Consider the following 60,948-nt stretch of genomic DNA (forward strand, 5'->3'; position numbering starts at 1 on the left):
TGAAAATATACTGCAGCAGTTACCACTGCGTACTAATCGTGTATATTTTCAAGTGCCAAGCGGCAATGCGAGCACTTGAAACTATACGTGATTAGTTACCAGGTAGCCTTTTGAATTATTGCTCTCTCTTTCTTTCATGCGAAATAGTAATAAGTCTATTGCTTTCTAAACATTGCATCAATCATCATTCCGCACTTGGCATTGTTTTCGTAACTTTTTTTTTTGTTTACATCGTACAGTTTAAAAGTAAATTGATTTAAATTAAACTGTTTTTAATAGTCAAAATTATCTCAGAAGAGGGTGTTGAACAATTCATAAAAGACAATTACTTACGGTGAATTCAAAACTTGATGAAAAATATGTTTGTAATAGGTCTATAGGGTTAATACCTACTACACTCACGAGCAATGAATTAGTCCAAGTAGCAAAAAGTCAACACAAAATGACTATTTATTTATTTATTTATCAAATATGGAACACCAGCAGTTTACACAACACACACTGATAACTTATTCATCATTAAAAATTTCGTTGCGAAAACCATTTATAGGTGTACACGTCATTATCAAAGAATCTTATCTTAAAAACAACATAATATTAAAGTAGGAGTTTAAACATAAAGAAAATATAACGAACACTAACATTATTAGCTAAACAAATTATTAAAATTATTTGTAACAAAAACAAAATATTAAAATTACTTGTAACAAAACAAATTATTAGCAACAAAAAGATTGAATGAATGTAAAAATTATAATTATTTCACGCATATTTTTTTCTTAAAGATATTGAAGGAATCGTGAAAGATGTCAATATTTAATTTATGATTATACATATTATAAAGGTCACATAACCTATTGATTGGAGAGTGGGATCCAAGATTCGTACGAGATTGAGGTCCACTGAGTAGTTTTTTTATAGGATGTCTCGGAAGGTGATGCGGGATTGGGAAAGAGATAGATGCAACAATGTCAGGACAGTCCAATAAATTATTTAGAGTTTTATAGAGAAATATTAAATCATGCGTTTCACGTCTTTTTCGTAAAGAAGTTATTTTGAAGAACTTAAGTCGGTGCTCATAAGGAGATCTGTGGGAAATATTACGGGAAATAAATGCTAGATGGCGAGTGAAGGATCTTTGTATGCTTTCAATTCGTTGAGAATGTATTGAATAAGAGGGGCTCCACGCCGAAGAAGAGAATTCCAGGTGACTCCGCACAAGGGAATTAAATAGTAACATTTTGGTCTCGGGCTTAAATTCTTTGCTATTGCGCTTTATAAAACCTAGCATTTGTGAAGCCTTCTTGATAATAATGTCAATGTGGGATGAAAATTTAAGTTTTGAGTCAATAATTATACCAAGATCACGAATTTCTGATACTTCAGTGAGTACATCGGTTCCAAGAAGATAACTACTGTTGAGAGGATTTCGTTTTCGAGTAAATTTTATATGAAAGCATTTTTGAGCATTGATGGACATATCATTTGAAAGACACCAGTTTAGAATATTGTTTAGGTCATTTTGAAGAAGAGTGCTATCATGAGGGGATGTGATTGTTCTATAGATTTTAAGATCATCAGCAAAAAGAGATTGGTTACTATGTTTAATATGGTGAGTAAGGTCATTTATGAAAACTAAAAATAGAATAGGCCCTAAATGTGACCCCTGGGGAACCCCTGATTCTGCATAAAAAATTCTAGATTCGTGGCCATTGATAGAAACAAATTGTTCTCTACTTTCTAAATATGAAGTAAACCATTGAAGTAGCCAATCACTAATACCTACTGATGCAAGCTTTTTAATCAGTAATGAATGGTTTACTTTGTCGAATGCACTGGCAAAATCTATGTATATTGCATCAGTTTGGCGGCCAGCATCGACTTCATGGGACAGTTCATTGATATAGCTGACTAAGTTAGACTCAACTGAGCGCCCTTTTCTAAAACCGTGCTGAGATGTACTCAATATGTGATCTAATTCCCTAGTAACAATGGGACAAATTATGGATTCAAATAGTTTGGAGAAACATGGAAGAATAGAGATTGGTCTATAGTTAGATACCACAGATAAATCACCCTTCTTATGGATTGGTGTAATTCTAGCTATCTTCCATAGATTTGGAAACTGTCCGTCTCGTAATGAGCGATTGAAAATAATAAAGAGAGGGTAGGAAAGATATTTAGCACAACGATTAACAAAGAGAGGGTGGATGCCGTCCGGACCAGCGCTCTGGTTAACGTTTAACTTTCGTATATATTTACTGATTTCCTTTTCGGTGATGAAAATATGTATGTTATTTGAAATATGTGAAGAACTATTACTCGGGAGAGGGTTATTATTAGCAATATTTTTGTTGTATATATTGGAGAAATGGGTTGCGAAAAGATTAGTTATATCTTGTGCATTAGATGCAGTTTCACTATTTAGATGCATTTCAGCTGGTATTGCTGAGGAACCTTTTCGTTTGTCTTTGATAAATCTCCAAAAGGCTTTTGGTTGAGTTTTAATTTCCGATTCAATTCTATTTTTATAATCTCTATAGCATGTATTAATTAGTTTATGACATCTATTACGTAGGATATCGTATTCTAGTTTATCTCTAGGGTTCTTATATTTATAATATCTAATACGAATCTTGTTTTGTTCAGTGAGAACCCGAATCAGTGTTTTAGAAAACCAAGGAGGATACTTTGACATCTTTCTGCTCCGTTTAGGTACAAATTTGTCGATTATTGAATGTAACGTATCATTAAGTAATATTACCATAGAATTAACATTATCACAACTTAAAAGTAAGCTATCCCAATCAATAGAACTTAATTCCAAATTAATGCTATCATAGTCAGCCTTGTAATAATTAAGATTAGAATTAACATTAGATTTAAGATATTGCACACCAGTTAGAGGAACTTCGATAAGAAGACTAGGGTGTAGATTATCAACTTTACTTAAACTTTCTAGGGCTACAGTGTTACTTAAATTACTTATATTACTTAAGATGAGATCAAGAGTTTTATCCTTAATATTTCTAATTTTATTTATTTGGAATAAATTATTTGCATGCATAAAATCTATTAAAGGGTAACCTAAATTATTATTAAAATTATTAGGAACTGTATGTGGAAAGTCTTTGTTGGCAGTCCAATCAATAAAGCTTAGATTAAAATCACCTATTATAACTACATCGTTTACATTTTGCATGACATCGTTTGCATTATCAAGAAATGCTTTAAGACTATTTAATTTAACTGGTGGAGGAATATATACGGCACAAATAGTAATTTTTTTAAACATATTATTAATTTTTACATTAACAGTAACCCAGATGTCTTCGCTGTCACTTTCATAACTATAAATACGGCTAGCTTCAATATCCCGTGAGACAGCAATTAGGACACCACCACCATCTTTTTTGTCTTTACAAGTACGATCTCTACGATGCACAATGTATCGATCATCAATAAATTCTCTATTGTTTATGTTAGAATTTAGCCAAGTTTCGGTAAGTACAATTACTTTGTAATTATGACGTAAAATATTTTTATACAAATCATTAGTTTTAGTTTTTATACCTCTTACATTTTGATAGTAAATATCCATTATTTAGTGAGTACACTTATAATAGCATTGATAAGGTCAATTAAACTTAAAATTTAATTAATTTTGGTTAGGCACGAGGAATTACGGATTACTAAAATGGGCGAATATTCGTCCTTTCGCACTTGTATGCGTCCATTCCGTACCCATATAAATTTGTACGACAGCTCCTTAGCTTTCTTTCGAACTTCCGCGTGAAGTGCCTTGTACGTCGGAGTCAAATGTTCAGCGACATAGACCGGGCAGCTTGCTCCATCAAAGCCAAGGTGGTGAGTGCTCAGTTTGTTTCCGGGATTTTTCCTATTGTAGCTAGAGACTGCAGCGATGAGAGCGTCGCGGTGGCGGGTACTGCGGAGCTTAGCTACGACCGTCCTGGGCCTTGGGTTTTCCTTGTTGAGCTTAGCGACACGCGTCACATGGAGTAAATCATCATCTTTCAGCTGGCAGTCGACGGACTTCGCAATTTTATTTACTATACTCGATAGATTTTCGGCGTTCTTTTCGGGGACACCATTAATCTCAATGTTGCTTTCTCGCATTTGCTGCTCCACTAGACATAATCTTGAGGTTAGGTCATTGACCGTGCTTTTTAAGTTCAGGTTTTCTTCTTGTAGTACTTTGATGTGGGTCGACTTTTCCTCAAGATTCGCTTTTAAGTCCTCAAAGTACTGATTAAAGAACGTCATAGATTCGTGAAAGCTGCCAATTTGTTGGTTTATATTTTGTAGTTCAGCCATGACCAATTCTTTAATACTTGATTTTATTGCTGCAGTAATTTCTTGCTTTAGAATAGCGCGGAGATTAGATTCTGTTACGAAGCTAGTTTCGTTCTGGGTGTTACTCTCATTTTGCTTCTTGCGGGTGGTTACATGATAGTCAGCTGGTGTTTTAATCAAGTTATTTGTTTTGCTTGAGGAGGCGGTAGAAGTTTGCGGTGTTGAGGTGGTAGCCGTGGTAGTGCAGACCGGAACTTTCTTAGACACACATACATCGCACTTCCAGTTGGTCTTATTTTCTTTCGTCATGAGTGCATAACGTTTAGAAGACACAACCGCGCAATCCAAATCGTATGTTTGTGCACATTGGCAACACTTCATAAATTGGGTATTTAGTATTTTATTGTTACAGTTAACACAAACACTGTTCACTGGTGGCATTTTCAAATTACACTTAATTAAATTTATCGTTTAACGGCAGCGAGCGCTCGAATCTAGCGCTGCAGCGCTCAGGCAACGGTAGCGCAAGAGTGGCCGTTGGCTCAAGGTCAGCGCTCGAGCCGCAAGCGACAAAAATGTTCAGTTTATAAAATGTTTTTGCTTATTACTCACGTAATAATACACTTGCACTAAAAACACAAACACTATCAATAAGTACGTAATTAGACGAATAGAATGATATATAGTAAGAATATGAACGGTTACTGTTTACTATTGTTTTGAATTAAAATAGACGGAGAAATATTTAATACATGCTGTCGGTAAGATAGCGCGCGCGCGAAAAATTTTTTACAACACGACTAAATTTTTTAAAACATTTATATTAGAATTTGATCAAAATTTACGTTTTTAATTGGTTAGAATATTTTGATGCGCTGTTAAATGTAATGTAATATTGCCGATGGCTTCATTAAGCTAGTCTTTTCCGTTCAGGAGCTATCGTCACTGGAACTTTTTCATTCCTCGTGAGTGTAGTAGGTATTACTCTTAATTCATATAAATAATAAGAGATTAGTATTCTTGCTTGCAAGTATGATTGTTATAAATATCAATTTATCAATCAAATTAGAGCTTTTTCATCTTTATTTATAAACATTCTATAGGTATGACAGGCAGAACAAGTAAATTATAGTCATGTACATTTACCTTAATAGTTAAGTAAATCAGAATCAGCATGTAGGTATAAATTATATGCGACAAGTACGCCAATCAAGCAATGTGCGTAATAGCAATGTATATTTTCAAGAACGATTCAGAAAATCCCAACTTGAAAGTATACGCGATTAGTACGCACAAATCGTGTATATTTTCAAGTAAAATATTATTTTTTTTCACTTGAAACTATACAGTGCTAGTACACTATGGGTGCGTTCTGGCCTTGTATAGTTTCAAAACACGCGTCAAAACAATAATTTCTTTGTTGAATAAAATTTACTCTTAACTTTTTAATTTTTCAGCGTTAAAATTAGAATTTCTGTCTTCATAATCGACATTATTGTCAGGATAAAATAAGTAATACATTTATTTGAAGGTACAATACATACTTTTATTGGAATATAAAGAAAATTGTGACTACAGTAACTGTTCACATAAAATACATACAATAATTATTACAATAAGGTAGAGTTCAAGTTACATTTTTAAATTAGATGGATCATCAAGATATTCGAATAAGTGTAATGGTAAAAAATCTAACTAAACTCTCTAACACAATAAAAATGTGATGAGAGAAAGAAACCAAAAAACACATTCTTGAAAAATGCAACCAAAAACTATTTTTTATTCGATATTGACCCAACCTTTTTACGATAAATTGTCGATAATTACTTAAAGGTAAGCGTCGACCTATTGGCAGTTATAGTACGCAACGGACGCATCGCATTCAGTACTCTTTAATTCACACAAGTGCGTCCACTTCACCACTATTGCCAATTCCGTTTCTCCATACATTTATGACAATCCTTTTGGTCCGATACGTACGATAACGATAGGTAGACGCTTACCTTAAACCTGTCATTTATTTAAACTTACTGTAACTTTATGCTTAACTATTACTGTAAAGGCACTGAGATTTCACTAGGAATATGTTAAGTATTGCTTCTTTGTTACAATTATTATAATTTATCCATAAACATGTTGCAAGTGCATGTTTAAATTATGACCATTTGGTGTATGTTTACCTTATTTCTCTTTAATCTTCCACAGTATTACACGAAAGTCTAAAACTACTGTTTGACGAAATACGTTAACGTTTCGGAACCACGACTCTATCTGGTTTACATTATACAGGATGTTGCAAAAAGGGTATACTAAGCCGAAACCTACATTTTGCAATTCTGATTTGGGCTTAGATATACCATGCTGCACATGTAGGTTTCGGCTTAGTATACCCTTTTTGCAACCCCCTGTATAATCGATATCATAGCATATTTAATTGGCAGTGTTTTAATAGTTTAATTGTATCTACACTATGAATTTACATAGCAATGTTGTCAATTTACATGTAAGCAAGAGATAAGTTTTATAATGATTTAGAGAAATATCGTAAACACTAATTTATAAAGCCTCTAAATAAAATAGTTTTTTTTTTTAATTAGACGTACTTTTTTCGATATAAATATGACGAAAAGGTATAAACAATACTTTTTGGTTGGGTCAAAATATTTGAAAACACACTACCTATACTTAGCACCTTATCCTAATGGAGTTAAAGTTCAAATTTGTTCTTCAGATCAGCTATTGTGTCGTCGTCGCAACCTTCGACAGTTTTGCAGTGGACTAGAAGTTTGTGGATCACTGGAATACAAAATAATTATGCTTTAAGACCATGGCCATAAGGATTATAATAAACAAGATAAGAAATAATATAAATAAATACAAAAATACTCGTATGGAGTGCTAAAAGATAGCAAGGTGACCTATGTTGTCTAGGACCTAGGACGCGAGGAGATCTCTAGGCCAATACTACTAGGCCAAACCCCGTGGTTCATTATCGTCGTCAATACACTCGTTTAGTGCGCGTTTCACCACTAACAGCGTCTTATTTATGGCAAATCGATATAGAGACCTTTATCTACGACAATAACGGACGCGTGCAGCGGGGACTACGGGTTTACCTTACATTACATGAAGCACCATTTACAGCGTCATATTTATGGCGAATCGCGATATACTGACCTTTACCTATATCGATAACGGACCCGTGCCATCTATGTTACATGTTATACTAACATTCCTTGTCTGGTTTACTTTAAGTTACATAAAAACACACACACACACACGCACTCACGCCTTGTACTAATGTACTCCCTTGCGGGGTAGGCAGAGGTGCATTGCTGCACCCACTTTTCGCCAGAGTGTTATGTTAGTCCCAATGTACATAAAACACCATAATTATGCCGAATCGCGTTATAATAACGTTTACCTACATCCATAACGGATCCGTGCAGCGGGGACTGATTTACCTTAAATTACATTATACAGGCTGTTGCTAAAAGGGTATCCTAAGCGGAAACCTACGTGTGCACATTAGTATACCCTTTTTGCAAACCCTGTATAAATAAATTACTAACATTCCTTGTCCCGCTCGGACAGGAACATGGCGAGCGCGGACAGGCGGCGCACGCGCGCCAGCCCGCGCAGGTGTGACGTCACGCGCGCGCCACACGCGTGCAGAGTGAGCAGCAGCTCCGACAGCAGCCGGCTAGAGACGCGAGTGTTACTAATAGTAGCAAGGTGATGTAGGTTGTCTAGAGTGTCTTATTTCTGGCGAATCGCGAAATACTTACGTTTATCTACGTCGATAACGGTGCAGCGACGACTTTAAATTACATGTAACGCTATAATTATGGCGAATCGCGATATAGTGACGTTTATCTTTATCGATAACGGATCCATGCAACGGAGAGTGGTTTACCTTAAGTTACATGAAACGCCATAATTATGGCGAATCGCGATATAGTGATACTTATCTACGTATCGATAACGGACCCGTGCAGCGGGGACTGATTTACCTAAAATTACATTAAACAGGCTGTTGCTAAGCGGAAACCTACGTGTGCGGCTTAGTATACCGTTTTGGCAACACCCTGTATAAGTAAAATACATACATTCCTTGTCCCGCTCGGACAGGAACATGGCGAGCGCGGACAGGCGGCGCACGCGCGCCAGCCCGCGCAGGTGTGACGTCACGCGCGCGCCACACGCGTGCAGAGTGAGCAGCAGCTCCGATAGTAGGTCGCTTTCTAGAGCGTTGCCGAGGATTGCGGGCAGCCGGGCCGGGTCTATTAGCTGGAATAGGTAGATAAGTGACGAGGATTAGTCACGATTTTTATTAAGTACTAGCTGTTCGATTCGCCTTAAAAAGTTTTCCCGTGGGAATTCCGGGATAAAAAGTAGCCTGTGTTCTTTCTCAGGGTCTAGACCATATGTATACCAAATTTCATTCAAATCCGTTATGCAGCGTTAGCAGTTTTGGCATGAAAGAGTTACAGACAAACAGACACTATTACTTTCGCATTTATAAAATTAGTTAGGATTTGGAATGTGACTTACGAGTGCTGCAACTACCATCTACAAAAGATGTTGTGGCCAATGATGAAAAAATATATAATTTCCATTTTTATTTACTGGCGGCGGTACATGGCATAATAGGGAATATGCAAGAGGTTCAAATAAAGGTCAAATATTATTCATATTATTTCATAACTACGCCTCCATCAATATTTTTGATTATAATTTATTTTTGAGCAAGTACCTAAATGAAGTTGAAAAGTACAAAAAAACTCCGGTAAATTCTAACTTCAGAGAAACGTCACCCATTTTCTTAGGGCGGATGTGACGTCAAAATTCTTTATATATCAATCTCAGAATAATAACTTCTTTGCGTTTACGGCGGAAGTTAAATAAATGTCAAGTGTAAACAAAGAAATGTTAATGTCACCGAGTGTTTGTGATGCTCGTTGTGATCAGATACGATGGATCACATAAAAATTCTTCCAATAGATCCTAGCCTCCTATAACCTCTCCACTTCTTGTTTGATATGCTTGTTTGTTTGCAAAGTTTAGGACTATTGTAAGTGACCTATGTCTCTTTAATAAATAAAGATTAAAAAAAAAAAGAAAAAAAGTTTAGAACTTTTTATATTTTTTGTTGGTAGTGTATGGGCTGCCACTAGTTGTTCTTTTGTAATGAGGCGTAAACAGCCATTCGCTAGTCAACGAGCCACTCAAATATGCTCCATATTGCAACACAATTAAATTAAATTTGTATTGTAAGTATTATGACATGAACATGACACAAGTTGCTCTTTCTACTTTTAGGTTATAATGGCAGTCGTTAGTATATTTCAAAAGTTGTTATTTTTTTCTAAATTAAGTTATTGAAGAATTCTCGAAATCAGAATAACTGGACACATTAAATTTATTACACAGTATGAACGAGTAAACTGTGGCCAGCTGCGGAAAAGTTTTTATTATAAATAAAAGATAATATGTATGTTATACGTTATTATTTTTGTAGAATTAAATTCGGGGATAATCATGTAGCATGTGAAAGAAAACATCGTGAGGAAACCTCAATATTTAGATTAAGCACATTTAGATATGTAAACCCACCAATCCGCAGTGGACCAGCGTGGTGGGAAATGGTCCAAGCTTAGGAAGGGGGTTTAGACCTTTGACATATGCACAATGGTTCCATTCAAGAGAGCCAGGTGCAGATTCTTACACCCCCACAGATAATAGAATAGAATGACCCACTAACCCTAGCCTCTCTTACTGAGAACCAAAGTTACAGTGAGTACTTACATACAATACAAATATTACTTTATATTCATATTGCCATAATAGCGTAATATTGTGTACAAAGGTCCTCTGGTTTGCGCGCTCCCTTTTTAAAAGAGCTACTAGTAGCTATTTACGAGCTCCCATTACAAAACAGCCACTGGTCACACTTTATTACCATTACAAAACAGCCACTGATCACACTTTATACACTTCCTTTTTCGTTTGTTACCATGACAACATTGGTTTGTTGAAAATACAAAAGTACTCTGTGATTACTTGATTAGGTAAAAAATCTATGCCGACTGACGGGACTCATTATTCTGAGCCGTGAAATTAAAAGATTATGACGTCACACCAGCCCGCCATCCTGACGGGAATTTCAAAGTGGTCGTGATGGTTGTAATTTTTTTACTTTCTTTAAAATACCTTAAATTACTTATTAAGGCGTTGAATTTTTTTTTACTATAATAAAGTGATGTAAAACTATCCAATAAAAGTATTAAAAAAAATTATGCATATTCCCTATTATGTAATAGTAACAGATAATGTGTAATGCAGCTATGCTGCGATGATGTGAAATAAATCTTTTTCCACTAGTGCTGTTCTATGTGAACCAGTTAATATGTATTGACGATTCCAAAAATATCCATTAAAACGCAGCATAGCACATTAGTTTGTTGGAAAAGCATCCTTAGCCAATAATAATACATTCAAATTAAATAAAATCAAAATAAAACTTATTTTCTCCTAGCCATAATTGGACTTTTCGATTATCATTATAGGATATCACTGTTCTTACACTATCGCGCTTAAATGAATACAAAAAAATGAACACTATATTATACTTACATTTAAATATTCAATCCTGCCATTCTTTGTATTCTTCAAATTCTTCCATTCCGTCATAAACTGAACACTATTCACCGGCGGCACCAATTTACGAACAACATCGTTCTTTTCATTCACTAAACAATCTATATTCAACTTTTCCGACTCCGGACTTAAACCATTCATTTTCTTACTCTCAACTTTTACATCTTCTTTTTTGATTTCAATTGAATTGATTATAGTATCGATTTTGTTAGTGTCCGATTTATTGTTATTCGTATCTCCTTTGGCTTGGCTGTCTTCGATTTCGATAATTTTGAGTCGAGTCGGTGGTTTTTCAGGTTCAGACTTTCCTAGCTGGATCTCTTGTATAGGTATCGGTTTGAGGCCTCTCTGAAATGGAGATGATATTTTTAAATTAATTAAGCATACGGATACCATGATGGAACAGATTAATTAATGCATTATAATATTACTTCCTATAAAATTACAAAGAGGAAAGATCTTCCCCCTTATCCTCATCCTCATAGATAATTAATAGGACGTTTTAGCTATTGAACTGTTTTGTACCTCTCTAACTTAGTACAAATTGTTCTTTGACAGAGAGGGACGAAACAGTTCAATAGCTAAAACGTCCTCTAACTTTTCTATGAATAAGGGGGTTTGTTTATATTGAATTAGCTCCGAAACTAGCGCACCCATTTTAAGTCATATTATTTCTAAATGCTGTCGCCTTCTTTTTACCGGCTAATTCCACGGAAAGGTGAATGGCCATTTCTCTATGGCGCCATGACCCACCAGAGCAACCATTGATGAAACATATACTGATGTGTAGCCCATGACTATGTCGCAGGCCTTTTTTAAGATCTCGCCGTTTACATACGGCGTCGTCAGTTTACAAACGCTCGCTGTTTTGTAATATGCCGAAGGCATATTGACAACTCGTTCAATCGTTCTGATCTCGACGTTAATTGCAGTCTTAGGGTGACCATGATAACTTTGAACAAATTGAATAATCTGACTTTATTTCAGGATTTCAAGTAAAAAATTTTACTTTAGGTGTAAAATACGGTTTCAATGCGATGCGAATAGCCACATACCTTAGATCGTAAATGAGGCGGCTTTTTGACAGGTTTGATAACGTTAACGTTTTCTCCAACACCGTTTATCCATTTCTCGTCTGATGATAGTTTAGGGGGTTGCTGCAAACAAAGAAAGAGATCGAGATTAATAAATAATAATAATAAAAAATTAAAAACATGATTGGGTCACCATTCTATCTGCATGTGCAGGTTTCTTCACGATGTTTTCCTTCACCGTAAGAGCGATTGTTTCGCATGTCAGCGCCGGGATTAAAACCCGCATATCTGCCCCCGTATGTTGTAACTTTTTGAGAGTTAGCACCCGGTGATAATTGGTATCAACTTAGAGACTTATTAACCGAAAACACCAAAAATCTTAGTGAAAGAAAAATATGCAAGAAGCCTACCAATATATCCTTACATTCAACATAAACGTTTGTGAAATCAGATAAGTCAGTAAAAAGTTATTAATTAATAATGCTCTAAGTTGTCAGCCATTTTATACCAACCAACCCCACTCGGAGTTACATAATACGGGGGCTGGTGATCTGGTGTAAAAAGCGGGCGCTTAACCAACTGAGCTACCACTGCTCTAGTATTTTAATTGGAGCTACTTTTTTCCGAAAAAAAGTAATTCATAAGTAATCAATGTACCTCAGTCTTAACTTCAGCCTTGGCAACGGGGGCCGGCTTCACGTCATCCTCCAACTCGATGATCTTGGGCTGCACGGCCGCCAACATCGACTTGTTCTCCGATGTAGGCGTCGATACGGGTGACGACTTCGATTTCGTCTGGAAATAATGTCATCGTCATCATCACGATCCATTACGTCCTCACTACTGGGGCACAGGTCTCCTTTCAATGAAGGGAGAGTTTTAGGCCTAATAAAAAAAATCATAATAATGTGAATTCACGAGGAAACCCGCACATCTATATTTCTGTGATGTGATGACATCTAGATGTGTGTGATTCCAAAAACGGCGATACGGCTACCGGCTACCTATCACTTGAGTACAGATTGACAGCGAAAATCTCACCTCTGACTAATCCTTCGTGGCATACATTCCTTAGTATTTTGCTGAAAAAAATAATTATATAAATAGACAACAAAAAACCTCACCCCTTTAGTCCCCATCCTAGCTTTAATCGCCCTCAGCTGGTTCCTAGCGGCGGCGTTGTGAGGCTCCAGCGTAAGAACCTGGTTGAGGTCGTGCGACGCGGCTCTCAGAGAGCCCAGCTTCTCCCTCGCCGTGGCTCTACGCTGGAGAGCCTTCACGTAGGTGGGGTCCAGGCGGAGAGCCTCGGTGCAGTCCTTTTCCGCTTGGTGGAGGCTAGAAGGATATTTGGATTTTGAATGAAAGTAGTTTAATAATAAATGAATGGTGTGGATAAAGTAGTGGAGTAATGGAACTGGAATTTAAGGCAGATATCATAGAAAAAATGATACATCTTGGCATACAATACAGTATTAAATCATTGATTAAAGAAAATAAAATAATGGCAATTTTATACAGTTGAAATAATGCGATAGGCTAATTATTACTTATCGTCAAAACCAATCTATTTCTGGCAACCTTTAGGCGTCGGAATGACTTGTTGAATAATGCTGAATGAGGTAGAAGGTGTAAAAATATTACATGTAAGTACGTAAATAACCTACCTGTCCTTCTTGAGATGGCAGAGTCCCCTATTAGCGTAGTAGATGGCATCATCGGTGACTAGTTCGATCGCTCGGTTGTAGCAGGTGATGGCGTCATCCCACTTCTCCTGTTTCACAAACGCATTGCCCTGGAAAGGAGAATGAATTAATTAAGTTGTCCACCAGTTGCTTGTGTTGAAGTCCACCAATCCGCACTAGGCCAGGGTGATGGACTAGGCTTAAAACACTTCCTTCATTTTAAGGAGACCCGTGCCCCAGCAGTGAGGATGTGGTGAGTTATGATGAGTTAAGTTTAGTAAAGAAATTAGTTTACACTCTGCGCTAACGAAGATGTGATTGTGCTGTGGTTAGTGACTCTAACGGCTTGCGGAGGGGCCCAGGTTCACTCCAGTTTTGGGGGATATAATTTATACCATTGTGGGTTAGGTATATATTTTTTTTGTCAGCTTCTCTATTTTAGCAGTGTGTTACGTTTTGTCACAATGCTAATAACAAATATTTGTGACTCTTTGTTACTTGAATAAATGAATTTGAAAGCATAATTAATTACTACACAATTACAACAGAACAAAACAAAACCTAGAAGCAGCAAGTGGGTAGAGGCTAAGTCAGTACTTAGTTATAATGATTGATTGGTTTTTAGTGAAATTAAAGAAAGACTTAGGTTTAGAAACTAGGTAATTAAGAAATCTATGCTTAGGTTTTAAAGATCTACACAAGTTTAACCTTGAAACTTGAAAGACTATCCTAATGTTTTTGTTCTTGTGAATGATTTTTTCGGTAATTAGCATAATGTGACCTAGCACTGTTATAATATGCGTCTTTCAATGGACACAATGAAGTTCTGAACATTCCAAATAATTGAACTAACATCACACAATCATAATATTTAGCCAAAAGTTTATTTTACATTGTAGGTATCTATTTCATAGCCATTGGGAAACACAAGTTCTTATGTGGTGCCCTAAAACAACCAAAATGGGAAACCCACCAATCCACTTATGATTGTCAACCTAAGGACAGGTGGACAGAAGTGTCGAACAATGAAGGCCAAGGACAGTGTTGTGGCCCTCCTCGAGAAAGGCCAATGTCCATCAGTGAACAATAATGAGTTTATGGCTTACTAATATGACTTTTATAAATATTAACATGTGGAAAGGTAAGAGAAGGCTGGGCCACCCCCTTTCCACCTGGAGGAGGCTGTATATAAGAACAGGTCTCAGCTGAGACAATCCGAAATCTACCGTGTCGGATCGGGAGCAGTGGAAATTCCTTCATCAGGCCCTATGTCTCTGATAAGGGATAATATGAGTTCATCATATTATTAAGACATATAACTTACTCTCTCCTTTTCGTACTGGGCTTCTTCTCTCAGTTTCTCCTGCTTGACGGAGAGACTCTTCTTGCCGTCCAGCGAGGTGGGTCCAACGTCCTCCATGTCTACTTCTTCACAGGCTTTATCCTGAAAATGAAGCAGAGGCACATTAATAATAATATTAATAATCATTTATTTCAGAAAGCAAAATAAACATAGATATTTCATGTGGAAAACAATCCATAGGTAGGCAAGTTCATATAAAAAAATATCATTAACTACTATGGTTTATATCTTCAGCTCATAGGCCAAGCTACTTACAAAACAGTAGAAAACACCAATGTAAAAGGTCTACTTTGAAATACATGATTTTTTAAAGGTTATTAGACTTACCACATCAAACTTATCCCAAGTGGAGTAATCAAAAGCGGCTATTCTCTTCTCAGGCTTTTTCTTCACCGGTGCTACTGGCTTCTCCTTCTTAATCTTGCTTCTGACCGGCGGCAGGTCCTACAATCTCAAATAAGTAGAGTAATTATAGTTCCTCTCAACAAAACGCGTGTTCACAACTAAAAAGTAATACAAAATCGCTAATGCAAAATACTTAATCTCTTTACTGATGTACTTTGATACGTATAACCAAAATAGCATTATTTCTCACAGCCAATCTACGGTTTTAAGTCAGAACTACCGAATAATTAGGAATACTAGGTCTAGGATGTGACTAAACCTGTTCAGATTGTCCCTTTAGTGCTCCTTCCTTGCGCTTCATTTCGACTTCCCAATTTTGCAAGTCTGTCAGGTAGTTTTGTAATGTTGTTACGTTGTCCCTTGCTTGTCTTTGGAACTTGAAAGCTTTATCGGCATCCATGATACACGACACCCTTGAAGAATATAATAGTTTCTTTGTTACCTTCGTTCGCGAAAAATCGTTGTTTGTGAAATCGATGGCTCGCTTGACAACCACTTGACAACAATGATAATTTGACGCTCGCTGGCTCTCGCTGAGCGCTGTCAAGACAAGTGTCAGTGTCAAAAAACGTTATCTGTCAAAGCAACTCACAGACAATATTCATACATTTTTTTATGCTAAGGAACGTTAGATAAGCAGCCAGTACATAGTTATTATTCCGTGCTTGAACTGAAAGGAGTTTACTCTAAACAAGTATCGAACAGTTGTTGATACCTAAGTTCTGTTTTAAAAATCTCAGTATGTACTAAATTGGCAGATCCTGAACGGTTCATCAACATACGATTGTCCCGCGATTAAGTGGCGTATCGTTCTATTGGCGGGACAATGTGAATCTATCAATTTAGAATCTGAAATTAAAAAACAGACTTTAGGCAGGTAGACCGGTATGTAGTTTCTACGCAACGTCAGTCAGACTAATCAACTGGTTTGATACAATTTATTAATTACGCAGTAAAATTTCAATTTAAACACACGCGTTATTGCAAGGACTTGAAGGCCCAAATAAACACGACTTCTGTTCTAAGTTCACTAATTTCGTAGACGTATAGGTATATACCTATTAGGTAATTTACTAATAATCAAATTGATCATTTCTCTTTAATTTTTTGCATTATTTGGGTACCTACCCAGTATAGGTACCTACATTGCCTGACCTTGCTTAATTATTTTAGACCTTATGTACTTAAGTATCTACCTAGTTATACCTACTTAGATAATAAATACCTACCTAACTAACTACTAGTAAAAGTCGTAAGTAATGCCTATATGTCAGATTTTCCTAGATCAGAGAAGAGTTCTTAAGAAAATAAAATAAAAATAATAGGTAGGTAGGAAACAGTTACCTACGTATTACTAAGGTATACATTAGAGGAATTCTCTTGTAAATCGTTCGTAGTTAATATCATAATCGACCTCAACACATTCACCTTATGTTCATCCCATCCTACATCGCAAACATTATTGCCTATTTTCTGACACGCGCACGACATAAGCGTCCTATAAGGCCAGCGTATGTTACCTACCTACCTATCTGCCCAAAGTTAATTGAACCACAAAACGTGCTTTTCAATAATAATGCCAGAACTGGAGGGTTATTCTATCTTGACAAGAAAAACTAACGAACGAGAGCTGCTACTAGTTAGTTACTTAAGTATTGACGACCGAATGGCGTAGTGGTTAGTGACCCTGACTACTGAGCCGAAGGTCCCGGGTTCGATTCCCGGCTGGGGCAGATATTTGTTTAAAGACAGATATTTGTACTCGGGTCTTGGGTGTTGATATTTATATTTAGTATCTATCTATCTATGTATTTGTGTAGATATATCAGCTGTCCGACACCCATAACACAGGTTTTGCCTAGCTTGGGGTCGGATGGCCGTGTGTGAGATGTCCCCACATATTTATTTTATTTATTACCTACTTTAGCGGCAGCGGCTCGGGGCGGCGGCGGCGCGGCGGCGGGGGCTCCGAAACTTCGTTTTTCGTATGCTAAAGAGGCCTCTGAGAGCCCAGCATTTTTGCGTAAAAATTCGCGAAGCATCTTCTTCCAACTGAGGTTTAATAGGTCTTATTCGTCATCTAGGGCACTCTAGAGCACGTGAGGACGATGGTCAGATTGCAGTTGATATTATGTGAGTGATGGGTGCATATATATAGTCCTTATTAAACATAATATTTTAGTTACGAGAGTTAGGTATAAACCCTGTCTAGTGAGAGGTAATAGATACAGTCTGAGCCAAAGAAGCTGGCTTACAGAGTCACAATTGTAGAGAGAGGGGTCAAGTTTATCTGCCCAGACTGTACCTATCCCTAGATCATAGAGGTTAACAATGAATATGATAAATTTTTGGTTGCCATAATTAGTTAAGTAGGTATAAAAGACCGCTGGACATACAGCGACCTTAAAAACACCCAGCCAATTGAATGTAGGCTGGTAAATAGGGTGATGTTGATCTTTGGGCGAGGATATAAGTATTGTACAATGTACATATTACTTAGCAGATTATGGTAGCTAAATACATAGGAGGCTATCCGTCAGAGGACTAATGTTACCGACATAGCTAACAAACTGTGCAAGCTGAAGTGGCAGTGGGCTAGTCATATCTGCCGAAAAACCGATAACCGTTGGGGTAGACGAGTTCTCGAGTGCCGACCACGAACAGGCAAACGCAGCGTGGGACGCCTTCCTGCCCGCTTTGTGCCTGCCGGGCGGGTAGCGGGTAGTGGCTGGATGAGGACGGCCGAGGACCGTGTGCCATAACGCTCCTTGTGAGTGGCTTATGTCCAGTAGTGGATGATTATTGGCTGATGATGATGATTATGAAATACATAAAGTACTTAAAAATTTAATAAGCATTGACAACTTTTACAGCCAATCCAGTTTACAAAAGGGCTAACAACAAGACACCGGCGCCGCCGCCGCTAATATTTCCCTTGACATGTTTCATTATTTTATCGATCTATTTCTAATCGATTTTTAACTTCAAAACATAGGGGCCTTGGGCGTTACCGATAGAAGATGCGTTAATTTATTACTCTGCTGATCTACATTAGATCGAGCTGGTTATAATTTCTGGACCTTGAACCCTGACCTGCGCATTTCCTTCACTCTGTGCTCTGACAGTGATGATGATAAATGAAGCTGTAATGGTGTGATGAGCAATTTCGAAAATTCTTACTTGCTAATTATTTTTTTAGGTTGTGGTGGTGGTTGCTGTGCGGACAATTAGGTTCTACAGGATTCTAGGTTTACGACTTATTTGTCAAGAATATTTACCGAATTGGTTATATAAATCAACACTCATAAAAAAGGGGTGTATAAAATACTTCCGATACCTCGGTAATAATAATATTTTTTTATGATCAATCAAGATTTTAGTTTAGTCTAGTTACCTACGACCATATCAAAATAAAATTTTAGATGAATGTTTGTATTGTTTACCTATACCTAAGTAAATAATTGTACCGTCAAACGGTGATGTTCAGTTTTTAACCTCGAACACCATTAATATTTTAGAGTTTTAATTAATAATGAATAACACTGTATTTTAAAATTTTATATTCGTTTTAAGTACTTACAGACTAAAATATCTTGAAAAAGGACCTAAGGTCCTATACCTATTAGGTAGGTAACTCCTACAACAACATGGCTGTCAAAAATCAATTTAGATTTTATATGTACATATAAATGTAGTCTAAAAGCAGGCACTATAGCAGAACTACTAACTATACTTAACATAAAATATTTTCCTTAGGGCTGATTTTTCAATAGTCAGACTAAGAAACAAATATGCAGTCGCGACAGCATCATAATTTATTCCTTATATAACTTTTATCTGACTATTGAAAAATCAGCCCTTAGTTATTAAACCAAACTTTTTAGACGTAATTCTTATGGTCCGTACTCACATACGGTATTACTCGATCGAGCTAAACTGTCGAGTAAAACCCATGGCATGGACAATCGTCCACAACTCCACACGTTCAGCTTTGATCTATCGAGCCAAGTGGGGCACGCCGTTTAGAATTCACATACATGTTTCGAGTGGCATCGGGTAGGTTCGAAGGAAATTACTTTCATTTAATTCCATCGAGCCGACTCGAGCGTTTGAGCTGTGAGTTTTGCGGTCCACACGAAGATTTTTCCTTGACTTGATTAAAACTATCGAGTAATAACGATAGTGAGTACTGGCCATTATGAACACAGTGCGTAGAGTATCCTACCTAACTACCTACCTTATACACGCGTAACAAAATTTTATTTCCTCTGTTTTTTACGGAAGTTTGCATTGTCAAGGTAGTGCCATTGAACCCTGACCCTATACTCTCATCAGTGTATTAAACCATGCCTTCAAGAGGCTTTGAACAATTGCGTAGGTAAATGGACTAAACAAATGCATTGTTGTTGATTGGTGAAGTATTTTAGAATGTTTGTTCTGTATGATAAAGTGTTCACGATTTTTCTTATATTAATGAATATTTCAATTACTATAAAGTAAATAGGTATATTTACTTGCTAAATAAAAGTAGGTACCTATCGGTTGTCGGTAAAATCTTACATCAGGAATACCTATCAGGATAATGGTAGAAGATCAAGATTGACACATTTCTACCCCGGTTTTAATAAAACTTAAAGGGCCTTACCACAAAAACTTAGACAGTATTTAACAGGTGTTTAGCGCTGTCAATCGCCTACAAAATCTGACAGATTTCGATTTAAACACTTGTTAAACAGTGTTTAAAGTTTTTTTTTTGTGGAAATACAGAAAAGGTTTTATTCCCGTACACAAATTTTACCAGGACCAGGAATGGAGGACCTCAAGGAAAATATTCATAGAATACTTACTTCCCGACTTCTTGACGACCGAATGGCGTAGTGGTTAGTGACCCTGACTACTGAGCCGATGGTCCCGGGTTCGATTCCCGGCTGGGGCAGATATTTTTTTAAAGACAGATATTTGTTCTCGGGTCTTGGATGTGCCCGTAAAATGGCAATAGGCCCGCCCCCTATTACATTGGGACTAACATAACGCTCTGGCGAAAAGTGGGTGCAGCAATGCACCTCTGCCTACCCCGCAAGGGAGTACATTAGTACAAGGCGTGAGTGCGTGCCTTACTTCCCTGAATAGATCTTGTCTATTACAAGAAAACGTGTGTGAACTCTTATCCAACAGTTTTATTAACAAAATTCATAACAAGGCGGCAATAAAACTGAGGTCAAACATTTAAAACAATAGCTTTAATGAACATAAATATATTATTGATTTTATTGTAGGTATCTACATTACTATGATTATAGACTACTAGCTGTTCCCGCGAGCTTCGCTTCGCCTTAAAAAGTTTTCCCGTGGGAATTCCGGGATAAAAAGTAGCCTATGTTCTTTCTCAGGGTCTATACCATAAATGTATACCAAATTTCATTCAAATCCGTCCAGACCCCTTAGCATGAATTTTCATCGAGTAATTTTGTATTGAAAATATGAACAGCGCCCCTGGCGGTCGGTAGCAGAACTAAAAATTTCCTTCAAAATTCATCGAGTACCTAATTTTACTTCATGTTCACGATCAAAATTGCATGCTAAGGGGTCAGTAGTTTTGGCGTGAAAGAGTAACATACAGAGTACAGACAGACAGACAAAGTTACTTTCGCATTTATAATATTAGTTAGGATTAGGATACTAAATACTTGGTAATATTACCTATCTGCCTATTGATGGATGCGCTCCATGACTAAGGTGACCATACGTCCCGCTTTCGGCGGGACAGTCCCGCTTTCAAGCTGTCCGTCCCGCTGTCCCCCGCGAGGGCAAAAATGTCCCGCTTTCATAAACATGCCAAACGATAATTTAAATTACCTACATTTTGCATTAATCACTTGAGACAGCTCTATATCTTCTTACCTCTCACACAGACTTAGGGAATGCAATCTCGTCCCGCCGAGATCCCGAACTCGCGAGATTCCGGCCATATTTAACGATCAAACTCGTTAAATTTCGTACGAGATCTCGCGAGATAACGAGATCGACAAATGCAGCGTGACGACGTGTATTTCATGCAAAATCAGAAGTCGTCTATCAGATGATTCTCTCTATATGATGAGTTTTTTAAGAAGCCATGATGTCGATTCGAAAGACAGAAATTCTAATTTTAACGCTGTCAAACTATAAATTTTGCTAATAAACAGAAAAAAATTACTATTACGGAAACACCCATAGAGTCGAATTTTAAACAAATACGATAAGGTTTTGACAGCTCTACATAAAATTAGAATTTAGCTATATGTCTTCAGAATCGAAATAATTTTCACAAAAATTACTTGCCTTTCCGTACCTTGATCTGACTTTTCCTTTGAACTTCTTTTATTTGATTACTACGATCTCACAACATTTATTTAAGAACTTGTGAAGTTATGTTTTTGTTTTTATTTACTAAAACTAATGTTCCTATTACTCCTAATTGTGGAAAGTAAAGTAATAAATTTACAAAATACTACATATAGATACCTAATGTATTTTTTTACCAATATTGCATAAATTTGAACTGATTAGCTGTAATAGGTGTATTAATTATAGACATAAACATTTTATTTATTGAAGTTAGAGACAAAATAATATTTTCATTCATTTTTTAAATAAAAGTCACTTTGTTTTTATAACTAAGCATCATTATGTCAGTTATGTACTAGTACCTACTATAAAAACAAGCATTTGCATTTATGTTTTAATAGCGATTCTTCCAATCTCGCGAGATCCCGTAATTTGCCAGGTCTCGCGAGATCTCGCTAGGTTCTCGTACGAGATTTCATTCCCTACATAGACTACATAAAAATTGTAATGAATAGGTACCAATAAGTTTTTTTTGCAACATAAATCCGCAGGTGTCCCGCTTTGACAAAAAAAAAATGGTCACGTTATCCATGACTCAAAGAATGCGTGATCAAATTGGCGTGTGAGGTTAATCGGAACAAAAACCAATATTGGAAATTAGAATTATACAGGGTGTTGCAAAAAGGGTATACTAAGCCGAAACCAGCATGTGCAGCATGTTATATCTAAGCCCGAATCTGACATCAGAATTTCAAAATTCGCGAAAAAAAAACATAGTAAAAAATCACGTGACCAACTAAGTTTCTAAGGAAACGGATTTTTTTTTTCACGAATTTTGGAAATTCTGATTTCATTTCCGGGCTTAGATATAACATGCTGCACATCCTGGTTTCGGCTAAGTCTACCCTTTTTGCAACATCCTGTATAGGACTTAAACTTCCCATCTAAAATAATGCTCAGCCATTCCAAATTAAATCCTATTCAATTTGATACAAGGCGTACTTTTGGAAAAGAGGATCAAGAATCCATAAATTCAACACAACAATAATTAGAAATGACAGCCTAAAGATGATCCTATCAAAACGAATAGGTAACCAGATAATGTTAACCTCTACGGTGGCCTAAGGCAGTTTTAAATGGGAGACTATTACATTCTGGTTGATTTGATAACGATCGGTTTAGTTACACGCTGCTCTTCACAAATATGCAATTGTTTTTGTTTCAATATTTTGATGAATGGATTTTTAAATTAGCAAGACAGAAGCTTGAAATCATTCATCTATTGTCTAACTACGTAACTACAAGGTGAATCGAGCAGCTTTGTTGTTAAACATGTTTTTCAGTATCACTACTGCTATAAAAAGTTAAGGTAAACTAATGTAATAATACCTATTGGTATCATACGTATCGCACCAAAAGGATTGTCATAAAATGAAGAAACGGCGCCGGCGTAGTGAAGTGAACGCACTAGTGTGAATTTATAAACTTATACAAAGAAAACTGAACGCGATGCGTCCGTTGCATACGATGCCGAAAGGTGGACGCTTATTTTATTATTTATTTAATACTTTATTGCACAAATATAACATAAGTGTACAAAAGGTGGACTTAATGCTAAAAGCATTTTCTACCAGCCAACCTACAGGAGGTACAAGAAAACAAGTAGAAAGGTGCAAAAAGGTGCTTATCTTTAGGATGGGACAACCTTCGTCAAATTGGCATGTAAAAGCTGGCGGCAAATTAGATCCATCCGATCCAGGCTTTTTACATAGTAAACTCTCTATGAAGTATGTCAAAAGATTTAAACCCGTAGCTATAACAGAACACTTATGTAACATGATACCCAGTGCAAGGCAGAAGTCCACGTATGTCAGTTGCTATCGGGACATGTCATCTGCAGGGTCAGATAGCAACCGGCGGTATGACGAGACCGTTTCAACGGTAAAATGTGACAATCAACGTATTCATTTTAATTTGATCAGTCATTGAACTGTTTGTTTTTAACCATCCTGTAGTTTTGGGACATTATTATTTATAAGAATTTCAGTTGTATGCAAGCAGTAGCGCAATTTATGGAATGCCAAAAAGAGAGCTCGAAATAGGTAAGTAAGTATTTGAAAAAATTAAAAAAACCGACTTCAAAAAACCACTAAAATGTAAGAAATAATTTAAGGTTTACACAAATTCTACTCGTATGAGACAGTACAAATATACCTAAGCAGGAACTGTTCTTTTTTGATGTTGGTACGGTGACAAAGTAATCTGAAGAAATATGGCACCAACTTCAAAAAAGAACAGTTCCTGCTTAGGTATATTTGTACTGTCTCATACGAGTAGAATTTGTGTAAACCTTAAATTATTTCTTACATTTTAGTGGTTTTTTGAATTCGGTTTTTTAATTTTTTTAATTATTATTTTATTTAATAGTTTTTAGTTTATTTGTAATAATTTTCAATCAAAAGTAAGGTGCAAATGATACCAAAATGTCCTACTAATCAATACGAATCATTCAAGCCTAAACACGAAGTAGTTGCTATATACCGTTGAGGAGTTCCCCTGACTGCCTTCCGTTTCCATCATCAGATCAGCTCAAGGTCACCATCATATTTTTTTGTTATAAGAACTATATTTACGTTCTTAATTTCATTAGAATCGGTTAATATGTGCCCAAAATTGAAATTCATACCCTGTTTTTACCCCTTTACCCACCCTTGGGGGTGAGATAAAATTCTGAAAAAAAAATGGGACCACCTGGAAGCTCAACCCAATACAACAAAAAAAGAATTTTCAAAATCGGTTCATAAACGGCGGAGTAATCGGTGAACATACATAAAAAAAAATATAAAAAAAAAAAAAAGATCCCGACGAATTGAGAACCTCCTCCTTTTTTTGAAGTCGGTTAAAAAATAAAATTCAAAGGACTGACTAAAACTTCTTCCATGTAAGGGTCTATATTTTTATATAAGTTTTTTTTTATAAGTATAATGAATTATGCACTTACCTCGGCTAAGTAAACAAATATTTTATATTATGGTCAAGTTCGCCCGTAAACTTTTATGTTACGGTCAACGAACCAAAACACTAAACTCGTTTTGGTCAACGAGACTTTATGAGACAACGAAACATCGACGCGACGATACTTACATCGAACAGCAAAGAACAAACCTCCATGCGATGGATTAAATTTGAATAAAAGTGAATTCATCATTGTCACCATCATCAACCCGTAATAAAACTACGGCTGCTACACGGGTCCGTTATCGACGTCACCAATCACAGCGCCGTATTTATGGCTAATCTAATGTCGATAACGAATCCGTGTAGCGGCAGCTGCTGGACATAGGTCTCTCTGAAGAAGCGCCACAACGCTCTGGCCTTATCATCCAGCCACTTACTAAGGTCGTCGCGTCATGAAAAAAACATCTCTATAATTCTCCACATTATTAATTAAATTTTCTTTTTACACAACAATATATCTTTACGATGCCGGCCGGCCATTGATCGATACATTACCCCGAGTAGATTACCCGGACGCAAGGAGGCTCTTTAAATGTAAACTACTTTCAATTAGTGACGTGTCCGAAGAAAATCCAGATTTACCACTCCTTAAATAAATATAAACAGCCTACTTATGTATTGTTATGATCGCAGACTACATTCTTACTGATCACCTTTTATAGTTGGCAAAAATGTTAAAGATGATGCGGTTTTGTCAATTAGTCATTGACTGGTGAGGTTACCTTCAAGGGTTTATCTCGTGGGAATTCCGGGAATAAAAACTGGACCATTTAACTTCGCTTTCTGCGATATGAGTAGGTACTTAATTATCAATAAAACATAATTTCCGAGTTTGTCTTTTAAACTGGCAATGAAAAGTTTCCACTCACAAAATACCGACCGACACCAAATGACCCCAATTTTTCAAACATTTCATTAAAATTTGTATAAAATATTATTGATTTTAGTTGGTAATATCCTGATGCTCTGTCACGTGTACTTCAATGTTGCAGAAGCCGAGTCGCCTTTTCCGTTTAGGAATAATTTGGTTCTTTTCTCAGTGGAACCTTTTCATCACCCGTGAATGTAATTAAGGTAGGTCCTGCCTGATTTTGAGATAAACTATCTCCACCAAAATAATCTTATTTTTTTATATCAATACGAGTGTTTGCCTTAGTGATCTAATGACAAAATGAACATCCACGACAAAGGTACTACTAAAAGCTATCTATGTAGACAGACAGTCAGACAAGTGACTAATTTAGGTCAATACATTGTGTTATTATTATGTACCTAATAGACATTGTGATTTGTCTGGTAGAGATCGTTATAGGTGTTACGATTATGAGTTTTGTATGTTAGTCTAGTCTAGGCATGCTGATCGGGATAGGTAGTTCGATGTTATGTAGATAAGATACCTATTGGTAATGTTGTTATGAAACATTCTTCCCACACTTGGTCGACCACAAAAGATCAGTGACATGTGGAACGGCAATGGTAGGTCGAACTCTTTCAGTGCTCGTGAGTATATTACAATATTACACATTTTAATAAGTGGTAAGTAAATAAATCAATTGGCAAAATAGGAAGCTGATGCGAATGGCTACGCAGTACACACACCATTGATTTTACACGACCTTTTTTCAGTTTATACAAAATGAGTTTATACAAAACAGCAAGTACCTACCTACTTATTCCAAAATTAAAAATAAAACAGCGCAATCCAGCGGACTTATTGATTAATTAGCAAAAGCTGAGTAAGTAATAATAATTTTACCTACGGATGTCCTTGTTTCATTAATTTAGTTCATTAGAAGAGCCATGGTAAAGCCTACCAAACTAAGTCACGATACTATGATTAAATAATTGAATATTTATTAATATTATAGGTGATTTTAAATTTAAACCATCTTAATTGTGTAAATTGACGTCAAGTACCAAACATCTGTGGTCATAAAAATGTTTTGCAGAAGATAACTCATACATTTTTATGTAATTAGGTGCAAGTTGTTCCATCCGTATGTTTAGCCGATTAATTAATAATTAGGTATATTATTTATGTGTATGATAAATAATTAAGTGGTATAGAATATTTTGGAAATATGTAATTTAAAGTGCACGTGTAAGTATAGCTATTTACTTTTTGGCGTGCGTAAGTACTTCGATCAATATTGGAGGAAAAGGAAATAAGTTCGCACTGAGGCTGCCTGTTCAATGTTCATGAGAATGGTTGTCTGGTAGACATTGCTATAAGCAATAAAATCGCCTTTTGGTATTGTTTTTTTTAATTCTACGTTTTTTGTGTAAATAAAGAGTATTATATTGAATTGGAAGACCGGGGCTGTATAACAAAGCGGGTACGAGGTAAAAATCGACCAATGAGATTGTGTACTGAAAGTTGCTAAAAAGGCTACCTTACATACAATCAAAATCGGGATACCTTGCGAGGTCTATTCTAGGTTAACTAAAACGAACGAACGAGAGATTTCATGCAATAAGTAGGTCATCATCACGCACGACCTATAATGTCCTTACTGCTGGGGCACGGGTCTCCTTCCAATGAAGGAAGGGTTTTAGGCCATGTCCACCATGCTGGCCTAGTGCGTGTTGGTGGACTAGGTAGGTACGTTTTACAAATTGAGATAGAGTCGTAGCACCGCTCCGAAACTTCTCTCTGCGCTAAGTGGTGATAAAAGCAGCAACAGCAACTTACGACACACTAAACACGGTGAAAAATATTATTTTTACGTGCGGCTGGTGACCTGAGAACGAGAGATAATTATATCCAACGTTGAATTCAAATCTCACCAAAATGGTTTTGCCGTTCAGGAGAAACGTTACCACAGGCAGATACACAGCAAACAATGGTAAACGTATAATACCTCTTTTTCGTCTGGGGTTTAAAAGCATAGCTTCGCATACGCGCATAAGCGCTGAAGAGTTAGGTTGCGGCAACGTCACTATACTTAATGGTTTCTATGGATTTCATATAAAAAACTGTATTTCTATGGACGTGTCATGGAAAACGGTGAATCACCTGAAACATATTTATAATTATCATGATATAAAAATAAATCATTAAGTATACTATATACATTATAAATATTAAACAGAACAATACATTTTGGCAAAAGTAAATAAACTATTTAACCTGATTGGTCCGATTGTTCATGATTTCAGTGGTGAATAGGATATTAATGATTTATTGAATTATAATATTGTCCTTTCTTGATTTTCTTTCAGTGCAGTTTACTAAAGTATGCATAATCTACTTTACATATTGAATGAAATGAACCATAAATCCATACAATTAAGTTAGTACAGCTTTTAGAAACATTAAATAAGTATTTTTTAGTAAATAAGGTCGGCTTGAATGCATATTTTTATATTTCCTCTATTATGACTTTGCTTGTCGGAGACATACACAAGAGCTGCTCACAATGGATGCGTTAAACTTAAAAGACCCCTCTTTTTCTGATGGAGGTAAAAATTCATTCATGATCTATTCACCAGCAGATTTTCAAACAGTATTCTCAAAAATAGTTTGACCGACAAAATTATCGTTCAAAGGGGCATTCTCGCCCCCTTCTCGTAAGCTGAATTTGTGAAACTTTCAGATTGTGATTAAAATGTTATTCATATTTACTAAGCTCGTTGTATTTATTTTATTTATAAATGTTAAGTAAAGTTTAATTTAACAAATAAAAAGTTCCACTTTCAAAATGTAGACATCAAATGAATCAAATTTTCAGAAATATTTTGATCAAAATATGTAAGTTTTTAGTTGGTAAATAATCTGATGCGCTGTTAAGGCGTTTCAATACTGCAGACGGCGTCATTAAGGTAATCTTTTCCAAACCGAAAACAAGAGTAAATTTTTGCTATTGTCACTGAAACTTTATTTTTTAGTCAGTCACACTCACTGAAATCTGAAATTGCAAAGAAACGCACGCATCAGAATAGCCCTCCAATTAGGAGGCTTTATTTGCTCCTTGCGCCGCGCACATGCGTCTGCGCACGATTTTCGACAACTTCCCGCGCGGTATAAAAACTGACATGTCGTCTTCTTCAACCACAGTGCGGGTTGCTTCATCGTACCGTACATACATCCACCGACCGGGATAGACAAAAAAACTACTATGAAATTGGTAATAATAATATACTTTTTTTGAGTGCCGCGAAAGTGACGAGCTAATATTCGTTAGAATAGCGTCTTGTGACATTTGATTAATGGACGGAGACAACACTATGTCACAAAAGGGGTCTCTTCCTTAGGTTTTTCTGTACCTTTAAAAAGTAAATAAATTATGAAGTTTATCAGGATTTTCCCGTTTTCAGGAAGTGTATTTTTAGCAGAAATAATATTTCGATTTAAATTCGTTACTTCCGTTAGTTATCAATAAATATGGAAAACTGAAGATCTAGTTATCCAGAAATAAAAAGGACCAACACTGAGCATAATTCATACACTCTTACATAATCGTTGCAATAATAACTTCCATTTTAAAAGCAATTGTTTCTTTTTAAAATTGTTAGATATTTTATTAAAATAAAGTGAATACTTACTTTACATCTTTATTCAATATTAGGTATTTATTAAAACTTTATTCATTGTAAATTTAAATACCTTCTCAAATATAATATAATGTTCAGTTTACTTACAATGTCATAAAATATCAAAATAGCAATTTCAAATAATACTGTCCAAATAATCGGAAATATTCAAATCTTTTATCTAAAATTACACTTTAATTATTAACTTCAAAATTATAAACAAATACTCATACCTTTTATTTCCCATTTATTTATTCAAGTGCCGGCAATCAATGATCTAACATGACATTTTCTGCAATTTCAGTTGATTCTTACCGCGTTAGTGGCGGTATGTGGGGCGGCCAACCTGAACAGGGGCTACCTGCCTCCGTCATCCGCTGACACTGCTGGGGGCAGCCCCGGAGCCCTCCAGACCCCCTTCAACCAGGAATCCAACCAAGGAAACCAGGTCAACCAAGGAAACCAAGCCACTCAGTACAACCAAGGAAACCAGGGCAACCAAGCAGTCCAGGGTGCCCCAAGTGGAGCTTACAACAATGAGTTCCAAGGAGTCGTGGTAGACGCCGACCCAGGGACCAGGACTAATGAGTTCGAGACTGGATTGGGTGCTCCCAGGCCCTCGTATGGATCCCAGAACTCTAAAGTTGGAGAGGCAGCGTTTACTGCCCCCGTCCAACAGAGATTCAGCCAACCCCAGCAACAGCAATTTGTACCTCAACAACAACAGTTCGTACCTCAACAACAGCAGACGTTCGTACCACAGCAACAGCAGAACTTTGTTTCTCAGCCACAGCAGAACTTTGTACCCCAGCAACAGTCATTCGTTCCTCAGCAGCAGCAGTCGTTTGCTCCCCAACAATCTTTCAATCAACAGCAGCAGTCCTTCGCTCCTCAACAAACTTTCATTCCTCAACAAACCTTTGTACCTCAGCCATCAGTGGCTCCCCAACAGATCCAAGTGAGGCCGAACGCAGAACAGGACAGACGCGCAAACATAGTCAGATACGAAAACGAAATTGAAGCCGAGAAGTACCGATACTCTTTCCAAACTGACAACGGAATCACTGCTGAGCAGACAGGAAACACGGTGAATGGAAACCAAGCTCAAGGAGCATTCGGGTACATCGGTGATGATGGTGAGAACTACGAAGTGACTTACACAGCTGATGAGAGAGGATTCATTCCTCAGGGCAAGCACTTGCCCACCTCTCCTCCTATTCCTGACATCATATTGAAATCTATTGAGCAGAATGCCCGCGACGAAGCCGCCGGTATCCGAGATGATGGTAAGTGTATTGAGTTATTAATAATGTGTAAATAACAAATTGATACCTTCGATTCCAACTCGTGACAGCGGGTTATAGATTGATTTCATTTATCATCTCGCTTGGTGGGCAATGAATGATAAATGTTTATATTTTTTCAATCGGATTATCTTTTGTAGCGGTTTTTAATTCTGTAATTGTTTGATTCATGTCACAATCTTTTAACATTAATTTTTATAAAAAATAAATTAGGTATTATAGGTAACTTCAAATGCTCTAAATTTAAAATTACGTGTTATTTAATCGAGCGAAAGTACGTCTTCATGTCAAGGACGTAAATGGTAAAATCCATCTCATTCATAATGTAACATGCAATATGTAACAACCCATTCAATATATTGACAAAATTTGACACCGTTGTCACCCGCTCTGCATTCAGCGCCTTTTGTCCGCATTGATTAATGATGCCGTCTGATCTATTGCCTTACAACAAGCCTGCTGACAAATCACCAACAACTTTCATTTTTATTTCCAGGCTCGTACGACGCGCAGCGATACAATGCGGGAAGCGAGTACAATGCGAGACCGAACGTAGGATCCGTGAACGCACAGTCGAGCAGCTCGTCTTCATCTTCTTCACAGAACAATGCCAGACCGCAACAGATCATCCAAGAGCCAATTAACAATGAATTCGCTCAACAGCAGTCGTTCAACAACTTCGGACAACAGCAAGTTGCTCAGCCATCCAGACCACAGAGCTACTTGCCTCCTGTAGAACAGTATAACCAAGTCCGTCCGGCCCAGCCAACTCAACAAATTACCACAATTCCTCTCTCAACTGCTCAACCATCGGCAGCTCCATTGGAAATCAACATCATCAATAGGTACACAAACAGAGAGGCGGAAGTTGAACCTGCAAGTCAACAGGTTGAGCCGATCCAGGCTTTCAACGTACAAGAGCCCGTGCAACAAGTTGTTCAACCCACTGTCCTGCCCACCATTCAATACTACAACCGCCCGCAACAGCAATCTGTGAACCAAGTTAGCCAGAACAGACCGGCCGTGCAGAACAACTTTGTTGCTCAACGCCCAGCCAACAACCAAGTCCATTCCTACAACTACAACAGGCCTCAGCAATCTTTCCCGGCGCAAAACTTCCAGAGTCCTCAAGGGCAAGTTCAGTACCCCCGCCCTGCGGCCGCGGCACCCACCATCATCCCCGTGCAACAGACCGCAGTACCTCAGGTCCAGAACCAACAAAACAATGGAGTAACTCAGGCCGCCGCCTCTCAGTTTTCTGCCCCTGCCCAGTCGACGCAATTCAACGTCCGACCTCAAGTGCAACAAGCCCCTCAGCAGTTCCAAGCCCCCTCCAGGCCCGTCGTCCAGCAGCAAATTCATGAACAACCTCAAATCAACTTCTCCCGACCAGCTGTGCCGAACCAATTCGAACAGAACCGATTCCAGAACTTCGGTCAGCGACAGCAAGTGAATCAGCAGTTCCAAGCCCAGCCCACGCAGGAGCCAGCGGGCCAGCAGTACAATGGGGAAATCTACGAATACAACAAGCCAGCTCCGGTGCTGTCCACCCCCGAGCCTCAGATCTCCGAGCCCGCCCCTACCCAGGTCCCAGTCCAGAACCAGTTCTCGGCCAGGCCTCAGAACAGCCAGCAGTTTGGACAGGCTCCCCAGTTCGGGCAACAGCAGCAAAGCTTCGTGACCCAGCCGCAGGTCAACAACCAGTTTGCCCAACAAGAGGAAAGCCAAAACCAGAACCAAAATGGAGCACAGAACTTCGGTAATCAGTTCCAGGGAGCCCAACAGGCCTCGAGCCCCCTCGCCAGCCAAAACTACAATGAGAACTTCGGAGGAGCGCGGCAACCACCCAGCTTTAACGAAAACACCGGATACCAATACTAGGATAGGACCCTAGTGCCATAGACTAAGCTATAAACCTAATTTTAGTATGTAATTTATTTAAGTATAGTATGATATGAAATTATGTATGTGATACAGTACAAAATATAATTATTAGATGTAGTTTATGAATGAATATTATCGTCATTTAACATTTGTAAGCATACACACTTTATACAGAGCCGTGAGGCGAAAAATAAATTATTCCAAGAATAAAGGAAACAATGAGTTTATTTTCCACTTGTCATGAAGGTAATTAGCAAGTTTGAACTTTTAAATAAAAAATAAGGATGATAAGTGTACAATAAATAACTTTAACAACTTAAAACAGTTAATCGCGCTAACTGTGTGGACACGGTACTATAAACTGAAAGTTTAACTGCAGATAAAATCTTTAGTTACATACACCTACGAGTATTAAATGTTACCTCGCAACAGTCGCAACTCGCAAGTAGCCATCTATAGTCGAAAATGCAATTGTTAGATATTTAGGTACTATTCGGTGATATAAAAAAATTACGGCGATATATAAAAATATTGTAAGGCCTTATTTTTTTATTTTTCTGTAGGTCTGGTATATTTTTAGGTCTTAATTTAAAAAAAAACATGGCGAAATTATTTTCATCATCAGTAAAACTGAACTGTTATTATATCTGTTCATATTATGTAATATATCTTTTCAAAATCAGCACCTCAGCCTTATTACTATGAGCAGTCACAACTGAAGTTAAACTGTGGATGTACGATCAATATGAGGGTAACGCTACACTTACGCGAGCGAATCAGTCCCACACTCCCACCATGTGAAATTATATTAGTAGACCGGAATAATATTTCACCGTAATAAGGTGTATTAGATAGTGTTTTTTTATAACAATTAATAAGTGGTTTTTGTGACTCTTTATTTATTGAAGTCGGCCACATAAGAAACTTTTTCAACAACTGTGGAAGAGGCGTGGTTCAAATATGTCTGCCTCTGTACAAAGCCGCTAAACCTGAGAAGTTATCGGTGGCGTATTTTAACGGTTTTTTAATTGTTTTTTTAAAATATTTATTTGTGATATCTCAGAGTAGTTGAGTTGAATCAAGTGCGTTCGAGGATAGTACATATATATCATCTTGATCACAGAATACATGCACACAGGATAATCTATTACTAAGGGTCTGTTTCATAATGTCTGGATAAGGGCTACTTGTCTGATCCAGACATTGTGAAACACGGCCTAAGTGTATTATTATTTAGCCACATACTCCTTGTTACATTTCATTCGCCAAGTAAGTATATTCGCCAGGCTAAAGTTTAAACGATCGGTACGCGCTAGTGTGGTAGCACCACCATTTGTTATCCGCAACCGGTTTTCATTGATCAGTGAGAAATGACAGTGATTCACTGCAATAATGTGTTCACATTCACATTGCAATAAAAACCTTATTGAATCCGCTTACCTTATTAACTGTTAACGAGATCCGTCTCGTTTTAAAAAAACCCAATAATTTGTTTGTTATTTTTTTGTTTAGTTTCAACGTCAGATTGAAAAAAAGGAGGAATAAATTTTTCTTTTTTAGGTCTATCTGTGGGTTTTTCAAATTGGGACAGATATAAATTTTAACGTTTAATTTTTCGCTATCGATGATTTACTTAGTTCTTTTTTTTAGATAAGCATTTAGAAAACGTCCCATTCTACAGTCGTTGAAATATAATAGGCCCGTTTGGACAGCTACGAAATGTATGGGATGACAGCTGGTATCAAATCAAAATCATTAAAAATCTAACAAAGCCAGATTATGTGTCTTTTTGTGTATTACATCAAGTAAATCAAGAGTAAATAGCAAATTTGTGTAGCTGTCCAAACGGGCCTATTATATTTCGACGACTGTAGTTCAAAACAAAAGCACAATAAAACTGCACCGAAATTCCAACGAATTCATTTGTGCATGGCGCAGATCATAGATAAGTGGAGCCCGGACAAACATGCTCGGTCGGGATTTGAACCCCGCGACCTCACGTTATAAAGCCACGCCTTACGGCTACCAAGTCTACGAACCAATGCACTTAGGAACTGGTCTATGTCTATTCAAAAAAGTTCCACTTTGTTGAAAGACGATTAACAAAGGTTGTCTGGTAGAGATTGCTATAAGCAATAAGGCCTTTTTGTACTGTTCTTTATTTTTAAGTTTTATTTTGTATTGTTTCTGTTTTTTTCGGTGCAAATAAAGAGTATTGTATTGTATTGTATAAGTAAGTAAGTACTATTCAAAATATTATACTCAGTGATACCTCTTCAAAACCAACAAGTACTTACATATAAAATAATGTCTGAAACTACTTATATTTTTTGTAAATGTTGCTGGGATATACACACACAGACTTTAAACTTTTATCACCCCTTTTTCCATCGGGGGATCAAATCAGTAAATAACATTCATTTCAATGTTATTTACTGATTTGATACAGTTTGAATACCATTGATCTGAATAAAGATTGGTATACACCTATTAAGAGGCCTTTGCTAGATGGGCTAGATGGGGTGACGACTTGCGAAAGGAGGCTGGTTATGATTGGATGCGGAAAGTGAAAGATTGCATACAGTGGCGTGCCTTGGGAGAGGCCTACGTCCAGCAGTGGACTGATATAGGCTGATGATGATTTAATAAGAGGCCTTTGACTCATTCTAAATACTAAACCAAAGAAATGTTGCCGAAATGATTTTGACTCACATTATTATGCAAAGGGTAATTCACGGAAATAAATAAATAAATATGTGGGGACATCTCACACACGGCCATCCGACCCCAAGTTAAGTAGAGCCTGTGTTATGGGTATCGGACAGTTGATATATCTACACAAATACATAGATAGATACATATTAAATTAAATATCAACACCCAAGACCCGAGTACAAATATCTGTCTTTTAACAAATATCTGTCCCAGCCGGGAATCGAACCCGGGACCTTCGGCATAGCAGTCAGGGCCACTACACCATTCGACCGTCAAGCGTGATTTAAAGCAATGGTGAAAATTTTTTTACATGGTCGATGGTCGCTCGACCATGTAAAAATTTACCAATGTTTTTTAAAACTGTATCAAGAGTCAAAGCCCGTCATTGTACATAAATTAGATTACCTGGACCAGACCTGGGCCTCTAGTACGGGATTTATTATTTTTTTTTAATTTAAAAAGTTTACGTTTTCTCCTGTCATCTGCATACATTATCTATCAAAAGTTTCATTACAGTTTCCGCAAGAGGCGCTACTTAGTATGAGAGAAAACGTAAACTTTAATAGTTTTCGCCAACCTGTCAAACCTGTACTGTGTACTAGACCCTCTTAATTAAGCTTCTCACCATCTCTGCAATATGAATATGCCATAATATTTCAAGTTCAGTGATTTTAATTGCGCAAGACAGAAGCCAGACACTTTTTTGCCTAAAATAGAAACCTATAGAAAATCACAAGTACCTACATGACCTCCAAAATGTGTGCAAAATCTAAATAGCTTTTAGCTAAATCTTAAGACAGTCCTTGTTGAAACTCATTAGTACCAACACTTGTGACCTAATCATTAAAGTCGGTACCCCAATGAATGGGGATCGTGACCATCATCAGTTAATGACAGCATTGTGGTTGGGCCGGGACAGTGTCCTCCAAGTGCTCCTGTCTGCAGCAGTGTGTAGAGCTTCGTGCAGGCGGAGTTGCAGATATGATTGGGTTTGGTCACACCATCTTGCAGGAGCACGACCCCTTCGTCTTTTCCCTTCCACTTTACCCATCAAAATGTGTTTTTCAAGGGATTCTGGGCCACTACGTGCGATATGCCCAAGAAATTTCAGCATGCGGGATCGGCAGATATCAGACAGGCGCACAAAGATTTTGAGCTCATTCAGGATTGATTCATTCCGTCTGAAGGCTGTCCATGGTATGCGCAACATCTTGCGCCAGATCCACATCTCAAATGCATCGATTCTTGTTTTTAGATTGGCCTTGATTGTCCATGTTTCGGAGCCGTACAAGAAAATAGGGAAGACAAGTGCGTGGACGAGTCTCACTTTGGTACGCTTGGTGATATTTGTATTCTTCCATATTTTCTCAAGTTTGGTCATGGCGCTTTTAGCAATCTGGATTCGTCTTTTGATTTCTCTATCGCAATTTCCATCGTTAGTGATGAGAGATCCGAGATAATTGAAGTCGCTTACGCGGTCTAACGTGTTGAGGCGACTGCAGTTGGTCAGAACTTGTTCGCGGTCCACGGTTAGCAGTTTGGTTTTTGTCTTGAACCAATGTGACCTTGTGACCTAAAGCAATATTAATTGTCTTCAATTCAAACTATGGAATGGTTTGGCAAAAATAAATAAAAAAATCATTAAGAGACACCACACATCACACAATTCTAGGTGAATCTCTAAGTGTGGTCCCTACTAGAGAACTTTCCGTGAGTTCTCGAGTGGAGACCACGAACAGGTAAACGCAGCGTGGGACGCCCTGCTGCCCGCTGGACCGACGACTTTAGCCGGTAGTGGTTGGATGAGGAAAGCCGAGGACCGAGTGTTGTGGCACTCCTTGGGAGAGGCCTATGTCCAGCAGTGGATGATTATTGGCTGATGATGATGATGATGATGGAAGTACTAAAATTATAATGCATGCTGGATCTACAATATCGATCCTGTGGGACCTAACTTTAGCGAATTGAGAAAGGCACAGCCGATATAAGCTATACATAGTATTTCTATACATACATAGGTACGTAATTACGTATAATGCTTAGGTCTACCAAGGAGTTTAAAAAACCTTATAGTTCGGTCACTCTCTATTATAGCCTTGTCCGCAGTATTCTGGAATACGGTTGTATCATATGGTCTCCGTTTTACGTTGTTCATAGCGATAGCATAGAGAGAGTACAAAGGAGATTTCTCAGGATATTGTCGTACAGGTGTAATTTTGGACGCACCCTATCTAGTTATGATCAAAGGTTAAATAAATTTAACATTATGCGTTTGGATGTCCGCAGAAAACAATCTGACTTAATTCATTTACACAAAATCATACACAACATGATAGACTGTCCCGACTTGTTATCCCTAATCAATTTTAATACACGCAATAGATGTCGCAAATACCTACCTTTTACCCTGAGGGTGTACATTAACAACACTTCCTATTACAATCCAATAGTGAGAATGTGTAGAGTTTATAATGAAACCATACAATCATTTCCAGACATAGATGTTTTTGACTGCCGTAGGTATAAATTCAAAGGATGCTTAACCAAAATCTTTAAAAATAGCACGCCATTATAAATTTAATTTTGTGAATTTGATTATTTATTTTTCAAAATTACTTTTAATTTAATAGAATAGAATAGTATAGAATATTGTAATATGTTTGTAAACTATGTAAAATTGTTTGTACCTATTGAATGAAATTATGAACACTTGATAGATATTATGATAAATTAATTATGTAGCATGTTCCTTATATTAATATGATTATGTGTATGCATGCTTTGGAATGAAATCTAGATCTATGTACTTCAATGCTTATATTCTTAATTTGTAATGATTTTATTCTGTTTTGTGTACCAAATAAATAAATAAAAAAAAAAATCTTTTCCAGAGCAAAGCGAGAAACCTATTTTAGTGTGTATAAGACCTGTGTATGTACCTATAATTTTTGGTATTTTTTTCTTTGTCTCAAGCAGGATTACATTGCTTGTGATCAGTAAGCGTATAAGATTATTTTTATCGAAGTTATTAACACCGGCTAAACAATTAAACCTTGTAATTATTGATACCTTTACAGAAACCTATTAAAATTGTTGTGCGGCAGTCTACTTAAATAGTAGGACCAAAGATTATTGAAAACAAACTAGATGGAGTGTCAGACAAAACGAAACGTCTCGACTAATAACACCCCATTTCTATAAGAATTGACTGTTCATTGTAATGGTTGTCATTAGGCTGAACTTAAAACAGTTCGATATTTAAAAAAAATCGGACCCTTTTTTTGTTTCTTTGTGACACACGATCTCGTTCGTATATCGTTAATCTAAGAGTAGGAATTAAAAAGAAGTCACATTAATATGCATAGAAATCTATAACTAGGCAATAAGTACGTGGTTATTTGCGTTTTAAAGTAAAATTGAGAATTATAAAAATGTTGCTTATGTATTTTTTACACGTCTATTAGTCCAGTCAAGGAATGAGGTGTAGAGTGCGTGAGCAGGTAACTAAGCGATTCCTTCAGAAACTTGTTCAGGGGGCTTAGGTTGTTAACATACCAAAAGTCGACTCCTACGTGATGAGCGGGGGGAAGGAGGGGGGGTTAAAGGTACGAATTTTTGGTTTTTAGCTTATATCTCGAAAATGGTGCATCGGAGAGAAATATTTTCAACTAATGAAATAGAGCTCTTAAAATTATCTAAAACTTTTATATCATATGTTTTTTCTAATTCCTAACCGTTTTCGACCTATTACCCTCGGAAAAAGTATAAATTTACAAGAAAAATTCATTCATGTCAAAACATTCATAAACATTGCATCATATTGTCTAAACCTATTCATAAACGAATAAAATGAAGAGGAAAGAAGTTGTAGATTTTTTAATTCCCTTTTAGAATATATATAGATATGCTGGTTAATGTCTAACCCACCTAAAGTTACAGCTATTTTACTTACACTTAAGCTTACTAACTCGGTGAGTTATGTCAGTGAATTTAGCAAAATGCAAGTTTAAAATAGCTGTAACTTTAGGCGGGTTGGACATTGACCAGCATATGCATATATATTATGAAAGGGAATTAAAAAATCTACAACTTCTTTCCTCTTCATTTTATTCGTTTATTAATAGGTTTAGACAATATGATGCAATGTTTATGAATGTTTTGACATGAATGTTTTTTTCTTGTAAATTTCTACTTTTTCCGAGGGTAATAGCTCGAAAACAGTTAGGAATTAGAAAAAAACATATGATATAAAAGTTTTAGATAATTTTAAGAGCTCTATTTCATTAGTTGAAAATATTTCTCTCCGATGCACCGTTTTCGAGATATAAGCTAAAAACCAAAAACTCGTACCTTTAACCCCCCCTCCTTTCCCCCGCTCATCACCTAGGAGTCAGGACTTTTGGTATGTTAACAACCTAAGCCCCCTGAACAAGTTTCTGAAGGAATCGCTTAGTTACCTGCTCACGCACTCTACACCTCATTTTGAGTCATTTATTGACTGGACTATATATGCAACGGCAAATCAAAAAAGGGTTATGTGTTTGACCGTGTATACAGGGTGTTCCATAAGTTATTATAATAGTAAATTTTATAAATTCGCGTACATTTAATAATCCGTTTTCAGTTACACCCTTTTGGCTTAGTTTATTTGGCAACATCCTGTACATAAATATGATGTGACTAAAAAACTACTTATTCAAAATTGCCAAATATAACTGTACATAATAATCACGAATATTAAAGAGGCTGGCTTCTAACAACAACTAAAAACATCTGGCAGTCGGGTTGCCCACTTACCCGTTGACCCTTAACTTGTGTTGGGGTCCACCAACCCGCACTAGGCCCGCGTGGTGGACTAGGCCTAAACCCTTCCTTCATTGGAAGGAGACCCGTGCCCCAGCAGTGGGGACGTAATTTGTCGTGATGATTTACAGTAGTCGCTATACCTATTAGGGTAAAACTGCCAGTTATTGGCCAACTAAGCGGATTGGCCACTTCAAAGCTGAATTATTTCATACAGATTAAACCAAAATTGACAGATGGTGTATGAATGTAATCTAGAAAAGCTACTTTTGCCTCGCAGTAAATTAATAATTTATTTAGAAAACTATAACCGATAAAAATATATATGTTATTGCAAACCTGTGTAAAATTGCAGTTATTGGCCAAAAAAATCACTTACCGGCCATCCATAGGCTGGTTATTGGCCACAGGAATTAATTTTATAAAAAAGCTTTAAACCTCTAAAAAATTGTAATAAATGTTGTCTCTTTTAATAAAAACTTTATTAAAATCAGTTGCAGAATAATATTAACCACGGCTAAACTTCAAAAACAAAAAAAAACAATCAACTTTCTAAGAATAAAATACTAGAAATATAACATTTATATACAACAAGTTTTTTGTTTACATAATTATATAATTACTTAATAAACACCGTTCCTGCGTACTTTACATACAACCAATCAAGCAAAGCAAGATCTACCGACGCTGTACATGCGTATTTTATTCATCGTCATAGAATCATCATCAGCCAATACTCATCCACTGCTGGACATAGGCCTCTCCCAAACATAACACTCGGTCCTCGTCCTCGGCCTTCCTCATCCAGCCACTACCAGCTACCCGCCTAAGATCGTCGGTCCAACGGGCAGGAGAGCGTCCCACGTTGCTTTTGCCTGTTCGTGATCTCTATACGAGAGCTCGTCTAACCCAACGCTTATTTGTTCTTCGGCAGAATCGGGAGATATGACTGCCATTTTATCTAAGCACATTTTGACAGCTATATGTCGGTAACCTTAGTTTTTTGACAGATAGACCCTATTTCTGATACGATCTATCAGAGCAACCCCAAGCATATAGCTCTCTCCATAGCATGTGCACTTTAAATCGGTGCACCAGTCTGCACCATACGTCATCACTGTGCAGGATGAGGTGGTTGACTAGACTTTTGTCTTCAGGCTTTGAGGGATGCCTACAGGTTGGGAAGCAGCATTCAGGCCACTTAGCATCCAGCTGAGTTCCGGCAGACATTCTGCCATATTGACGATGTCGTCTGCGCAGCAGAGGTGTGACATTGACATGTGTCCGTTCCAGTCCAACGTCTTAAAGACATCTTCTAATGCATCGGTCTTCAGTTTCTGAGATATCACATCTCCCTGTCTCACTCCTCGTTGCCTTTGGATAGGTCTTTTCTTGTGGTCCTGTACTTGGACAGTCATAGTAGCAGCATTGTATAGACATCTCAACACCCCGATATAGCGACAGTCGATTTAGCATCTCTCTAAGGAGTCCAAAACTGCCCGTCTCGATGGAGACGAAGGCTTTCTCATAATCCTCAAAGGCTAGACACAGAGGCTGATTATACTCTTCGGTCTTCTGTATAATCTGCCTTACTGTGCAGTGTGTGTAGATCTATTGTACTAAAGTCTTTTCGAAACCCAGCTTGCTCTGGGGGCTGAAACTCGTCGAGCTTTTGGGCAAGACGGTTCGTCGATCGATATCCTTCAATAAAATATTGTTGAATTTCTGAAAACTATTTTCTATTGTCTTATATGTCTTGTCTTTTATGAATTTGAAGGCTTCATTTAAGTCATCTGTCTTCGTTTAGGTGGCATCCCGTTGCTAATGGTTTGCGCACTGTAACAAAATACATCGGTCGGATATTGGCCACTTCACCACTAAATACTGGCCACCTATGCCAGTAACTGAATTTAATTGATAAAAGTGCGTGATATTTTGCCACACGATACTACAACTTATAAATATTGTGAAAACAGTCGATTTTCATCTAAATAGAGTACTTGCATTTTTATTTAGTTATTGGCATAGGCGGCCAGTAACACAAAATTTGCAATATATTGATTCAATTATTGGCCACCTCCATAAACTCCCCTTCCCAAAGGTAATTGCATGAAACTATAATATATTAATAAAACTTACCATTAACACCATACAAATATGCTAAAGAAATCACTTAAATTGCGTTCAATCACCAATAATGTCAATTTTGAAGAAATGTGTTTCGTTAAGAAATACGTTACCCTGAAGCGTACACGCGGAAGTCCGACCGCCAACTGTCAGAAAAAGGCGGCATAGTATGGCGCTTTTTTTCATAGTGGCAAAATTTTTTACTAAAAACAAAGTCAGTTAGATAACAAAGTTCTATTAAAAAACACAGATGGCAGGTGATGCCTCATTCCTTATTTTATGACTTTTAAGTTTATAGTGGCCAGTAACTAACGATGGCCAATAACTGGCAGTTTTACCCTATATTCTTAAATTTTATAATACCTTTTTACTTTTCTTCCCAAGTTATTTTTAAACTATTGGTTAACTAATCGTCGATACCTATCGACGACGACGACGATGACGATGTATAAGTATACCTATACTTATACATAATTTTGACCGAATATAAATTATACACAACAGTATCCGACCTATTTGAAGACTCTTCAAAATTAAACGCCCAATCATATCATTATACACCTCAAAATTACTGCTAAATAAACCACTTAAGTAGCCTAGTATTAAGTAAATGTATGTATGTGGATCTCAGTTGACCTTAGATTAGATTAAGAAACATTTAAATATACTTTTATAGATATTAGTTTCTCACGAAATTCATTCACTTTGACCTAACCTGCCTGTTAGCCATCAACGTATTGATTTTTTACAGTACATGCATACCTACGCACACATAAAATTACTTGGGTACCTAACAGGTAGGTACTATGGTCAATTAGTTTATCACGCTTAAATATATCGCACATCTTTGGGTAATTGCACCTCACGCACACCAACAAACGACTACGGTGTACGGCGTGTACGTAGGATCTTTACTGGAAAGGTTAGGACCGTGAGTCGAGCTTTAGCTGTTTTAACTTACATATAAATAGGATGCAATTTTCAGCATGAGCACACTCGGATTAGGGCCTCACGAAGAATAACATCTAACAAAATGAAGATGGTAATTTGTTGTGAAGTGTATTTAAGATGCAGTGAGCTTGTGTTGTAACACAAGATAAAAATAAACCTTTTTTTTTCAAAATTTGGCTGAGTTAATTTTACAGCATTGAAATGTTTTGTGAAGTGATAGTGACATTGAATCTTTTCGTTTTTCAGCTACTTCTGATATCGGTGCTAGCGTGCGGGTATGCGGCTAAGCTGGACCGCACCTACCTGCCCCCGCCCGGCGCCGCCACGGCTGGTGGAAGCCCCGGCGCCCTCAACGCACCTTCAGGCCCAGCATCCGGGCCTTCTGGCTTCGGACAGTCTGCAAATCTAGCTCAGGGAACCTTTGAACAGAGCCAGCAAAGCTTTGGACTCAACCAGCCTGGGAAAGGATTCAACCAGCCTGCCAACAACTACGGGCAAGCTGCTCAGCCTCAAGGTCAACCTGGGTTTGGAGCGCAGCCCCAGAAGCTGACTCAGGGACCGTCAGCTGGCCAGGCTTCTTACGGAGCTGCCTCTGTCCAGGGATCAGTTGAAAGTGCTGGCTTTGGTGCTTCAAGCAACTTTGGTGCTGACCAAGGGTTCGCCAAGCAGACCACCCAGCCCGAGCGCCCTCAAGCCGCCGCCGACCGCTCCGCTGAAATACTGAAGCTGGTCAACGAAAACGATGGAGAAAACTTCTCTTACAGCTTCGAGACATCCAACGGTATTTCTGCTGAAGAAAGTGGTGTGGCCACCAACGGAGTGATGGCTCAAGGTGCTTTTGCCTACACCGGTGATGATGGTCAGTCGTACAGAGTGACTTACACTGCTGACGAGAACGGATACCAGCCCAGAGGTGACCACCTGCCGACCCCGCCGCCCATTCCAGAGGAAATCTTGAGGTCCATTGAAAAGAACGCCGCCGCTGCCGCCGCTGGAACTCAAGAAGGTAATGTTCAAGATGTTTAGTTTAAATGCGTAATACTGGGCTTGTGTCTTTGTCTTCATATAAGATTTAATCTTGATAATATATGAAGTGGAAAATATACTTCTTGATTTGAAACTACAAGAAATGTAGGAAATTCTGTAATCCAGGTTAAATTTAAAACTTAGTGTGTTTCACCAACTCTAAATAGAAACGATAAAGCTGATTTTATTTTTTATAGCACCTACCGAGCGCCACATAACAAAACTTCAGCGATACTAATAAATGATTAAGTTGGTGTATTTTGTATTAATATATATAGGTATGTTTTATTTTCCAGGTGCTTACCGAGAGGAAGAAAACGTGCCAGTTCCTCAGCAATATAACGCCCAGCAGAACGCGGCCTCAGCTACTCAGTACAACGCCCAGTCAAACTTCGGCTCTTCTCAACAGTACAATGCTCAACAGACTGCTGGACAGTACAACGCCCCATCTTCAGCCTACAGCCAAGCTCCTCAGAACAATTACAACAAACCATCTGGCTCTGCAACAAACGGATTCTCCGCATCTGGTTCCGGACAGAACAGTTTCAGCCAGACCGGTTCCTCTCAGTCTGCATTCGCTCCCTCAGGCTCTGCTTCGTCTGGCCCAGCTCAGTCTTCGTTTGCACCTGCTGGTCCCGCTCAGAATGCATTTGCCCCATCCGGCTCAGCCCAGTCTTCATTCGCTCCCTCTCGTCCTACTCAAAACGCGTTTGCTCCTTCTGCTCAATACAACCAAGCCCAAACCCAGGGATTCAAAAAACCTACTGCCCAGAACACTTTCGCTGCTCAGCAGCAGGGAGCTTCCGGTTATGAATACAACCGACCGGGATCTTCCCAAGATTCGTTCCGTGGCCCTTCTCAGTCCGTTGCACCTGCTGTTGAAACCTTCGCACCAGGACAGCAGACATTCGGTGGCCGTGCGCCCGCACCTTCAAAACTGACGTCAGCTGAAGGCCCCATTTCTAGTCGCCCAGCCGGCCCGGCCCAGGGTTCTTTCAACGGCCAGCAGCCAGCCAACAATGGATTCCAGGCCAGACCTGCTAGCCAAGGTTTCGCCCAGAATGCCCAGCAGCAAAGCTCAATGATATCTCAGTACCAAAGTGCTCCGTACCAGTACGACCCACCGAAACAGCAATACCGCCCTGCATCAGGATCGTCCTCGCAGCAGACTGCTGGCTTCAACGCACCAGCTCAGTTCAACCAAGGGCCTCAGGGCGGGCAGACGTTTGGAGCACCACGACAGCCGCCCAGCTTCAGCCAAGAGGAAGGTTACAAATACTAAACACAAATCAATCTAGGCCAAAAAATTGTAAATAATATAAGTGTAAAGCAAGTTTGTTTCTGATAGCAATCAAAAATGTAAAAAAAATATCGAACACTATTGCTTGTTATTTTGTTTTTAGTTTGCAAAAAAACATTGCGATGTGAATAAAGTGAATTAATTAAGTACAAAATAATCTTCTTTATTTTCCTCAAGGATTCAGTAGGATTTTTTAAAATTAATTTAGCTCAACTTTTAAACTCATGGGGAGTGAAAAAGTTCAATTGGTATAGTACCAAACTACTCCTACAGGAACTCAGAATCAGATTATTACTACTAACCTAAATAAAAACTTACTTACTTAAATATTATATTATCTTTATTGTATAACTTTCTACACATAAAAATTCTATTATATTGCTCGTGAGTAAATAATATTATGTTTAAAACATTTTGAACATTATTAGGTAATAAGTATTTTTATAGTAACGTTGCATTAACTATGTACACGTACAGTCTATAACACTAAGATTAGATACCAACTAGGCCAGTTTAAAATACTACTACCTAAATATGTATTTTTTCCCGTAATTAAGATAGATAGATAGATAGATAGATAAGTTATTTATTTACTTAACACAACACATACACAGGTTACACAGCAAGATTGATGAATACGAGATGGATAACATTACTCTAAAAAGATAGTAGATCATAACACCTTACAGAACGAAGAATACATCTTTAGTTTACGTTTTATAATATGGGGAAAATGGCTGATGGATGTAACATTAAATAGTCCTTGATCTGATGTGCAATTTTATGCAGCATGTCCCTTCACCGGAAGTTAATGATAAAATATCGCCATCTTATTCTATGTTGGTACTTTTAAACAGTTTAATTGTTGCAAAGGTTAATAGGTAATTTGATGAAACTAAAGCTACAGAGCTCTGGCCGAAAAAGGTTTTTCTATCATTCGTCATTAAGAGAATTAAATAAATAAATAAATAAAAATAGTGTGTTATGGGTGTCGGACAGCTGATATATCTACACAAATACATAGATAGATAGATACTAAATATAAATATCAACACCCAAGACCCGAGTACAAATATCTGTCTTTAAACAAATATCTGTCATCAATTTCGTCAATTTCAAGTCATGTCATGTTAGGATTACCTACTTGAAAATTGAGATTTGCGTTGCGAGATTGTTTTTTGTTAGGTGGCACAGATAGATGTCTTTAAACAAATATCTGTCATCAATTTCGTCAATTTCAAGTCATGTCATGTTAGGATTACCTACTTGAAAATTGAGATTTGCGTTGCGAGATTGTTTTTTGTTAGGTGGCACAGATAGACAGATAAAGGTATAACAATCAAGTTTCAATAACTTTCTCACTATTTAATAATCGATAAAAACTATTCATCTGGTTACTAATCCTTCTAGGGATAATGTAGTCACTTTCAGAAAAAGCAGAAGTAAGTATATATCTACATCAACATGGTTATCTCTGTATTTCTAGAATGGTTCTCCAACCTAAAATTATCTTTGAGAAAAGTCATCAGCTCTTATATTTTAATAAATGAATTAAAATAAGAGCTGAAGTACCAAGTAGTAGTTACTAGCGAAATAATATGAAATATCTTTGGTCTACAACATCATTTCACATTCCTTGAACCTCACACCTCTACATTCTTACGAGCTATTTAGGAGTCGTTTCCTAAACCAAATAGGTACCTAATATTTGTTATAAAAAAACACATTAGTTACAAATACCCGTGAATGGTAACGTGTGGGGTAACATCGGAGCGATGTCGAAGTGACGAAACAACGCCGGAGTTCACGAGATGTTGATCCGTACAGTCGAAGTAATGTGACTTGGCATGCAAAATTAGAGTAGGTACCTAAATGTTCATGTGAAATTTTAGCTGTCGATGAAGGTGATTTTTATCATAAGGATAGGTATAAGTGACATAAGAGTCTTTTGCAAATGAATAAGTTTTTGAAGTTTAGTCGTTATTATAAAAGAAAACTATGTTTACCCAGGACGAATGACTTAAAATTTATTTATACTATTATTTTATTTGTACTTACAGAGATATTTCCAATGATGTATCGTGGAAAAATTTATTTTTTTGCGTCGTCAAAACTTCATAAGTGTGGTTAGTTATAAACAAAGAGGTATAGCCGCTTGAGAGCTACGCTACCACAAACACGCTGAACTTATAACTTCCCTCTTTGTCGCGGGGCGTTATAAAACCTTATATATTCTCCAAGTGCCAAGATAAACTGAGCGGTTTGTACACACTAATTGCCTGTACTTTAGAGTGATGAAGTCTTGCTAATAACAATGATGCTGCACTGATCGCGTCTAGATTATATGGGAATTATGTTTGTTTTATACGTTTTAAGTTACAAACTTATCGATTTTATTGTGATATAGCATTTGTAAGAATAAAGCTAAACACAAAGGGACAGTACCTACAAGAAAACTCTTCCCACAATGTGCTTACACAAAACATTTATTTATTTAACTATTAATAGATAAGGCGGGTTTAATGCTAAAATATATTTTCACCAGCCAACTTACAGGAGTTACAAGAAAAATAGTAAAACAAAGTGTGCAAAAAAAACCATCATAGGTCAAAGATTTTAGAGGTTATTTATGACAATTTTCGTTACAGTTGTTCCGTTACACAATGTTGGGCCTAGAAATTATCATGAAACTTTATGATAATTTATGCAGATTACAGAAACGTTAACAATTAAAATTCCATTACAGACAGGCCAGTAAGCCAATTTCTATCACCTCTTTTTTCCTATCGACGACAAAAAACGCTTCAGTTTGTACCTCAAAAAGACGTGTTCTTTAACTTAAGAAGAATTTTGTTTTTTGTCCAATTTGGTCAGTCAGTTTCTCGCCCTATCAGAAACCAGTTTTATCATGATTGTTATCGGATCATGTTCATGACAATGAACTTACATATATAAGTAGTGAAAGTTACGTCTGCGTCACGAGATCATTGGTCTATCACTGGACTACGGAACACGAATCCCGGCTTTGATTCCTGTCGGGTTACCACCACAACGTTAGCAATCAACAATCCTTTAGCAGCTTTTCTGCTTCTGTTTGCTTTTCGGTCAAATTTGACGTACCTAACTTGTATGGATCTGACAGATGTTTAACAGATAAGTAGCTATACGTATAATGTGTCGGTGGTGGTAAGGTAGCTGGTTTCTACTGAGTATCAAACATAAAAAAAAACTGAAATTGGAGATTCCACTTTTGTTGTTTCCAATTCTTAGCTGCAATAAAACCCGGGATTCCTGGGTACAGTAAAGTTATAATTCATTAATTATATCTACGTAACTTTTTTTTTGGTTTTACAGAAAATAGCGTAAATATTTTTTAAGATAAGATAAGGGTTAAGTAACCCTTTTACTAACCTTTGTTGGACTATAATAGACAAAAATACATAATCCATATTTTAATATTACCTACCAAGGTAAAACATGACCTTATGCTGATGAAGATTAAAGCAAGAAGAGTGATTAAAAATAACACAACCTTAAACAAAAATCGTTAGAGTTGACTATAAAATAAACAAAGTCATTACATTTTATTACAACGTCTTAATCAAAGCCTAGAAGGTAGAGGCTGAGTAAGGACTAATTTGAGGAATAATTATTAGCCCTTCAGTCAGTGGACTATTATGTAAGGCAAAAATTTATAAAATATTTAATATTGCGTTTCAATGTATAACTCTATGGCTTAAAGTTCAAAATGTGGTGGCAATATTTAGCCACAGCCTATAAAATATTACTACTATTGACATCTATAAAATTTAGCAGACTATGGGACCTTTATTGAATTAATTCGGAAGCTAAAGTCTGTTCTTAATCTCAGATACTAAATTGACAGATTCTGAACGGTTCACCAACAGTCGATTATCCCGCCAATAAATACGTCAGTTAATCGCGGGACAATCGACTGTTGATGAAAAGTTTAGAATCTATCAATTTAGTATCTGAGAATAAAAAACAGACTTTCGTGATATTCGCCGCCAATTTGTACCTTTAAAAGCTGTTTTGTCTCAAGGTTATCTGTTTCCCTTATAATTAATTTTTACAGAGTTACAACAAAACTATAGTGCCTATGAATCTATCTTAGGTGCGTGCGTTATGTCATTTTTATAGCAATGCTCCATAATGAAAGTGTGTCAGAAGTGAACTGAAACAAGTGCAAGAGATACAGTCTGTTAGACGATAGCATAAGATTCAGTTGCTGTTGGAGAATGAAAATAATTAAAAAAAAATATATATATTTTTGAAAATATTAAGCATAATTAGGTACCTTTTCAATAACCATTTTCAAAAAGGCTATGTTTGTTGACAAAGTCCTCGAGCATATTTTTAATTACACTACATTAATATTACCTATAATATATTTTTGGATATCGTTACTTCTTATTTACATAGAGATGAATCCTTTCACAATTTTTTCTTTGATCTTAACAAATCTTCTTTTTGAGTTTCATTTCTTTCGGGTAAAATATCTCTGAGCAAAGGAACACCACTTTTATTGGCATTGAATTAAAGAAGAAAGAATCATAATATCTATAACTTTCTTCAGAGGAACGAAATAATATAAAGTCTTTATAAAATGGTGTTGAAGTTTGAAACGTATTCTATTAGATCACGAACTGTACGTAAAATTAGAGGTCAGTCAAATAAAGATCGATAAGAAGAGGTCTCTATAGACGATTCAGCGAGGCAATAGGCAGTGCACTTTTAAAACTTCTAATTCTTTGGTGAAACCTGTCAATTCATTTATGTGAGGCAAACACAAAATATGATTATGATCTATAAGCTTTTGCTCTGTGGGAATTGGGCTGAATAGATTATGGGGTTGTTACTTTACTTCACCATGTAAAGTACTCAACGGGTTTAGCCATAAAAATAGTGATTATGAACACGGTAACATAATTTTAAAAGATTGTAGAAAAAGGGCACATAAAAGGGTGCATGAAATGAGCCTCCACGACTGTCTGTAGATATTCACATAATCAATAAAATTATTTATGTATTTAATCCATTAATATGTCGTGAGTGATACTGATTTGTTGAAGATCTAACAAAAGAGAAATCAATTTACAAGGCTGATTAAGCCCATTAATCTAAAACGCACCTTTTGATTTGACCATAATAGCGTCACGCACCTTAATCTTCCATAGTGTTCATACTGTTCAATTCTTCATCTGTCAATCTCATCACGTCATAAACGCCTTTTGTTTCTGCATGAACATTTTCTATTATTTTGTTTGTATTTACTTTTCAAGGGTAGCCGAATTAAAGAGATTAAAGTACTGAAATGGTTATTCAAGGTTAGATATTGATATGATATTGGTTTTGAGTATTATGTGTCCGAACTTGCTTTTAATACGCCCCATTCAAATGAGGATTGTCTATCAGAGGATGGCGTCATGCAGGAAATACATAGGTACGCTGAAGTTCATTCAACATGAACCACGATTGAATTAATTTGAATTGGTTTTAACACAGAATGCAAATATAATTTCTGAGGGCAGCGAAAAGCGTTTGCCTTCGATCTTTTCGGGAACAGTCGTTAGCATACTAACTACCTATTATGAATCCCACCAAAAACATTAAATGTAAAAAAATGCCAAGTCACTTGGCATGTAATTTTGAAATTAAGCTTGTTATAATGCCTAGTATTATTCACCGAAAACCTAAACTCCTATAGCTTTGTCCACATCGAAGATATAGGAGGTGCGAAATTGCCGCAAATCGCTTCGAGGAAAGAAGCTACGGCCATGCCCGTTTTGCTCGAGACTTGACTGGGGCTACAACTGACGCTGGTGTCGCGTTGGTCAAACACATATTTAGTGTTTGGGAGGAGCGTCTTGATGCTGTGGGTGTATTTTGCGATCTATCGAAAGCATTAAATTTGATTGTGTGGATCATGCCACTCTACTTATGAAACTTAAATGTTATGGGCTAACTGGCAAAGCTCTTACATTGTTGGAATCATACTTGACCTACAGAACTCAACTAGTTGACATAAATGGAGTGCGTTCGGCTGGCTGTCCTGTCAGTATGGGTGTTCCCCAAGGCTCGATTTTAGGACCATTCTTGTTTCTTGTATATGTTAACGATTTACCGTTTTTGGTAGATAAATTATGTGAGATAATACTGTTTGCTGATGATACTTCACTTATATTTAAGTTGAAGCGACAAGAAGTCAATTTTGACAATGCAAACAGTACTCTTTCCATAGTTGCTAATTGGTTCACTGTAAATAATTTAGCTCTTAACTCCAAGAAAACAAAATGTATTAAATTCACTTTGCCTAGTGTAAGACAAGTAGAGACATATTTGACATTGAATAACGATAAGCTAGAGTTAGTAAATGAAACGGTATTCCTGGGTATTACAATTAATCATAATCATAATTTATTTCATTTTCATTTACAGAGGTACAGTATATAATATAAAAATTTAAATATTAATTAGGCTATATTGAATGTGGTCTGTATATACATTCTATTCGTCTCTGTTCCCTACACTAGGTAATCCTGTATTGTAGGGTCACAGCGGTTTACAATGGTGTGACAAGTAACAGTTAACTTTAATTATAAACTGAATTAAATTAAATTATGTTAACATCGATAACTTCTATCATAACATAGCTCTTTTAGGTAAGAGGTAAGTATGTTAAATTTGAATATAAACTTATCATGCGTTTTTTGTGCAAATACACTCATTCATTCATTAATATAATTTAAATAAAAATATGCAATTCAATTTTAGTAATGGACACAAAATTATAAATAACATTAAAAGAGAATAATTTAAATACATGCATTGTTGAGTGGAGAGTAACTATATTATGAGTGTTTGCGTGCGTGTGTGCGTGTGTGTGTGTGTGTGTGTGTGTGTGTGTGTGTGTGTGTGTGTGTGTGTGTGTGTCAAAACAATTGACTCAAAGTTGCAATGGGGACCCCATATTGAGAGGATAGCCGGTAGATTGAGTTCTGCAGCTTATGCGGTTAGAACCATTAGACAGTTAACAGATGTAGATACAGCCAGGCTTGTGTATTTTAGTTATTTTCATAGTGTTATGTCTTACGGAATTCTATTGTGGGGACGAGCGGCTGACATTAATCAAATCTTTGTTCTGCAAAAACGAACAATTCGAGCCATATATGTATTAGGGTCTAGAATTTCATTAAGAGATACGTTTAAGGAAATAGGTATACTAACTGTTCCATGCCAATATATCTATGAAAATATTATGTATGTATGTTCGTAAAAACTTAAATTCATTTAGTAAAGCAGGAGCCACTCACGGTATTGAGACCAGAAACAAAAATAAGTTGCTTTTCCCCACACTCAGACTTTCGACAACAAACACATCATTCATGGGGAACTGTATACGTTTTTATAATAAATTATCAAATGAAGCAATAAACCTTACTGAGCAAAAATTTAAGAATTATGTTAAAGCTACATTATGTAGTAAAGCTTAATATAGTATAAATGATTATTTGAACCACAAAAACGCGTGGTCTTGTCCACCTCAGCTAAGGCTATTGAAAAAATGAAATGGATATAGGTACTTAAGTAAAATTGTAGGTACTAGATATAAGTAAAAATTGTAATAGATACCTATATAAGGAAAAAGTTGAAAAGATGCTCGAGGAGTTTCTTTCGCCATTTCTTTCCTTCTCAATGACGGGGCCTTTGTGAAATGTGGTAGATGACTATCGACAAATAATTGTAAAATTTTACGTCGATTAAACCATTTGAATTTGAATTTGAAAAAAATTTGAAAAAAATATATTTGAAAATTTGAATTTGAATTTGGGCACTACCGTGCCCCCAGATTTACATATAATGTGTATATTATCTTATGTATTAATTAACCTTTCTGCAATGACACTGCGTCAATGAGCTACTGTACCTCTTCTCCAGTCCTCTCTCATGCTGTCATTCAGCCACTACCAACTAGCCTGAAACAATCTTTGCATGTTTAGCTGACTATCCTGTAAAATCAAACACAATAAAAATCTATTGTTTTTTGGCCGATATCGCGACTACGGGCAGCCAAAGGTTAAATTCCTACTGCGTGTATCTTGTTTCCGTCCCGCATAACGCGGTCCATTACAATTAGATGCGCCGGCATCGTGGGCTCCGATCAGATGTAGCAACATTGAACCACGATCGCGCCTTACAGAGCATCTTCAATATATAGATCAATTTTGACAGAACCACTTTGAGTATAAATATGCAAGGGAATCACTAATTGCTATCAGTCATCCGCTGACCACCGTGTGTGTAGTAGCTTAGGAAACCAACGAAAACAGATTTTCAAAATGAAATTGGTAGGTTTTGGTGCTAAACTTGTTTAGTAATTGCGTTGTGAGCGTGCCTAATAAAGTTTTATAACAGTGGCTAGACATACATTGAGAAGTACCTACCAGTTCTCTAATGAAATTAAGTTGTGCTTTTCAATTGTTTTCAGATGATAGTGCTTGCAGTGGTAGGGTTGTCTAGCTGCGCTAAGCTAGACAAGACCTACCTGCCTCCAAACGCTCAGACCTCCGGTGGTTCTGACAACTTCCTGCAAACTCCGAACTTCTCTGGACCTTCTGCCTACCAAGGGGCAGCTGATAACAACAACTATGCTCAACAAGGAAATGGCTTCAGCCAAAACAGTTTCGCCCCAAGACCCAACGGAGCTCCTACCAACGAGTATTCTGGAAACGGGAATGGATTTTCCGCCAGTCCTAACAGCTTCGCTGCTGCTGGAAACAACTTCGGCCAGGATGGAAACGAATACGCCTCAGTAGACAACAGCAACTATGCGCAAAACGGAAACGGTTTTGGTCAGAATGCTTTCAACGCTGATGCCTCAGGATTCGCCCCCTCAAGGCCAGAGCGCCCCAGGGCAGCCCTGGACAGAAACGCCGCGATCCTCCGTCAAGACATGCAGAATGATGGTGACAACTTTGCATACTCTTTCGAGACTGACAATGGGATTTATGCTGAAGAGAGCGGGGTCGCTACGAACGGAGTGCAGGCTCAGGGCGCTTACTCGTACACCGGCGATGATGGCCAGGTCTACAGCATCAGGTAACTATCACACCATAATTGTCATGTCGCCAGAGCCTATATGTAGGCTTGCTAAAAAGAGCTTGTTTAAAATTACCTATACTATACACTCATAAAATTTTGATTTACTTACTTAGTTATGAATTTATTTTTTTATTCATGAGTGCAGTATTTGGTTCTTAATTTTCATATCAACCAGCACTTATTTTTTTACAGTTTCATTCTTATATTTAAAACAAAAGAAATAGATATTCATTTGTGTTACTTTACAAAATTATAAAGATCAAACCCACCCCCACCTTTTAAAACATCCCTAAATAGAATTTTGCAACTACATACCTACCTTATTTGTGTCTTTTTCAAAGGTTATCTGGAAGAGATCGCTATAAACGATAAGACCGCCTCTTGTATCCTAATGAAGTCGCTTGAATGAGTCTTGGATAGATGATAGTTACATAATCACTACCTGAAAATTTCAGATACACAGCCGATGAGAACGGCTTCGTGGCTCAGGGCGAGCACCTGCCGACCGCGCCGCCGGTGCCCGAGGAGATCCTGAAGGCTCTCGAGCAGAACGCACGCGACGAGGCCGCCGGCATCTTCGATGACGGTTAGCATACTGTGCAGCGATCACAGGATTCGATACTATTTTCAAATCTACACAAACATATGGAAAAACCTAATGTCACTTTTGGAACTGACAAATTTGCCTTACATTTTGACAGTGACAGTTGACGATACTTTTCTTTTTCTATATGTTTGTGTAGTTTCGAAAATTGTATCGAATCCTGTGATTGGCGCTCTGTTATGAATACACTCACGAGCAATGAATAAGTTCCAGTGACTATAGCACACAATCACTCCTCTCTCTTATTATTTATGTCATTCCTCCACCCAAAGGTTGCCTGGAAGACATTACCGCTTTTTTAGCGGTAAGGCCTCCTATTGAGTAAAGTACATTTTAATTGTTATTCGTGTTCTGGTAAATTAATAAAGTAGAATTAAGTAAAGCACAAAAGATAGATTTCAGTTTGACTTAGAAGATTTCAGGTATTTACTGATAAATTTCGCTTATCTAATATTAATAATTTATGTTTCAGGCTCTTACCAGGAAGGTAAATACGCTAACAGCGAAGACACCAACCAACAATTCAACAACAATGGAAACGGAAACAATGGCAAACTTAACTACGAAAACGGAAACGAAAACTTCGGAAACGGAAACAACAACTTAGCTAATGGAAACCAGAACTACGGCAACGGGAACTTCGCTCCTAGTGGAAACCAAAACATAGCTGGAAACTACAACTCTGACAGTGATGACACCGTTGTGACGAACTCAGCTACTGCTTACTTACCTCCGCTTGAACGCCAAACGGCACAAGTACGAAACCAACAGCCATCGTTTGCCAACCAGCAGCCATCTTTTGCCAGGCAACAGCCATCTTCAGCCAACCAGCAGTCATCGTTCGCCAACCAACAACCATCATTCGCCAACCAACAGCCTTCGTTCGCCAATCAGCAGCCATCCTTCGCCAACCAACAGCCATCCTTTGCCAACCAGCAGCCATCGTTCGCCAACCAGCAGCCATCGTTCGCCAACCAGAAATCAGCTGTAAATGGAGTCACTAATGCCTACCTACCGCCCAGGGACCAGCCAAGAGGCGCTGCCAGATTCTCCGCCCAAGGAACCCAGCAGAGACCAACTAACTTTGGTCAGCGAATGAACGGACCTAGAAGACCGTCGTTCAACGCAAGAGACGGCTACCAATATTGAGTGAATACTGAAATGATGTTGTAAATACTGAATGGCTTGAATGATGTTTTGTAAATAAAAAGTCAATTTATTTAATCTTTATACCTACATATTAGTTTCTTTTTATTTATTTGTAGATCTTTATACGACTCAAAACAATTACCTAGTTAAATTAAAAATTTATAAGACCCCTCAAAATGCTCTGGGGCTAAAAACCTGACTCCTTCTAAGCGTGGTCCAATTTATTTGCCCTAGCTGCTGCTGCTGAACCTATGTATAGTAAAACATACAGCGAAAAGCGGGTGGCTCGCTTCATCTCTCACTATGACTACCCCTTCGGGGATTATAACTAGTCGTGAGCATTGTAAATTCTGTATGTACAATTGTACACAACACTGTATAAATATAAAAAAATACGAAATTAGGTAACAACTTGCAAACATCTCAAAAACGAATTACCTAAAATTCAAATTTTGAAACTTATGGTCGCTCGTATATTGTTTTTAAGAAATTCAAGTTTTAGATCAATGATATCAACCTTACAATTCTTATTTCAACAAGTGCCATAAATGTGCACTTACATAAGCTTGAACACCAGTCAACCTACAGGAATTCAAAATATGCTGTGCTACCACATAAAACTTTAAACACCGTTTAATTAAAAATAAATAAATAAATAAATAAATATATGGGGACATCTCACACACGGCCATCCGACCCCAAGCTAGGCAGAACCTGTGTTATGGGTGTCGGACAGCTGATATATCTATACAAATACATAGATAGATAGATACTAAATATAAATATCAACACCCAAGACCCGAGTACAAATATCTGTCTTTAAACAAATATCTGCCCCAGCCGGGAATCGAACCCGGGACTTTCGGCTCAGTAGTCAGGGTCACTAACCACTACGCCATTCGGTCGTCTTGTTTAAATCAAAATTTGACAGATTTTGTGGGCGTTTGACAGCGCTAAACACCTGTTAAATACTGTCTAAGTTTTTGTGGTAAGGCACATGATGTTTGACGAAACAATGTTGACCACAAAATGGGTACAATAGGTTCGACCGACGCTTTTATGTCCTACATACACACGTTATGATCACGGTTCATTCATAATACGTGCATTTAAGGAGAAGCCATATATTTTAACATACGACCTAATAGGTAGATGAGGTGAACACTGATGGGTTCTAAAGAAGTTAATATTTTGTGATCTTCGTAGTTATAATGTACTATCGGGGAAATCCATGCTGGCCCGATTTCAAAACAAAACAATATCGCTTAGCACCCCGTCCTAACAGCCCCGCCCCTTCCATACGTGTGAACCAATGGCGTGTAAGGAACAGGTGTATAGAGTCATGCATAATAGAGCCATGCTGTTACGCACAGGACCTCGTAATAATCATTTTGTAGGTATATATTTCTTATTTTTCACTGTCAAAATAGTGTTTTTTTTGGTTTTGTCTTTGTTAACTCATTAGTCATTGGTCGAGCGCGTTTATGCGTGGGTGCGGCAGGTAGCAGGCTGCAAGTGGTTCTAACATCTAAGGTAGGCCACCGGCCGATCCCCCGATAGTACCTATATACATTATAACTAACTCTTGAAAGGCGATAAAAATGTATTGCGTGTGTCTTATGTTTCCAACATTTAAAAAATCATAACTTCTCTTCAGAGGCGTTTTTCCAAAAAGTAAAAGTAGGTTCTCATAATTAGGTATTATCAGCTAGGTAATGCCTATTTTGAGAAGCTAGAAACAATAATAATTATAATGCCTACAATTTAGAAGTTAACTAGAAAAAATGCCAAAAAAGGCTTTTTCGGCCAAATCTAAAATAAATTCTACATTCTGGGTACCTACTTAGTTTTTAATGCTAGGTTCTAAAAAAAGGCGTTATCTTGATAAACATTTATGTATTTTTATTTTTTGCAAAACGATTTTGAAGAGAAGTTATGATTTTTTAAATGTTGAGTACGCAGGACAGGCGCAATAGATTGCCGTTCAAGAATTGGGATATGGGTAATAGCATCGAAAAACGTGATCCAAAGACCTACATTTTCTTGCGTAGTATATAGTATACCCCTTAACAGTCGCCACGGAGTTCAGAGATCATACTACGACTAATTGCCTGAGGCATCACAAATTCACAACATACGACATATTGATTATTTTGTTCATGATACCCATATGACACTACACCATGCAATCGTGTATGATGCGACCTTTTTACCTAATTGCTCTTTAAGGTTTAATTTTATGAATTGTTTTAGTAGATAATATTAAATAAAGTTATAAATCATATGATTTTACAGAAATAAAGCTTATGATAATACGATAAAGATGCATACGTCTAGAGAAATATGAACCACCGCTATAAATAATATAATTATTATAGGTACGCGTACACCTACATGTGTGCGCATCATAATAACGTTAATATCTGACTGGCTTATCATTTAACCCCAATGACAAATGTACTTTGATAGCTAAGAAATTAATAATAAGAGTTGCTATTACATATAACTAGTAAACAAGTACCTATAACATAGGTGTCCTCCGACCCGCACTAAGCCAGCGTGGTGGACTAGGCCTAAAACCTTCCTTCGTTGGAAGGAGACCCGTTCCCCAGCAGTGGGGACGTGCTGGGTCGTGATGAAATTAGCAGAGGGAATTCAAATAATATCTACTTACCAATAATACCTCTATATCTCTGGGTTACTCGGCTGTATACAGGCCTCGGGGACTCTTACTGTTTTGGCCTCAATCAAGTCTTCTAATGGGGATTAATTAAACGTTTGTGTTAATGATTTGTCTTAATGAAGACATTTGAACAACGTACGAATCTTCTTCTTCGAAAATTATAGTTTTCAAAATGTCAAGGCTAGACAATATCATGACCAAACATAACAATAAAATTATGAAATCGTACGTAAAAATACTCTTAATAACTTGTTTAGGCGTTGACAGCCACAATTAGGGCTCTGTCACGATGATCCGTCCGTCTGTCTGTCACGTCCACGATCACCCAATAGTCATCAGAGGTTAATTTCGAAGATGGTATAAATAAAAAATACAGTTTGGACCTGGCACACATCTCAAGTGAATCCTATTGTGGACACATCTGCCGAGATGAAGATCTTTCTGGTCAGTTTGTAGTGCAGTGAAGTGTTAGAAGTGAGTGAAAAATAGTGAGTGAAGGAATTTAAAAACCATTATTTTTATTTCAGTTCCTGTGTGCGGGTCTAGCCCTTGGAGGGTGTGATAAGTTAGACCGGACGTACCTTCCGCCGCCCGGGTCTAAGTTTTCTGGAGGCAGTCCCGGCGCTATACTTGGCCCTTTGGACTCTCCGAAACATTCTACATTTCCTACGTCTGGAACAACAGGATTTATTGAGCAAGGCCTAAACAACCAACCTGGATATAGCCAAGGACCCTTACAAGCCCAAACTACCTCTACACCTGGATATGGCTTTACAAGGCAGGACATTGCTCAAAGTCCAGGGCAATTCGGAGGGGCTAATAATCGGTTTCCACCAGGATCTCAAGCACCTAGTCTTCCACAAGCCCCGTTTAATCCTTCGGTGCAAAATGGGATTAGAAATTATCAAAATCAGTTTAACCTACCATCAACCACGACTTCTTATGCTTTCTCCCAAACGACTACTTACCCACCTAGCGAGGGTGATTTTGAAACTTCAACAGGTCCTACTGATTTTCCAGGTCAAGAATTGGCTTTCGGACCGATCCCTTCTCAGAATCCTTCCAATATTTATCAGAATAATGGTTTTGCTGATGAGAGTCCCATTCAAGAGGTACCCATTTTACAGAAGTTACCTAGTGGCACTCCTATTAATCGTCCTGAATTCATGCAAAGACCACAAAATAATATCGTTGTGAATCCTGACCAATCCAATTTAAGGGATCCTCAAGTTGATAGAAATCAGGGTACTTTACAAAGTGGTTCTCAATATTCGGGATTTCCCAATTTATCTCCAGGCTATGTTCAAGGAAATACTCCTATTGACAAACCAACAACTTATGAGCCTTCCTTAATTTCTCCCAATTTACCGAAAACTCCAGGCGGTACTATTTCTGGTTCGCAGGATCAATATGGCAACTTTGTCCCTTCGCCTGTATCACAGAATGTACAAGGGCAGTCTGAAAATCCATTACAAGGATATAGACAAAACGATCAAGTTCCTATCTTGGCTAACAACGGGAACCCGTTTGCCCCTACTCAGTTTTCTTCCTCAACCAATCCCTCTTTTTCAAATACTGATCAAAAACTAAACCTACCTAACCCCTCATCTTCTGCCCAATCTTCTGTTTCTTCATACAACCCGAAAACCCAAGGGACATTATCACCAAATGAAAACTTTAGGACTCAGGGTTCTTTTAATACTCCTAACACTGACGATAAGAGGTTTAATGACATACCTGGTCGCCCTACCAGCTTGACTTCATCGAATGTTTCTTCTAACACCACATCCTCTTATAAACCTACTCTACCGAGCTACAATGGTGACCAAAAAGAGCTGAAGGGAACATCAGAAAATAGACCAGAACGTGTCCAAGCAGAAGCAGATAGAAATGCCGTCATATTAAATTATGACGCCTCAATAACACCAGACGGAGATTTTTCA

General features: G+C 37.4%; 4 protein-coding genes across 5 annotated transcripts; 3 read left to right on the forward strand and 1 right to left on the reverse strand.

The window, feature by feature from the left end:
- Nucleotides 1–6,468: 6,468 nt before the first annotated feature.
- On the reverse strand, nucleotides 6,469–15,955 carry LOC105383356 (RNA polymerase II-associated protein 3). 2 transcript variants are annotated; one of them, XM_011553393.3, is made up of 10 exons: nucleotides 15,901–15,955; nucleotides 15,381–15,497; nucleotides 15,015–15,134; nucleotides 13,673–13,800; nucleotides 13,133–13,343; nucleotides 12,666–12,803; nucleotides 12,030–12,131; nucleotides 10,951–11,322; nucleotides 8,424–8,604; nucleotides 6,469–7,110 (listed from the first exon to the last, which is right to left on the reverse strand). In XM_011553393.3, the coding sequence occupies exons 3-10, from the start codon at nucleotides 15,108–15,110 to the stop codon at nucleotides 7,022–7,024; spliced, it is 1,317 nt and encodes a 438-aa protein (XP_011551695.3). In that variant the 5' UTR covers nucleotides 15,111–15,134; nucleotides 15,381–15,497; nucleotides 15,901–15,955; the 3' UTR covers nucleotides 6,469–7,021. The 2 variants fall into 2 exon arrangements, with proteins under 2 accessions (XP_011551695.3, XP_011551694.3); XM_011553392.3 differs by having other exon boundaries at nucleotides 15,718–15,954.
- A 12,828-nt stretch (nucleotides 15,956–28,783) lies between these two features.
- Nucleotides 28,784–32,740, forward strand: LOC105383355 (RNA polymerase II degradation factor 1). Its single transcript, XM_011553391.3, has 3 exons — nucleotides 28,784–28,930; nucleotides 29,641–30,622; nucleotides 31,137–32,740. The coding sequence occupies exons 1-3, from the start codon at nucleotides 28,922–28,924 to the stop codon at nucleotides 32,519–32,521; spliced, it is 2,376 nt and encodes a 791-aa protein (XP_011551693.3). The 5' UTR covers nucleotides 28,784–28,921; the 3' UTR covers nucleotides 32,522–32,740.
- A 10,427-nt stretch (nucleotides 32,741–43,167) lies between these two features.
- On the forward strand, nucleotides 43,168–45,431 carry LOC105383354 (pupal cuticle protein 36). Its single transcript, XM_011553390.3, has 3 exons — nucleotides 43,168–43,211; nucleotides 43,367–44,126; nucleotides 44,443–45,431. The coding sequence occupies exons 1-3, from the start codon at nucleotides 43,203–43,205 to the stop codon at nucleotides 45,426–45,428; spliced, it is 1,755 nt and encodes a 584-aa protein (XP_011551692.3). The 5' UTR covers nucleotides 43,168–43,202; the 3' UTR covers nucleotides 45,429–45,431.
- An 8,524-nt stretch (nucleotides 45,432–53,955) lies between these two features.
- Nucleotides 53,956–56,404, forward strand: LOC105383353 (pupal cuticle protein 36a). Its single transcript, XM_038106443.2, has 3 exons — nucleotides 53,956–54,566; nucleotides 55,025–55,155; nucleotides 55,646–56,404. Exons 1-3 carry the CDS (start codon nucleotides 53,956–53,958, stop codon nucleotides 56,320–56,322), a joined length of 1,419 nt encoding a protein of 472 aa, XP_037962371.2. The 3' UTR covers nucleotides 56,323–56,404.
- Nucleotides 56,405–60,948: the final 4,544 nt, after the last annotated feature.

Source organism: Plutella xylostella, chromosome 19 (assembly GCF_932276165.1).
Source record: "Plutella xylostella chromosome 19, ilPluXylo3.1, whole genome shotgun sequence".
Taxonomy (NCBI): domain Eukaryota; kingdom Metazoa; phylum Arthropoda; class Insecta; order Lepidoptera; family Plutellidae; genus Plutella; species Plutella xylostella.

Bases quoted from the DNA above. Each gene is read 5' to 3' on its own strand.
- LOC105383353 (XM_038106443.2), top strand. From the start codon at position 53,956: ATGATAGTGCTTGCAGTGGTAGGGTTGTCTAGCTGCGCTAAGCTAGAC. The intron at 54,567-55,024 runs GTAACTATCACA...TGAAAATTTCAG, and splicing joins GGCCAGGTCTACAGCATCAG to ATACACAGCCGATGAGAACG. The intron at 55,156-55,645 runs GTTAGCATACTG...TTTATGTTTCAG, and splicing joins CGCCGGCATCTTCGATGACG to GCTCTTACCAGGAAGGTAAA.
- LOC105383355 (XM_011553391.3), top strand. The intron at 30,623-31,136 runs GTAAGTGTATTG...TTTTATTTCCAG, and splicing joins CGCCGGTATCCGAGATGATG to GCTCGTACGACGCGCAGCGA.
- LOC105383354 (XM_011553390.3), top strand. The intron at 44,127-44,442 runs GTAATGTTCAAG...TTTATTTTCCAG, and splicing joins CGCCGCTGGAACTCAAGAAG to GTGCTTACCGAGAGGAAGAA.
- LOC105383356 (XM_011553392.3), bottom strand. From the start codon at position 15,858: ATGGATGCCGATAAAGCTTTCAAGTTCCAAAGACAAGCAAGGGACAAC. The intron at 15,498-15,717 runs GTTTAGTCACAT...TTGAGATTGTAG, and splicing joins TAAAGGGACAATCTGAACAG to GACCTGCCGCCGGTCAGAAG. The intron at 13,344-13,672 runs GTAGGTTATTTA...ATATCCTTCTAG, and splicing joins TGCCATCTCAAGAAGGACAG to CCTCCACCAAGCGGAAAAGG.